Source organism: Tinamus guttatus, unplaced genomic scaffold (assembly GCF_059628265.1).
Source record: "Tinamus guttatus ecotype Peru unplaced genomic scaffold, ASM5962826v1 Tinamus_guttatus_pri_ptg000618c, whole genome shotgun sequence".
In the NCBI taxonomy this organism is placed as follows: domain Eukaryota; kingdom Metazoa; phylum Chordata; class Aves; order Tinamiformes; family Tinamidae; genus Tinamus; species Tinamus guttatus.
Window position 1 is genome coordinate 896,246 of NW_028289152.1, and position 71,470 is coordinate 967,715.

Sequence of the window (71,470 nt, forward strand, 5' to 3'; positions counted from 1 at the left end):
CTTTGCCTTTTGCTGAAGAGACAAGGAAGGAAATTGACAGAAATGAGAGAGAAGCACCCTTTTGAGAAACTCCTTGGAATAAACACCACTATTTCCTGAGACATGTTTTCCAGAAATATCCGTTAGTGGTTGAGCTGCTAAAAAACCGTTTTGTGGAGAGGGATTTGGGAGTCCTGGTGGACAACAAGGCAACTGTGAGGCAGCAATGATGCGCCCTCTTAGCCAAGAAGGCCAATGGGATCCTGGCCTGCATTCAGGAGTGTTGCCAGCAGGTTGAGGGAACTCATCCTTCCCCTCTTCTCAGCTCTGGCGAGGCCAAACTTGGAGTACTGTGTACAGTTCTGGAGACCCTGGTACAAAAGGAATGTGGAGCTTCTAGAGGGGGTCCAGCGTAGAACAGTGAACATGATTAAGGGACTTTGGCCTCTATCATATGAGGAAAGACTAAGTAATCTGCGCCTCTTTAGCCTGGAGAAGAGAAGACTGAGAGGGGATTGTGAAAATGTTGCAGTTTGAAAGCCGTAGTGGTAGGGGGGTGGGGGGAAAAGGAGATATCAAATCAGTATCGGATTCACAAACAGTCTGTGGACCGTAGGTCCGATCGCCTTCCTAGGAGTGAATCGAGTCCCCAAATAGCATCATCACCTATAAGCTCGACTCTGGCAGTATCGGATTCACGAACAGTCTGCCAACTGTAGGTCTGATTGCCTCCCCCTAAACAAGTAGCCGAGTTCACAAACAGTATGATTTATTCAAATGCAACATTCACAAAACAGGTTTTGGATGTCAGTACAGGAAATTCTCTACTAGAGCGTGGGGTTTTAGCTAGCTCTGATGTACGAATGTGCAATCATCACTCACCCCAGAAGATGGGAGAGGGCTCTCAGTCTCGAGTCTCCTCAGGCGGTGTCCTGACGCAAGGGGAGGAAAGGAGGATCAGCGCATCGACTGATCCAGAATTTATGATGGATTCTTCCCTCTCACTTCTTAGTCTCCTCAGGCAGCATCCCAGCGTGAGGGGAGGGAATGGGGGATCAGCCTGTCAACTGACCCAGGAGTTAGGATGGTTTCTTCCCCCCCAGACTTTTCATACTTAGTTCACCTTTTATACTTTTCTTTACATTCAGGTGGAGCTTGAGTGACTAGACTCATACTTAATATTGTTATTGATTGATGAAAAAGTTTCTCGCTTTCATTTAAAGGTACAGTCAACCGCAAATCTAGAGTGCATGATCAGTGAGGGGTGGTCGTACCTCGGAGGCGGGTAATTTTTGAGATGGAGGTGTGGTTTTCACATTATAATGACCAAAGTTCCAGCAAAGTTCATATGAAAGGAGTGATTTGCCACCTTTGCTGGCTCAGCACCGGACATGTTATCGTATATCTCCCATTAGACAGCCACTGTGTGTCTTATCAGCAGCCCAGCACAGGGTGTGCAACAGAGTTTGGCCGCGGTGTCTTCACTCCGCTCCATCCTCTGTTACTCCCCTTTGCAGTGGCGAGGAGGGCAGATCGTGTTGTCTAGGGAACCGTGGAGGAGCAGAGCCCGTGTGCACCAGCCATCCTGGAAGCGGCAACTGTGTATCACCCCAAGCAAACTTCTGTAATGCCAAAACTTCGATTAGGCCCTAGTTTTCCTTTCAGTTCCTGCTTTTGAACAATTCTTCCACAGGAATGTACCATGAAGCGAATCCTTTCACATCACATTTCTGGGCACATGTAGAGGCAGAGTCCACATGGTTTTCCCAGGGCACGTTGTGCCTCACCAACTTTACTGCCTTCTCTGATTAAATAGCTGCATTTGTAGATGGAGAGGAGCAAACATTTTTTATCCATAATTTAGCAAAGGGTTTGACATCGTCTCCTACCATAGTTTTGCATGCAACTTAGGGATTTACCATCTAGAGGGTTATGCAACCTCATGCATAGAAAGCTGCTTGGATGGTAAGGCTCAGAGGGCAGTGATGAACGGATAACCCTCTTGGGGAGCCCAGAGAGAAATGGAGCAAGAGCGATGACTTCAGGAACCTGACCGTTTTATAATCTGTATTAGTGACACAGAGGAGACAGCACTTGCCATGTTGTGCCTGTGGTGGTCCAGGTCTCTCTGAGGGATCTCTGTGATGATGCCCTGGCTTTGTGTTTCAAGGAGAAACAAGTGAGGACAGAGAGACATGAGTAGATGTAGGGAGGTCCATGGGTGAGAGTAAGGTGACAAAGCAGTTTGGTTGTCTGCTGTTATCGGGGAAACAAGCATAGGCATGGGACACCACAGGACAGCTTGTGGTGGAGATTGCTATGGGCACTGCCAAAGCTGCAAGGACCCAACAGAACTTTCTTTGTCCTCTTGGCTATGGCTGCTGTCTCTATCACTGAGGTCTTAAAGAAGATGCTGCTTCCTTAAACTCATTAATGCTCCAAGAAGCTTTTGGGTTTTCTTCTGACTTCAGCTTCTTGAGGGCTTTGTTCAATCTCCTCTCAGGATGCGAGGTTCATGGACTCAGCACTAAATACACCCAAGGGCTCACTAAAGTGCAACAAAGCTCTAAGGACCCATGACTCTCCTATTTTTCTTCAGTTCTCCAATTCTTGATGGCTACTTGGAGAGTTTTCAGCAGTGTATAGACCAGAGGAACATACCAGTGAGCACCTGAAAAGAAGGATACCTGCTTTTTAAGCTCTCTTTATTTTTCTTATGGAATAAAGGATATCTCCAATTCATGTTGACCCACAGGGTCTTGTAATGAAATCTGGACATGTAGGAAAAGCAGTATGTTCAGTATGAGGATTAGTGGACAAACTTTCTACTCACATCCCAACATTCCATTTCTCTAATCAGCCACTGGGGCTTGCATCTCTCCTGTTAAAATATAACTTTTTCTGTTCAAGTCTGTACCTGAATGTTACAGCTCCTCTACACCAATTCCCACCTGCTTTCCTTAGACAACTAGTTGCAGACACAGGAAGTTTGCTTCTTAACTACAAATATAAAAAGAAACTGTACATTTGATAAAGAAATAAAATACATTCCTCAACTGTATGTTACGTCCAGACTGCCTCCAGTGAGGAATAACCTTCCTCCACAAGGAATTCCCTTCCTAGAAATATTTGTGAGAGACAGGAAAGGAGAGCCAACTATGGAGTTGACTAAAGAAGCAAGGAGACTCTGGAGCACATTTCAAAATCCTTGAAGCTCCGAGCAGCAGCTAAAGGCTGAGAGAAATCTCAATGAAAGAAGAGAAAAGAAGGGAAAGGGAATGCATTGGAAAGTGCATATACTTAGAGAGTGTGATGCAGTGGGAATTTTAGAAATGATCAGTGTACTCAGGACATTGAAAATATGTGATTATAGAGATTACATCCACAGTTTAAAAGACATAGCAGTGGTAACACAAGTTGAAGGGTGAATCAATATGCTTCTCTCCTGAAATTCATTGGCTAGCTGAAAACTTCCACAATTTCAGCATGGGACACCAATGACATTAGGACTACTAAACCCTTTTAGCTGACAAAAGGGTGTTCGCTCAACATTTTTTCAACGTTGAAAACCACTCCTCAGCTTTTCAGGCAGAGCTCAAGTGTCTAACCACAAGCATCCTGTGACACTTGAAGAGCCTCTGTTGCATCTAAGGCACCTACTCGGGGCTGCCAAGTCTTGCAGAGGGCATGTGGGAGAGTAGAGCCCTCTAGGTGCAGGTGGAGGTTGGGCAAAGGAGTCCTGGGCCCCTACAATGACACCAGACATCCATGATCTTGTGACTGCATCTTATACCAGTTCTGATAATAACTTTCTTTTTCAAAACAAGAAAAAAGATCATACAAATCACAATAGTTTTCTCGTCCTCAAAGCCAGTATAGTAAAATAAAACAAAACTGAGAGTGGGAAAGGAACGCAAAGTTTTGTAAAAGCTGAAAAGTGTATCAAAATATGTTGTTTAATTAGATCATGTTCTCAATTTCTTTCTTTTTCTATTTTTATTGACATTTTCTAAATATTCCTGTTATAATCAAGACTGCATCTTTACAAAGTTATTGTGTGTCTCCTGCAAAGTTCAGTGTCCCTGCAAACACTCCCTCCCCAGGGCTGTCCATCCACTGATAACTGCACAGAATGGCTTGCATCCTGAGGGCCAGATCTTCTGGGTCAGGATGAGCAAGCAAAGAAATATGTGCTGGGTGTCACCCTCACACATGTGATGTCTTCTTGCAAAGGCCTGCCTTCTTCAGGCAACATGAAGAAGACACACGTTTGCAAGACCTTGTCCTCACAGGGACTTGGCCCCCCCTCTATATCTGCAGGAGGTGCAACACAGCAGGGCACAAGCCCTCCAGGAGGTGGACAGTAGAGGTGGTTCAGGTCAGTCTCTTCCCTTCGGTAACATTACGGTGACTTGTGAAAGATAAATCTCACATAGAAATCGAGATTGGCTTCACCCCTCACCCAGCAGAAAGGCCCAGTAGAAAGGAGAGCTCCTGGAGAGGGGAGAGGCAGAGAGCAAAGAGAGGAGGAGAGGAGCAAACATTTTTTATCCATAATTTAGCAAAGGGTTTGACATCGTCTCCTACCATAGTTTTGCATGCAACTTAGGGATTTACCATCTAGAGGGTTATGCAACCTCATGCATAGAAAGCTGCTTGGATGGTAAGGCTCAGAGGGCAGTGATGAACGGATAACCCTCTTGGGGAGCCCAGAGAGAAATGGAGCAAGAGCGATGACTTCAGGAACCTGACCGTTTTATAATCTGTATTAGTGACACAGAGGAGACAGCACTTGCCATGTTGTGCCTGTGGTGGTCCAGGTCTCTCTGAGGGATCTCTGTGATGATGCCTGGGAGGACCTGTGGGAGAACAGAGCCCCACAGGGCTGCCAACAGAGGCTCAGCACGGGGGACAAGGGCACCTGCAATGGATCCAGATGTCCATAACCCTGTGATTGCATTCCACTGCAAATACCTTTCCTTAAAAAAGACCACACACAAAATCTCCTCCAAAGACCACCACCAACAAAAGAAATAAACATAATTAAGGAGGGCTATAAAAGCAAAGAACGGTAAAGTGTGAAGAGGGTTGACTAACCACCTCCTTCTTGACATCCTCTTCAAAGTTTATTTCTTATTTCATTTTGATTGACATTTTTTCATATTCAGGTCCACACAATTAAAACAGATATACTTGTATGTCTTGTGCAGAGTTAAGTGGCCCAAAGCCCCTGCAACAGCAATTGCTCACTCTATGTTCAGAGCCATTCCCGCTAGGAGATGCTGAGCTCTCTTGCCTGCTCTCTCTTGCCCTGCTCAGTTCCCATCCACCCAAGACACCAGGATGCTGCAGTGATGAGGTCCAAAAGGCGTCTGCAGGCTGGCCATGGATGAACAGAGGTTCCTGCAGGTTTTGTGGCGGAGGAAATGTCAAGGGAAGGAGCTGCTGGGTGCCGCAGCAAGAAGAGCGTTGTGGTGGCTGCCAAGGAGCAGCTGGATGATTTGGTGGGCTCAGTGGTTAGCGCTCCCTCCCGCGGTGGCAGCAGCCACCTGCACTATGTGTCTGTGGGGCGAGTGTGGCGTGATGCTCGTTGCCCTCCCTGACAGCCGGGCTTTGTGTGCGCAGCCGTGGTCATGTGAGCGCAGTTGCAGTGCCCAGCGAGAACAAGACCCAATGGGGTTAATACCTGTGGCACAATCTGCATGGGGCAGCCCCTGAGTGCCCCATGCATCCCTTGCCCACTGCAGGGCCAGCCCTGGCACGGCCCGTGGTGAGGAGGGTCAGACCCCTCTGTGACACGGGCTGTGCTCACAGGGGACATCCCGTGTCACAGGCACAGCAGTCAGAGCGCACGCTGCGACCTTTCCTCACACGTCGCGACGAGCCTGGGAGAGCCCACGCGCTGGGACTGCTCTCGGCTCTGCTCTGCTGCGAGCAGCCCACGACCCTGAGCGGGAACCAGCGAGGGGCGGCCAGAGTAGCGCAGTGCTGAGGTGACGTGTACAGGAGGAGCAGGAGAGGAGCTGTTTCCTCATCACCTCCTGTTTGCTCGTTATCCAGAGCAAATGAGCAAAGAAACTAGGATGGAGCTCTGGGACTCTGGCCTTGGCAGGTCTCATGGGCAGCCATTGCCAGTGCTGCCAGCACACGGTAAGGCCTCTGGGAGCTCTATCTCAGGAAGTCTCACAGAGATCATGAACTGTGAACATGGCTGTGGAAAGCCTGGGGCTGGAGGAGCGTGAATGGGGCTGGGACTGCTGCCAGAGCCCAGGCTCATGGTCCCCTCTGCCTCACTTGGCAGTGTGGCTGCCAGGACTCCTGGCTCCCAACCCTGACGCTATCCCCACTGTCCCGGGACACCCCACTCAGGAGTCCCTGTGAGAAGGAGAAGGCCTACCTTCGGTTAGGCCCTAGTTTTCCTCTCAGTTCCTGCTTTCAAACAATTCTTCCACAAACAATTCTTCCGCATTATCCACCCCGTGACTATAGTCACTCAAGCTTCACATAAACTTGTTTAGGTGTTAATAGTACATGCCCTAAACATGATGCAGTTAAGTGAGTGACTGCACATTGGTACATTAGACGGGAAGTTACAGAAAAGGCAGGGAGTCTAGTTCTACAAGAATATGTATACAGAATATATTGCAGTTACAATAGTAAGTAATGATTATAACAAACTTTGTATCCACCCCGTGACTCCAGTTACCATTGTATATTGAAATTTAGTCTCAAATTAGAGTCTTAGTACTTGGGACATCAATTGGGTCATCCCCCGTAAAGGGGTATAAGTGGTGAACTGAATCATCTTTATGTTAATAGCTTTCATTATAGTAGATTTTACACAAGATATTGCTATACTTAGGATAATTATCATTACAGTGAACATCACCACATATTCTACTAAACTTTGGATCCAACCAGTGACACCAAATCCAAACCAACTAAACACCTTCGCCAGCCAGCTAGTGTTCATTGATTCCTGTAGTTCATGGGTGTCTTTCGCCACCTGTCGTATCTTCTCTAATTGGATATCAAGGTCCTGTGTAACATTAGGGATATAAATGCAGCAGTCAGTATTGGAGAGGTTTAGGTAGCCACAAAGTCCATTTTGGTGTAACAGCATCAAGTCCAGTGCCATCCGGTTCTGAAGAGTCATTTTTGATGTGGCTTGTGATTGATGATTGAGCAACTGTATACTAGTATTGGTGGCATTAGCTGTTTTTTCCACTTGATAGGCTAGCTTACTTACTTAGCCATAATCGCATTTGCAAGACCAAATCTCGCCCCCCCCCAAAAAAAAAAAACCTTCCATCTAAGACAGATCCTGGGAAGAGCCTCAAAACTAAGCTGTGGTTTCTTCTTTCTTATGTTCCACAGAGCCTTTTTTTTTTTTTTCCTCTCAAACTCAAACCTTGTTCTTTTCTCTTTGATCCCAATACATCTCCCCCAAACATCTTTTAACATGCACATACCTTCTCCAACATTCTGTAACACATACCAACCATACCTGTGCTAAATATTTAACCCTCATTTATTATTTACTGTGTGCAAACTGGAGCTCCCAGGATCCCAGTCATGATGGGAAGACCCAGGTTTCTTCTCAGTCCTGACAGTTCTATTTTTGCCCGTTTTGCTCGAGCCATCCAGTGGGGTCAGAGGAGTCCTCCTCCACCTGGGGCACAATGTTGGAAGGTCCAAGGTACACTGGTGTTCCGGTAATCCAGCCCATGAGGAGGTATACCTATTGCCGGCACTGCAGACACAGGTCAAACCAGCCAGAGCATCACCAGAAGCTATACGGCAATCATTCCGAGGCACACAGCCTTCACTTACTGATTTATATTTTATGCTGCGATTATGGCACAGACAGCCTATTTTGAGGGAAATGTAAACTGGCCAATAGTGTCTGACCCAATTGTGTTGTTCCTAATTAGAGCAATTTATCACATTTTAGCAATACCACAACACTGGCTTGTTTGATATTGAACCGAAAGAAAATCCTGGTCCAAATGGTGTAAAACCTGTGAAGTCCTGAAATTCCCCAAACCAAGAGCAATTTAAGCTATGATTATTTTGAAAGGGGACAATCCTACCCTCTATTCTTCTGATGGGAGTAAGGAAATAGGCATATTTTATTTAAAACTAGTGGTGTTAAAGCAGTACAGAAGATAAGAATGGAGAGCTACTAAACAGAGTATGTTAATAAGAAGAGATAATATGCTGGAACAGGCTGTTATTTTTGAACTACGATTTGAGCCAACACATTAAAATTACTATGAGAAATGCAATCACAATAATAACAAAAGCACATGCTAGAGAGACTTCAGCCCAGCAGCTCAGATGCAGCGTTTTTGTTTCCGTCTCGAGGATCACTGTAAGAGAAAACAAGAGAAACAAAACCTGCCTGCATGTGACCCTGTGCCCCGTGTTCTGGGTGTCACTGTTCAGCAGAGGGGTTGTACTAGATGATCTGTTGAGGTCCCATGCAACCTCAACCGTTCTGTTATTCTGTGGTCTGTAAGAGGCAAGGAACCATCAGAACTGCAGCTTGTGGTCTACATGAACACACAGTCTTCTTAAAGTCCCACTTAGGGGCCCACACTGTCCATGTCTGCCCATTTTTCCTCCCATTGTAACACCCTTTTAACAGACTTACCTCTGATCACATAGATTTGAAGGGGAAGGTCAGTGACACCATCCAAACAGGCCATGATGCCTCCATTCATAGCAACTCTCTTGCTTCCGCTCTGCTCTGCAGTGGCTGAGTGGACGCTGAGGAGCCAGGGGCTCTACCCATGGGCTGCAGAGCGCTTAGTCCTGCTGTACAGTGGTGGGAAGGAGGGAATAGACTAGCTCTCACATACAGAATTTCTGTCAGGTGAAATGAACTGCTCATTCAGAAGGCCTTTTCAGCAACTTCATCTCCAGTTTAATGAGATTTTGAGGAACAGAGTAAAAGCTTTAGGGATTTATATATATGAGTACATAGTTACATATTTATATATATGTGTGTGTGTGTATATATATGTTCATACATACACACACAAAGACATTTATATGCATCTTTTTTTCTTGTGGATATAAATGTACTTGCTGAGAGGAAAGGATTCCCTGACCCTTGGTGCAGGGTGAGGACAGCTAGTCTGTCTGTTAGCTTTGGACAAAGCAAACTACAAGAAAGACAGAGGCCAAGGGAGCATCCCAAAATGTACTTAGAGGCTTCTGGGGTGCCCTGAGACGTGCTTGGAGGCATCTTTGGACACAAACTGGTGCAACCTGATTGGCCAGCAGCAGGCAGGTAGGCGGGTGGGCATCGTGATGTCATTGAGGGCAGCAGAAAGGCCCAGTAGAAAGGAGAGCTCCTGGAGAGGGGAGAGGCAGAGGCAGGTCAAGGTGGCCTGGCTGGGAGATGTTTGCTGAGGTCAGCTCCATTGCAGCAGTCTGATTGGGCAGCAGGCAGGCAGGCACTGTGAGGTCATGAAGCGGATCAGAAAAGCTTCCCCATGGAGAGGAGAGCTCAAGGGGAGGGGAGAGGTGGGCTACAGCGACATGTTGGGGATGTTGACTGTGAGGTGAGTTCCTTCCATCAGCCAGATGGGCCCTTAGCATCTGGGAGCATTGTGAGGTGATCAAGAGCATCAGGCTCTGAATGGATTACAGAGGACTACAGGCAGATGGATTGTCAGAGTTCACTGAAACATCTTTTGACAGAGACTGCCATCATCAGCTGGACAGCAACCAATTGCCCAAGTAAAAGATGCCAAATAAAAAGTTCCCAGAAAAGTCTAGATTTTAAAATGACACTCTGTGCCTGAACATCTGTGAAGCAAGTGGATTCTTCGAACCACCCCCTTCCGCTTATAGAGCCAGCAACTCCTGTCATTAACTCTGACGGGAGCTTCAGAGCAGGCACATTGTTTCCCTCTGCCAAGAACAGACATTTGGCTCCAGAGGTGGAGGTCTGGTCTTGGGCTTGGCAAACACCTGGAGCGTCTGTCTGCATTTTGTCACTCTTTGCCCATGCATGGCCCGTGTCCATGTGTGTGAGCGTGAACAAAACCCGGCAAAGGGAAGAGCCCTGTCATGTGACACATATTCCTGCAGGCTCTGGCCGTGGAATGGGAAGGCTGCTCTGGGGTGGATGGTGCCAGCACAAAGGTGCCTCCTGAAAATCCCTGTAGCCACAGCCTCCAGCCTGCCCACTTGAGTGTGATCTCCTCCTGAGCAGACCCTCCTCTGACAGGGGGCTCATGCTGGCTGCTTCCCTGCTGCTGGGCTCTGACCCATGCTGTGCTGATGGAGAAGAGTAAAGTGCCTGTCATGTGCCCCCTCCCTGCCAGCTCTGCTTCCTGCATGTCTTGTGTTTTTCCCTTCCCGCCTTTTCCTAGCATCACATGACGGCAAGTTACTCCTTGGGGAGATGTGGCATTCTTCATTCCTAGGATAATGTGGAAGCTTTGGGAAGAGTTGAGGAAAGCTATGGGAAATGGAGGCAGTCCAGGAGGGATACTGCGAGTGATTTAGCAAACATGCAGTACTGTCTATGAGAGGAGCGGGTCCAGGGAGCCCGAGAGGCAGTGGTTGAACCAGAGAGTGCAGATAGCTTGTCTGCAGGTTTTGGGGAATCTGCACAAGGCAGCTCTGCAGTGGGATGAGGGGCAAAGCCAAGCGTTTGTGAGGAACTGTGAGGAACATGGGCAAACCCACAGATGTTCATTTCCAAGCAAATGAGTTCCATATTTGCAATAGGAGCTTCTCAGGTGCACTCCCTCCATGACTGGACAGGAAAATGGGCAGCAGCAGAGGCTGAAGGACTCCCTGGTTATTAATGAGAGGAACTTGCAGGTTTCTGTCATGAAAGAGCTATTGCAATGTCTTTCCCATCCTGGGAGGACCTGTGGGAGAACAGAGCCCCACAGGGCTGCCAACAGAGGCTCAGCACGGGGGACAAGGGCACCTGCAATGGATCCAGATGTCCATAACCCTGTGATTGCATTCCACTGCAAATCCCTTTTCTTAAAAAAGGCCACACACAAAATCTCCTCCAAAGACCACCACCAACAAAAGAAATAAACATAATTAAGGAGGGCTATAAAAGCAAAGAACGGTAAAGTGTGAAGAGGGTTGACTAACCACCTCCTTCTTGACATCCTCTTCAAAGTTTATTTCTTATTTCATTTTGATTGACATTTTTTCATATTCAGGTCCACACAATTAAAACAGATATACTTGTATGTCTTGTGCAGAGTTAAGTGGCCCAAAGCCCCTGGAACAGCAATTGCTCACTCTATGTTCAGAGCCATTCCTGCTAGGAGATGCTGAGCTCTCTTGCCTGCTCTCTCTTGCCCTGCTCAGTTCCCATCCACCCCAGACACCAGGATGCTGCAGTGATGAGGTCCAAAAGGCGTCTGCAGGCTGGCCATGGATGAACAGAGGTTCCTGCAGGTTTTGTGGCGGAGGAACTGTGAAGGGAAGGAGCTGCTGGGTGCCGCAGCGAGAAGAGCATTGTGGTGGCTGCCAAGGAGCAGCTGGATGATTTGGTGGGCTCAGCAGTTAGTGCTCCCTCCCGCGGTGGCAGCAGCCACCTGCACTATGTGTCTGTGAGGCGAGTGTGGCGTGATGCTCGTTGCCCTCCCTGACAGCCGGGCTTTGTGTGCGCAGCCGTGGTCATGTGAGCGCAGTTGCAGTGCCCAGCGAGAACAAGACCCAATGGGGTTAATACCTGTGGCACAATCTGCATGGGGCAGCCCCTGAGTGCCCCATGCATCCCTTGCCCACTACAGAGCCAGCCCTGGCATGGCCCGCGGAGAGGAGGGTCAGACCCCTCTGTGACACGGGCTGTGCTCACAGGGGACATCCCCTGTCACAGGCACAGCAGTCAGAGCGCACGCTGCGACCTTTCCTCACACGTCGCGACGAGCCTGGGAGAGCCCACGCGCTGGGACTGCTCTCGGCTCTGCTCTGTTGCGAGGAGCCCACGACCCTGAGCGGGAACCAGCGAGGGGCGGCCAGAGTAGCACAGGGCTGAGGTGACGTGTACAGGAGGAGCAGGAGAGGAGCTGTTTCCTCATCACCTCCTGTTTGCTCTTCATCCAGAGCAAATGAGCAAAGAAACTAGGATGGAGCTCTGGGACTCTGGCCTTGGCAGGTCTCATGGGCAGCGATTGCCAGTGCTGCCAGCACAGGGTAAGGCCTCTGGGAGGTCTATCTCAGGAAGTCTCACAGAGATCATGAACTGTGAACATGGCTGTGGAAAGCCTGGGGCTGGAGGAGCGTGGCTGGGGCTGGAACTGCTGCCAGAGCCCAGGCTCATGGTCCCCTCTGCCTCAGTTGGCAGTGTGGCTGTCAGGACTCCTGGCTCCCAACCCTCATGCTATCCCCACTGTCCTGGGACACCCCACTCAGAAGTCCCTGCCACAGGTGCTTCCCAGTGGGGAAGGCCTACCTGAGCTGCCAGGCCTCCCCACTAATGCCATCTTGATCTCAGCTGCTGAGACCCTCTCAGGGTTGGACTCAGTTTGCTCATTGAGTACGACTGCAGGTGTCACCTCCTTGGTTAACCATGTGCTGCACCTTTGTGAGCGGGGCCACACAGAGCCTGATGTGTCTTCCACTTCTTTTCCAGAGACCCTTGCTATCTGGGAAGGAGTCTCCGAGTACATTCGAGATCAGCTGATGTTGAACAAGGTGGGTCTGCCATTATGCATCTCCCCAGAAGCCCTTCTTCTGCACTGGAGGTATTTGAGGGATGAGTTCTCTATGTTTCCTAGCATTTTTTGAGAGCATGGAGAAGAAGGGGAATGAAAACACCTCAGGTGCTCTTCTAAAGACATTCTCCAAGGGTTCTCCAAGGCTTTCCCCACTCCTCCATTCATCCCCTTTGCACAGCAGGATTGAGCAGGACACTAAGCTCCATCCTCATGCAGCTGACCAGTCAGAAGCCTCTTCACCTAGCACTCGAATAATGCTTTTCTTCCTTCTTCTTTGCAGGGAGTCAGAGTTATTCGGCTTGGCACCTTTGGTGTGGTGACGGAGCAAGTCGCTGTTAGGAAATACGGCCTTGTGACTGTTCACAGACCCGTGTTCAATCTTTCAAAGAGTATTGCGGAGGTTCACAGCCGCACCTATGATAAGTCCTATGCCCCTGGTAAGAGGACATGCTGAAACTTGGGCTTCCCTTTTTTTGGGACATCTTTGAGCAGGGCATAAATTCTATTCAGCAGTGACTGTTAGAGCTCCAGACTTCCATCACCACGTTCTCCAAACAGCTTCCATTTGTAGCTCTCAGGACCTCAGCATGGCGATTACCATTATACTCCCTCTCTCCCTGACCTCATTTTAGCTGACATTCTGTAAAGGCAAATAGCAGCATTCATGCTGCTTTTTCCCTTCCCCTTGCACCTTGTAGTAGGCCAAAGTCAGCTTTACAGAGCCCTCAAATAGAGAAGGGGACACCAGTGAGTGTTTTTTTTTTTCCTTCTTTCTATCATCCATGTGACATGGGCCAGTGAAATCTTTCTCAATGTGGAAAGGACTGAGCTTGGCCCAAGTCCTGTGACCTGGCACCCATTAAGGCAACTTGCTCCCTTCCTCCTCTCCTTGTCCTGCCATCGAGCCTCACATTCGTAGGAGATGATTGTATCCATTTCTTTCCTACTCTGTAGTAGGGGAGAAGGCATTGCTGTCCGCTTGGCACATCTGCTTGCAGAGTGCTTTGAGCATCTTCCCGCATGATTTTTCCCAGAAAGTGCAAGAAGTTCTTGAGCAGCTGCTTGCTTGAAGACCACAAATCTGTTGGTGCTGTGTTTCAGTGTGTTCTGCTAGTAACTTTGTTCCTCTTGGTCTGCTTCCTAGGCCATAAGCTTTGTGAGCCCCTGAAATTTGCTCACATAGCCGCATACGTCCTTCTTCCCCGTGAAACGGTGGAGGCTGGCGTAAAGGAGACCCTGCGCCTCTTCCGCCGCTGCATCAAGAGTGGGAAGAATGTTGTGTTTGTGTTGAAGAACATTGGCATGCTTATAATTGAAGGGGCAGATGTGAAAATGCAATTTTACAAAGAGTTCCTGGAAAGACTTAATGGGACCGACCAGATGCTAGCGGCTCTTCTTGCGGTAAGTTCTCCAGTTCTCCAGTGCTCCCCATTACCTTTTTGAATTCCCAAGGCAATGCAATTCTATTAGCCTGCCATAAACTGTGGAAGGACATGGACAGTCCTGGCTGAGAGGAATGCCAGCTACCGGGACAGTTTGTCTTGGGCATTCAGAGGACTTGGCAATGAAGTTGAACCTGTGCAGAAGTGTACTGGGTCCACTCAAGATTCATACAACCCAGGAGCCAATTTCAACAATCTCAGGAAAAAAGGCCAAGACAACAGGAGGCTTTGTGGGGTTTTTTTGTCCCACAGACTTTGCTCCTTGCAAAAAGCCTTGCTTTCATGCCCCTTTTTGTGAGGATGTCCTCGGAAACTATTTTTCTCTAGAACATGTCTGGTATGGTAAGGCAGCAAGCTCAGCTGATTCCCCTTAAGCTGTTGAAAACTATTGCTCTGGGCCCCCCCCGGAAGCTCGGCCTGATCTCCTCATGGGATAAAGTTGCCAGGGCAAATGGAGATGTCAGACCTCTCTGTCAACTTTGTGTTGACCTCATTCCCCTCCCTTTTACGTTGCAGGGCCTGAGTGTGACTGGGATAAACTGCTCACAATATTGGATCCTCATGGTCCTCTTGCTCTGTAGCATTCCTAGTTCAGCATGTAAATCAGTGATGAGTGCTTACCCCACTCTCTGGGCAGGAAGCAGAGGCACAGAACGAGCAAGGCCCAGAGGGAGAGAATGTTGGGAGAGACTGTGGGGTTAACCCCACATCTGACCGCTTCTTCATCAGCTGAGGAGGCATCAGGTCTAGACAGCAGGAAAAACACAGTGGCCCACTTAGTGAAATGCCTTCTCATGTGCTTGCCTCCTTTGATTTCTGCATTTGGAAAGACTTAAGCTAACTGACTCTCTGAATGCTGACCCTTGCCAAAGGCCTGAGTATGTTCCTCCCCCTTCTCCTTTTTTTCTCTCCACTTGTTATGGTGCAAAACTGAGGGGCTGCTGATGGGAATAGAACAATCGAAAGTTTCAAAACCAGCTTCTTCTCTAAGCAGTAGAAGAGTTTGTTTCCCCTGTGAGCACTTGGATAATATTCTTGGTACCATGTCCCAGATGTCTGTCTCGTTTGCAGATGCCGCAGATGAGGAATTCGGTGCTGTCGGGCTCTGAAACTGCTCTTTCGCAGACCCGCTCTGGTCATGTCATTGTCTTTCCCGAGTGAGTATGTTTCCTTCTTAGCCCTTGGCTGGCCAAGCAAGCAGCTGCTCATGGCATGTTTTGTAACCTTGTGTTTCCAAGCCTTGTGAAGGCTACTCGGAAAGCCATTCATGAGCATGAACCCTTTCAAATGTGCATCAAAGTAAAGGTTCCTGGCAGTTGCTACCTTGGGACATTTTCAAGTCTTCTGTTCTTCTTGACATCTGCATGAATGAAATGCTTCACAATGGTGTTTTCAAATATTCACTTGAGTCATCTCTTTCTTTTTCTTTTTTTTTTTTTTTTGGCGGAGGGGCAGAGACCTATGTAGGCCAAAGTAAAGCCTGTACTAGTCAAGTAAAAAGCTTTCTCCTGGCTCACATGGTGCTAAGTGTTTTGTTCCATTACGTGTCTGGGAGATACAGGTTCTTTTTTACACATGCATGGAGATGTTCTTGGGAAGGCTTGCAAGTGATCTGGAGGGTGAGACAGGAATTAGAAAGGATGTTGGAAAGGAGTAGGAAAGAGGACTAAAGTGTTCTGCCTGAACAGGAGCAGGAACAGGAGATGGGTGATGATCCCAAAAGCACACAAGGGATTTGGGTTGAAATTGCTTTGGCAGTTTCACAGGAAGCACAGGGAAGAGTCAGAGAAGAAAGGTCATCCCCTCCAGGCGTTGGAGGTCTTCATGACGCCTCTCACCTTGCTGAGAGACTCCTCCAGCATCTGGCCTCTTCTGCCTATTGCGCTTTGAGAAAAGAGGGACTTCCCAGCACCTCCCAAATGCTCCTGTGTCCCCACTATTCACACCAGGTGCAAAGGAAGTGCAGTGCCCCCTCGCGTTTAGCGTGATGCCTTTTCTGCTTTCCAGGTACAAGGTGGAGAGTAGAGATCGAAATCCACCTGGCGCACCTGTAAAGGCCAGGCAGGAGGAGGAGAGGAGAGGAGAGGCCAGCACTGTCCAGGAAGGTAATGGAGCTGCTGCTTCTTGGTGGAGGCTTTTGCCTTCTCCTTCTGTGCTCCTGGGTAGGCCATCGGAACCCAAGTGACAGTGTGATGCCTCAGGTAGCATGAGGCGCTAGATGTGACGCTGCTCCCCCAATAGGGCAAATCTCAAGTGAGTCCTGAGGGAACAAGACCTCAGTGCAGCACAACGCTCCCAACTGTACTAATATCTCCAAGTTCAACTTTCCTCCATTTCCATGTCCTGCTCTCCTAAACATGCCTCATAAACACCCCCAAAGCAACTCATTGGTTTTGATTGTGTCAACAGAGGAACTCTAGGCATGTGAGATCAGTACGCACATCCAAGGATCTGCTCCCTTGCCTTAAATTACCGCCCTCAGAGACACTCTGTTAGGCCACCCATACATCCCAGCAAGTCTCCTTTTTCACAACGGGACAGAGAGTGAGAAAAGCGCTAGTCCAAGAAATGATGTTGTAAAGTACAAATGAAAAGACAGAGAGAAGGCAGTGTCCAGAATGGCCAAAGTCCAGCCAGGAATAAAGGCTTCAGAGGAATCAGCCTGACACCTCACAATTTGACCTCAGGCTGAGAAGAACTGCATAGCCTTCCTTTTCAAGAGCCCTCTGCAATGCTGTCCTGAAGGGTTTTCTCGTCTTCTGCCTACAGGAAATGTTCCTGCCAATCGTCTCCTCTCCAGAAAAAGTGGCGCGCCACCGACACTTGCAAACAGAAATATGCCAGGAGAACAGGGGACGAAACCTGAGAGAAAAGGAACTTCTGGAAGGTGAGACACTTGGAGGAACGGATGAGGGTGACCCTGTAGCTGTGTGCTTGTGTGGGTGAGATGCTTCCTAGGTGCAACAGGTTCCAGGCAGCTCTAAGAGTTTTGGATCCCATGAAGGAGCTGGGACTTTTAGACAGCGTTCAATATGTTTGCCAGGATGGGGGATCTGTGTCCCTTAGAGGCTCCATCTGTAATGAAACCTGCTCTTCTCCTTGCTGCATCAAGAGAGAGCCTGTATCTGGGCATACGGAGCATTCCTGTGGTCACATCTTGCAGCTCTGGGCATTTCAGCGGGGGGTGATCTCTGTCTCTGTTCATGTGAACACAGTCAGTTGAGCCCATATCATTCATGGCAACAGCCAACAGAACTGCCTTCAGCTGCAGATTCCTGTGAGGACAGGACGGAGAGCCAAGACCCTCTGTGCTCACAGCACCTCTCTATATTGTCTCTTTTCAGCGTATTTCCAGCCATCCCCGGGACATCCTCCCAGAAGCCAAGGAAGGGCAGGAGGAAGGGCCGTCCTGCAGCCATGCCCCCAGTTCAGAAAGTTAACAATCGAGTGGGGAAGTGGGTGGAAGAGGTATGTGCTACTGACTGAGAAAATCCATATGCCCTGTGGATTTGTGGGAAAGCAAACTCACTTCTCTGGGCAGTGAGTGTGAAAGATGCCTTCCTGAGGCTTCATTTGGCCCCATTGGCTGACATTGTCCTGGCTTTGCTATAAAGGGTGAAGGTCATACTATATGCAATACATATGTTATACAAATTGCAATACATATGTTACTACTGCGTTCCCAGAAAGACATGAGAAGGCCCTCTTTGGTTCTCGTGGGAAGGTACCTGCTAGGTCTTTCAGAGTTAGGGCATGCACAGTTTTGGTTTAGCTCAGCTCATCAGTCATGTCCATAAGACAATGCATACCTGTGCTGACCTGCTAGGATTACCTTAGGGGCATTAGAGGGCTGTGAGGAAGGCTCAAGTGAAGGGACAGAAGAGGGGGTGAGAAGTGATCTTCATGCACTGAAAAAGAACACAGGCCAGTCCTAATCTTTCTTATTTCTCTTCTGTGTCCCCACAGGCCTGGCAATATCACTTCAGAGTAAGAGGGAAAGGGACTCACGGCTTTCCTCCGATCTGAAGCCCTGGGACGATTTCCCTTTCCTTTGCCTTTTGCTGAAGAGACAAGGAAGGAAACTGACATAAATGAGAGAGAAGCATGCTTTTGGGAAACTCCTTGGAATAAACGCCACTGTTTCCTGAGACATATTTTCCAGAAATATCCCTTAGTGGTTGAGCTGCTAAAAAACCGTTTTGTGGAGAGGGATTTGGGAGTCCTGGTGGGTAACAAGGTAAGCGTGAGGCAGCAATGATGTGCCCTCTTAGCCAAGAAGGCCAATGGGATCCTGGCCTGCATTCACGAGTGTTGCCAGCAGGTTGAGGGAGCTCATCCTGCCCCTCTTCTCAGCTCTGGTGTGGCCACACTTGCAGTACTGTGTACAGTTCTGGACAGCCTAGTACAAAAGGAATGTGGAGCTTCTAGAGGGGTCCAGCGTAGAGCAGTGAACATGATTAAGGGACTTTGGCATCTATCGTATGAGGAAAAATTAAGCGACCTGGGCCTCTTTAGCCTGGAGAAGAGAAGACTGAGAGGGGACCTTATCCATATGTCCAAATACCTGAGGGGAGAGTGTAAAGGGGATGGGGCTAAACTCTTCTTGTTGGTGGCTGGTGACAGAACAAGGGGTTAGAGGAACACATTGAAACATAGGAAGTCTCATGTCCAGGTGAAGAAGAACTTCTTTCCTGTGAGGGTGACAGAGCCCCAGGACAGACTGCCCAGAGAGACTGTGGAGTCTCCTTCTTTGGAGATACTCAGAACCTGCCCGGATGTGATCTCGAAGGGAAGGGCTCTGGAGCAGACTCTCGTGCTGGAGCTCCTTGTCTAGAGGCGAACAACAGAGTGAGACGCAGCCCCAGCGCTGACCCCCGTGTGGGCAGTGCTGAGCTCCCGGCCAGAGGCGGCTCTGACTCAGCGGGGGCGGGGCCAACAGGGCAGACAGGGTTTTCAAAAGCTGCCCCCAGGGAGCGCAAGCGACCAGGAGCGCAGGCATCAGGCAGGGCGTGGTGCGGCAGTTGGTGCAGGCAGGGGTCAGGGAGTCTCCTCCCAGGTGTGGAAAAGAATCCTCTCCCCAGACTCTTCCAGCGGCGGGAGATTAGGTAAAGCCATGGTCTCCACTTGGCGGAGAGCTTCCACTAGGAAGACTGTGGCGACACAGACTGAACCGCCACGGAAACATGCAGCGGTCCAGGGGATTGGCGAAAACACAGCCTGCCTTAGGTGTGATCAGGTGGACGACCTGCTCAGCCTGGTGGCGGAGCTAAAGGAGGAGGTAGAACGGCTGAGGGCCATCAGGGAATATGAAAAAGAAATAGACTGGTGGAGCTGCGTTCTGCAGTCTTCCCAGGAAAGCCACTCAGAGAACCCCTCGATACCTCATAGGGCAGAGGGGGCAGAATTAACAGTATCGAGGGATGATCAATAATGGAAACAGGTTCCCACTCGAGGTGGCAGAAGATCCCTTCCATAGCCCACCTCACCTACACCTGGGACCACATCCAACAGGTACGAGGCCCTGGAACTTGGGGATCAGATAGAGGAGGCCTTGAACCAAGGCCCATCTAGGGGGCTGTCTACAGAGAGGCAGTCTAGTCCATGCTGCAAGGCTGCTCCCCCTAAGAGAGAAAAGGAGCACCCGGAAGAAGCAGCGGATAATCGTCGTGGGTGACTCCCTGCTGCAGGGCACAGAGGCGCCGATGTGTAGACCGGGCCCCTCATCCAGAGAGGTCTGCTGCTTGCCAGGGGCCCAAATAAAGGATGTCACAGAAAGGCTCCCAAGGCTTGTTCAGGAGTCTGACTATTACCCTCTGGTACTGTTTCATGTGGGCACTAATGATGCCATGGGGAAAATGAGGGATATCAAGCAAGACTTCAGAGCCCTAGGGATGGCCATCAAAGGTATGGAGCCCAGGTAGTGTGCTCCTCTATCCTGTCAACGAGGGGAATGGATTCAAGGAGGAGAAGGCGGATATGGCAGATTAACAACTGGCTGTGCCGCTGGCCTTGGCAACAGGGTTTTGGCTTCTATGACCATGAGACTCTGTTTTATGACCACCAGCTAGTGGGAAATGATGGTATCCATCTCAGCAAGAGGGGCACACGTCTCTTTGCCAAAAGGCTGGCCAACCGGGTTAGGAGGGCTTTAAACTAGACAAGAAGGGGGAAGGCGAGTGTCACACAGACACGGCGAACAGTACCGCGCAGCCTAGGTCAGATGACGTCCAGCAGGAGTATGGTAGTGGGGAAGTGTGGTTATGAAATGATCACGGAGGGTCCTCTTTCACCCCTCCTGGGAAAGCTACGGGCTTGGTTACTTCCCTGAAATGCCTGTACACCAACGCACGAAGCATGGGTCATAAGCAGGACGAACTGGAAATTTGTGTGTGGTCCCAGCGACATCATCTCATTGGAATCACAGAGACGTGGAGGGATAGCTCGCACGACTGGAGCGCTGCCATGGAAGCCTATGTGCTCTTTAGGAAGGACAGGCTGGGAAGGCGAGGTGGTGGAGTTGCTCTTTATGTGAGAGAGCAACTGGAATGCATGGAGCTCAACCTGGGAGTGGAGGATGAGCGAGTTGAGAGCTTGTGGGTAAGGATTAGAGGGCAGGCCAATGTGGGAGACACTGTGGTGGGTGTCTGCTACAGGCCACCTGACCAAGACGAGGAGGTTGATGAGGCCTTTATAGTCAGCTGGATATTGCCTCACAGTCACAGGCCCTTTAGAGCCGCAGGCCCTAGGGACAAGAGAAGAAGCTGGGGGAGAGGAAGACTTGCCCTGGGAATAGGAGGATTGGATCAGAGAGCACCTAAGGAAACTCCATACCCACAAGTCCATGGGCCCTGATGGGATGCACCTCAGAGTGCTGCGTGAGCTGGCAGAGGTCATAGCTAAGCCGCTCTCCATCATCTTTGAAAGATCCTGGAGAACGGGGGAGGTGCCGGAAGACTGGAAGGCCAATGTCACGCCAGTCTTCAAAAAAGGCAAGAAGGAGGACCCAGGCAACTACAGGCCAGTCAGCCTCACCTCCATCCCCGGAAAAGTGATGGAACGGCTCATACTGGCTGTTGTCTCCGGGCACATGGAGGAAAAGAAGGTGCTCAAGAGTAGTCAGCATGGATTCACCAAGGGGAAATCATGCTTGACTAATCTGATAGCCTTCTATGATGGAATGACCGGCTGGATAGATGAGGGGAGAGTGGTGGATGTTGTCTATCTTGACTTCACCAAGGCTTTTGACACCATCCCTCACAACATCCTCCTGGGCAAGCTCCAGAAGTGTGGGATAGATGAGTGCACAGTGAGGTGGATTAGGAACTGGCTGGATGGCAGAGCTCAGAGGGTGGTGATCAGCGGTGCCGAGTCTAGTTGGAGGCCTGTAGCTAGCGGGGTCCCCCAGGGGTCAGTCCTTGGTCCAGTCCTGTTCAATTTATTCATCAATGACCTGGATGAATGCACAGAGTGCTCCCTCGTTAAGTTTGCTGATGATACCAAACTGGGAGGAGTAGCTGATACCCCAGAGGGCTGCGCTGCCATCCACAGGGACCTGGAAGGACTGGACAACTGGGCGCTGAAAAACCTCATGCAATTCAACAAGGCCAAGTGCAAGGTCCTCCATCTGGGGAGGAATAACCCCAGACACCAGTAAAGGCTGGGGACTGACCTTCTGGAGAGCACCTCTGCAGAGAACGACCTGGGTGTCATGGTGGACGACAAGTTGACCATGAGGCAGCAGTGTGCTCTTGTGGCCAAGAAGGCCAATGGGATCCTTGGGTGCATTAAGAAGAGCGTCTCCAGCAGGTCGAGGGAGGTGATCGTGCCCCTCTACTCAGCCCTGGTGTGGCCACATCTGGAGTATTGTGTCCAGTTCTGGGCTCCACAGTACAAGAGGGATGTGGAGCTGCTGGAGAGAGTCCAGCACAGGGTCACAAGGATGATGAGGGGCCTGGAACATCTGCCCTATGAGGAGAGGCTGAGGGAGCTGGGCCTGTTCAGCCCGGAGAAGAGAAGGCTGAGAGGAGACCTGATCAGTGTCTATAAGTACCTCAAGGGAGAGAGTGAAGAGGATGGTGCTGGTCTCTTTTCAGTGGTGGCCACCAACAGAACTAGAGGTAATGACCACAAACTGAAGCACCAAAAGTTCCATATGAACTTAAGGAAAAATTTTTTAACAGTGAGGCTGACAGCGCGCAGGAACAGGCTTCCCAGAGAGGTTGTGGAGTCTCCTTCTCTGGAGATCTTCAAAACCCACTTGGATGCAGTCCTGTGCCATGTGCTCTAGGTGACCCTGCATGTGCAGCATGTGCAGTGGGGTTGGACTAGATGACCTCTAGAGGTCCCTTCCAACCTCAAGCATTCTACGATTCTATGATTCTATGAAAAGTCCTCAAGATGGTGTCTCATTAAGGGAGAGCCATATCAATTCCTACTCCATGAGTCATGGAGCCCCATAGGGTAGAACGGATTTGGGCAAGCTCACTCCCACACAGACCCCTCTGTGGCCTAGCTCACAGGGCAGCTCTCTGAACTGCAGCTGAAAGCCTCCAATGCCAAAGAACTCAAGCACAGAGCAGGATCAGCTTGGAGAAGAGGGAGAACAAGGAGCACTAGAGGCAGACAGGTCCTCAGGAAATCCTTCGTCTTCCCCAGCTAGGCATGCTGCCTTGCACACAGCAACACGGCAAGGCATTCGCTCTCAGCCTCTTTATTGGGCATTATGAAATGGGCCCGTGGCAGGAGACACATGCCTCTCTTGTGCAGGGCTGTGAGTGCAGAGAAGGCCATTCATGCCCTCGACTCCATGGCTTCAGGACAAGGGTTCTGCTGGATGGGAGAGGAGACATGGGGGACTTGATCAGAGGAAGGTGTCTGCATGAGCAGGACTGGCCATGACTTACCCAAATCCATCCTGCCCTGACAATTCTCTTAGTTCCTCTCATTCTCTGTCCTTCTGTTTTCCCTGGAGCTGTCCCTGCCAGGAACTGTTCCTCTGTCCCAACATCTTTTCCCTCATTCACACTCACAGAGATGCTTTGATGTTATGATCTCCTTCCATCTTCCGTGTGCTCAGTTGCACTCTCCTGAAATCCCCTGGCTCTGGGCACTGGGCAGGGACATTTCTGTGCATGCAGGTCCTGAGGAGCAGTTCAGAGAAAACCTTATCCTCTCACGCAGAGCTTCTCCCTGCCTTTCCATGAGAACATGCCCAGGCTGGCTGAGCACTGACCCTTGCAAGTGGCAGAGTCTCTGCCCTGCTTGTGCACAGGACACTGCTCTGAATTACAACCCTGAGAAGATATGAGAAGACTCCTCCAGGCAGCCCAATAGCACTGCTCTGCTGTCAGAGACTTGCTGTATCAAGAGCCATGCAGATATCTCCAACAATGAGCCCTCCTCTGTCCTCCCAATCCACCCTCTTATTTCTCTCTCCCCTTATGTCTTCTCATCTCATGTCACCAAGAGCAGGCAGTGCCTGGAGCTCTGCTGCTCTTCACAGAGGAGCTGCTCCTGGACAGCGCTGTTTCTTGGTTTTAATGCCAGTTTGCCATGAGCTCAGCCTATCCCAAAAGCCTTGTCCCACCTGGGAACAGTGGCCCAGCTCAACGGATGACTTGATTTCTCCTTTGTACTCTGTCCTCCCAGATGATGCTCACTGAGCAGACTAAAATAATCATGTAGATCTCTGAATTAAACCAGCTAATACAATTCTGTGCAGACACTCGATTCAGTGACAGAAAAATAGCCCAGCATCATCATGTCACATGCTTGGCATTCCAGCATGTCTTTAGCAGATAGAGCTGGGAACCCACAGGAGAATCATGCCCTTTTGGAGTGGTTGCTGGGCAATTGCCTGTGAGAGTCTTTGAACAGATTCTTCCCTATATTCCATACATACAGAGTGTGCAAGGTTTAATAGAACAAGTTTAATTTGAACCTAGTTGATGTTACAAGGGAGTTTGATTTAGCAGCGTGATTCTATGATATACAGAAATCACAAATGCACTTACCCAGTTCAGTCACAATACCAATGTGATCGCTGTTATCAATATCTACAGTATGTTCACGTGCAGAATGCTGGGCATCCCTAGTGGCCAGAAAGGAATACACAGGATGAAGTCAGCACACGCTCATTGCTCTGTTCAAGATTCCTTCATTAGTTGTTCAGGTTTTATTCTGTATGTTGAGCTGAGCCACAAATACATTTCCCTCATGCTGTTCTGGTTAATCTCAGGGAGATATTCACATTCATTTTATCAGCTCAGGAAGAAACGTTTACACCAGTTAATCCACTCAAGAGTTACAGCTGCTTCTCTAACATGAAGGTCATGCTCTGGTGCCCTGTGTGTTGGGACGAAGTCAGTTCTCCATACAACAGCTCTGATTAGTGAGTTATATACTACATGATTCCTGAGCTTCCTGGGCACCTCACCCTTTGCCCATCTCCTCTGCATCTTCTTACATGGTAGGGTTTTATTGGTCGGTCAGAAAGCGACAAGAACCAAAATCTTTCCTTTTCACAAGAATGCATCAAAGTAACTTAAGAATGAACTGAACAACACGTAGATTAGGTATCAAATACCTTGGAAATGGGAAGTAGAAGGAAATGGCATAGTTATTGGTGCTGACAAATTATGCATTGGGTCAGTCTCCTTCTGGCATCTTTGAGCTCCTTGTTCCTCAAGCCATAGATGAGGGGGTTCATTGTTGGAGGCACCACTGAGTACAAAACAGCCAGCACCAGATCCAGATTTGGTTGGGAAATGGAGAGGGGCTTCAGCTGGGCAAACACAAGCGTGCTGACAAACAGGGTGACCACAGCCAGGTGAGGAAGGCATGTGGAAAAGGTTTTGTGTCGTCCCTGCTCAGAGGGGATCTTCAGCACAGCTCTGAAGATCTGCACATAGGACACCACAATGAAAATGAAGCACCCAAAGGCTAAGCAGGCACTAACCACAATAGCTCCAGATTTCCTGAGGTAGGAGACTGTGCAGGAGAGCTTAAGGATCTGGGGAATTTGACAAAAGAACTGGTGCAGAGATTTGCTTTGACAGAGTGGTATTGAAAATGTATTAGCAGTGTGCAGGACAGCACAGAGAAAACCACTGCCCCAGGCAGCTGCTGCCATTTTCATACAAGCTCTTCTGTCCAGGAGGGTGCCATAGTGCAGGGGTCTGCAGATGGCAACAAAGCGGTCATAGGCCATGACAGTGAGAATAAAGTACTCAGCCAAAATTAAAAAGACAAGCAGAAAGACTTGAGCAGTACATCCTGAGTAGGAAATGGCCCTGGTGTCCCACAGGGAATTGGACATGGATTTGGGGATGGAGGTGGAGATAGTGCCAAGATCAAGGAGGGAGAGGTTGAGAAGGAAGAAGTACATGGGGGTGTGGAGGTGGCGGTCACAGGCTATTGCTGTGATGATGAGGCCATTCCCTAGGAGGGCAGCAACGTAGATGGCTAGGAACAGCGAGAAGTGCAAGAGCTGCAGCTCCCGCGTTTCTGAGAATGCCAGCAGGAGGAACTCATTGAAGGAACTTCTGTTGGACATTTGCTCCCTTTGGGCATGGGGACTGTCCAAGGAGAGAAAGACATTGACAAGTTAGGACAGACTTCTCTGAGCAGGGCTTTCCAATTCTTACACCTCTGCCCTCCTCACAAATGCAGATATTACCCCTCCCCATCTTTGCTTTCTGTGCAGTGTCAAATGTCAAAGACCCTTCAGAGTCAAATGGTCAATTCTCCTGCAGATGGGGGGTCCTGAAGAGACAGGTGGCTCATTCCCAGGCAGTTCCTCTCACCCCACAGTTCACTGCCTAGAACCCCACAGGTGAGAGGGGGACTTGGGCACCTCATTGTCAAGGCAGGTCTGCATGGCAGGTGTCACAAGTGCCTTGTCTGAACTGCATCTGAATCCTCCTCACCAAGGAGTCCAAGGGAAAGGACAAGAGCAGCACAGACAGGTGGGGAGACATGGAGCAATGGCATGATATTACTGCCAAGGGAGGCAGGGACACAGAGAGACATGAAGGCACTCTTGTGTTTCTCCTCCTCTGGATATGAGACCACCAAAGATATAGCTCATGACTTAGACTCAACTTAGGTTGAGAGAGGAGAAGAGGTGCTGAAATTTGTAGTTTCTACCCACACTTGGACTCTGTTGCCTGGAGGTGTCCTTGCAGGAAGCAGTGTCTCTCTTCCCACATCTCTCCCTTCTCAGTGCTCACAGACCACATCCCATCCACTGGGCACTCAGAACTGTTCTGAATCACAGCTTTAAACAGACCTGTATGAATCCGCTAGATTCCACCTCCTGCACTGTGCCAGGGAGAAGGTAGCAGGACACCCTTTCCTTCTGACCATGTGGCAGTGAATTCCAAAAGGTAACATCTCCTCCTCCTCCCTACTGCAGAAGTTGGGAGGAGGGAGCTTCCATTCCAGTCATGGAATGGAAGCTTAGAAGACTCCTCCAGTGTTCTCTGTAGCATTCATCTACAACTAGACATTTCCCATGCAAAAGGCTGTGAAGATTTCTCCCCCAAAGGAGTCCTCCAGACTGCCTTTCACGTCACTCTGCCTTCTCTCACCTTATGGCAGCAAGAGCAGGCAGTGCCTGGAACCCTGTTACTCTTTGCTGAGGAGCTTCTCCTGGGCAGAGTGTTGAGGATGGTGAGGAATGATGCAGTTGTCCCATAAGAGAGAAGCACTAATATGTTTTACTGAGGTAAGATACACTAATTTAACATAGTTCCATGATAAATAAGGCAATGATTAAAAATGAACAATGGCAAGGTTTACTCACTTATGTACTGCATGGAGAACAGGGTCAGATGAAAGTGTCAAGGAGATCCTCCTGTTGAATCATCAGTTTCAGAATGGACCCCCTTGCTTTCCAAACTCCTTGTCAGGGGAACCTCGCGGTCGCTGAATCCAATCCTAGTCTCAGATGTGGCCAGCAGTTGACATCTAAAGGATTATGTGCCCAATCGATCAGAGATACAACTAAGGAAATTTTCAAAGGTTTGCAAAGCCTCAACAGTCACTTACTGAGGATCTGTCGTGGGTAAGGAATCTTAAAATCGAGGAGTATCCTTGAGCGGTGTCCCTGCTCCAGAGGAGGTTCTGCAGTACAGCCTGCTGCTGTGAAGGAGAGCTCATGGTGCTCTGGGTTGTGCGTGCTATTTATGGAGGGGAGGAGAAAAGATGATGAACTCATAGTCATATTTGCATACTAGATGGATTTTAGTTGGGGCATGCTCAATGAGCCCCTACCTATGTACTGTTTATGGAGTGGTCAGGTTGGAGGTAGAGCACATGAGGAGGAGATGGGGGAGGAGGAGCACACATTCATACAGAGCTGCCTCTTGGCAGTGCTGCCAGGTTTCCATGAGCTCCCTCCATCCCAGGAGCCTGGCAGAGACCCTGTTGAAGGCATAAATTTCTCTTCCTGCTGGGAAGCAGTCACCGAGGTCACCCTATGGTTTCTCTCTGAACAGTGCAGAGAGACTGATTCCACCATTGCAGTTTGTCAAATCGGGGGATATTTTACTACCAGAGGTGGAAGTAACCCACTCTGGAGATGCCTCTTCCTATCTCTTAGCTACAGTGGATCCCTAAACAGGAACAAGAAGGGAGCTCATTTTCCCAGGGTTCAGGTGTTTCTTGAGATAGTCAGTCTGGACATACCATACCAGTTTATAAACTTTTGGGATGGAGTGGGATTCAGCTGGCTCCCACAAACACGCAGGAGGTGTGGGAGCTGTACCCAAGCTGAAGGGTACACAACAGAGATGTGTACATGCAAGCTCCTTGTCCAAGCTCCTATTATAACTGAGGGGAAATGGAGGTTGGGAGCCAGTTGCCCACACACCAGGTGACCTTTGAAGAAACAAGGTGGTCCCAGATTTGTGCCAGTGTTTCTTTGCTTTGATAGAATAAGTGTGAGACCTTGATGTTTCTAGAGCATCACATGGGGGCCAGATGTGGAATCTCCTTGGCTATCTGCAATTGTTCTAGAGGCCTATTGCTACTACTACAGCTCCACACACTACAGAACTGAGACACCGGCAGACCCCTACTGTGCAAATAGCTCATGTAATTCAGTGCAGACACTTAATTCAGTGACATAAAAATAGGTCCTCAGGGCCTTGTCAAATGGCTGCGTTGTCCAGCACAACCACATGTGTCTAGCAGGTACAGCATGAGATGTATGGGAAAGCCATTCCCTTCTTGGGTGGTTGCTGGGCCAGTGCCCCTGGGCATCCCAGGTTACCAACCTGTGCCCAAACAACTAAATTCTGCCATTGTTTTTAGGAAAGGTCCATCCTATCTACAGCCAAGCATGCTTCATACATGAGAGGCACATCACAGCAAAGCCTGCACTGTAGTTTCTACATTCTTAAACTCTTCTAGTTCTGCGCTTGCTGCACCTCTTCTCACCCATAGATGGTGTGACCAGGGCCTGTGTAGATGATCTCCACAGAGTGGCTGGGTTACAGGCTGTCCTGTAGTGTGACTGGATTACCGTCTTCTTCAATGGCACTTTGTCCTGCCTGGAGACTGGTTCACCTCTGTCACAGGGCCCAAGGTGCTATGAAGTCAGCTCAGGCAGAAACCCCTCTCCTGCCATTTCTGAACAGCCCAGTTCTCTTTCTCACTAGCCTCAGGTACTGGAAGGCCACTGGCTGTCTATGCCAGGATGTCACTGCTCTGAAGTGGAGGCATTGCACACATTAGCCTTTGGGAACAGGTTTCCCCATGGTCAGTGCACACTCTGTGCCACAGCAGAGGCTCTACAGTCCATTTGTTCATAAGTCAATGCAGCTTGGGGCACAAACAGGAGCAGACGGAGATTCACAAGGTCTCACAGGGCTGAAACCTTTCTGGAAGAACTGGCATGTGATGAGATCACTCAAACAACTGTAGGGCTGTGATAGCACAGTACAAGCTGTTCAGGAGAGGCTTTGAGGGAAGGCAAGGAGGATGGGGGGGATGCCCTTTGTGTGTGAAGGGGAAGCTCAGAGGTGTGGTGTTCCATGCTGGGGGAGACAAGAGTTTGGGTGAGGGTTTGTGCGTGAGTATCAGAGGATAAGGTGACATTGCGATGGAAGTTCTGGACTACCTGTTTAGGGTGAGGTTGACACAGACCCCTTTAAGCAACCTGAGCAAATCTGTGACTCAGAGGCCATGGTTCTTATGGGGAGAGTGTAATCTCTCTGACATGCCCTGAAGGACAGTCAGTGCAGTGCAAGGATTGCAGCAGGGTTTTGGAAGGTGTCAGGGAATATTTCCTAGCAGAGCCAACGTGGGCCACAAGGGCTTTCCTGGATATGGAAACTGCAAGCAAAGAGGAACTGAGGAGGGATGAGATAGCCAGTGCCAGCCTTGCCTACAGTGTCCTTGAAAAAGAGGGCTGAGGAAGGACAGAGGCAGACTCTGGCCTTCAGAGGAGCAGACCTGAGCCTTGGGGATCCCAAGGCAGCCATCTCTGAAGGGCCCAGGAACTCCAGGAAGCCCCTAAGTCTTTAAGGGCAACACCCACCAAGCACACGAATGCTCCATCCTGATAGGCAGTAAAGCTGGTAAGCATCTCAGAGGACCTGCCTGGCTAGATAGGGAACTCACAGCTGAGCATCAGGGCGAAAAGGTAGTGCATGGTAGGGGGATGGAGGAGAGGCTACACATCAGAAATTTAGAACTGTGGCATTGACATGGTGTTAGGGAAGACAGTGCTGCCCTAGGATTGACACTGGCAGGGGATGTTAAAGGCATGAGGATGAACTGCTACTACTTGAGTAAAAATAAAAGGACAAGGTGGGCTGACTGCTGAATGGACAGGGAATGCAGGTAGGTCTGAGGAACTCATCACAATGCTGGTTTCCATTTTCACCTGAAAGGTTTCCCAGTCTTGTGCCTCAAGTCATGACTGAGGAGAAAAACAACCAGCAGGGTTGTGAGGTTACTGAGGGACTGCTCGTAAGAACTCAAACTGTACAATTACCATCAGCGGTGCTTCATGGACTGCATAGGAGGATACTTTTAGAGCTGACTGTGTCATAGCAAGGCCTCTCTCTATCATCTTTGAAAGCTTGTGGAGACTGGGAGAGGCCCCAAAGATTGCCGAGAGGCAAATGTTACATCCGTCTTCATAAAAGGTCCACAGAACTTAGTGGGGAGCTGCAATCATTTCAGCCTCAATTTGGTGAGGAATGGACCATGAAGTGAATCCTTTCACATCACATTTCTGGGCACATGTAGAGGAAGAGTCCACATGGTTTTCCCAGGGCACGTTGTGCCTCACCAGCTTTACTGCCTTCTCTGATTAAATAGCTGCATTGTACATGAAGAAGAGCAAACATTTTTTATCCAGACTTTAGCAAGGGGTTTGACATTGTGTCCTACCATAGTTTTGCATGCAACTTAGGGATTTACCATTTAGAGGGTTACACAACCTCATGCATAGAAAGCTACTTGGATGGTAAGGCTGAGAGGGCAGTGGCGAACAGATAACCCTCTTGGGGAGCCCAGAGAGAAATGGAGCAAGAGTGATGACTTCAGGAACCTGACCCTTTTATAATCTGTATTAGTGACACAGAGGAGACAGCACTTGCCATGTTGTGCCTGTGGTACTTCAGGTCTCTCTGAGGGATCTCTGTGGCTTTGTGTTTCAAGGAGAAACAAGTGAGGACAGAGAGACATGAGTAGAGGTAGAGGGGGCAATGGGTGCGAGTAAGGTGACAGAGCAGTTGGCTTGTCTGCTGTGTTCTGGGAAACAGGCACAGGCATGGGACACCACAGGACAGCTTGTGGTGGAGATCGCTATGGGCACTGCCAAAGCTGCAAGGACCCAACAGAACTTTCTTTGTCTATCTCTGTCACTGAGGCCTTGAAGAAGATGCTGCTTCCTTAAATACCTGTGGCCTCATAGCCTCCTCACATTCAGGGAACCCAGGAGGTGCCATATTGCTGTCCTGCACTTGTCCTTGCATGTCCCTACCCTCATATCGCCTCCAGAAAGAGCCCTGAGCAACATATGGAGGAAGGGATCACCCTGCCCATGGGCTGGGTGTCAGTGCCTGCTCAGTCTACTGGATAAAGCATGTGGAGGTTGACTTGCCATCAGAGCCACCTATACATTGTCTTTGTCTATCTACAATCAGCACCTCTAACATCCTGCTTTATCAGTGCCTGGGGAGCCTTCTCTGGTAACAACCCTCCGTGGGACCCATTAATGCTCCAAGAAGCTTTTGGGTTGTCTTCAGACTTCAGCTTCTTGAGGGCTTTGTTCAATCTCCTCTCAGGATGTGAGGTTCATGGACTCAGCACCAAATACACCCAAGGGGTCATTAAAGTGCAACAAAGCGCTAAGGACCCATGACTCTCCTAATTTTTCTCCAGTTCTTCAATTCTTGATGGCTACTTGGAGAGTTTTCAGCAGTGTATAGACCAGAGGAAGATACCAGTGAGCACCTGAAAAAATGATACCTGCTTTCTAAGCTCTCTTTATTTTTCTTACAGAATAAATGATATCTCCAAATCATATTGACCCATAGGGTCTTGTAATGAAATCTGGACATGTAGGAAATGCAGTATGTTCAGTATGAGGATTAGTGGACAAACTTTCTCTTCACGTCCCAACATTCCATTTCCCTAATCAGCCACTGGGGACTTGCATCTCTCCTGTTAAAATATACCTTTTTCCGTTCAAGTCTGTACCTGAATGTTACAGCTCCTCTACACCAATTCCCACCTGCTTTCCTTAGACAACTAGTTGCAGACACAGGAAGTTTTCTTCTTAACTACAAATATAAAAAGAAATTGCATAGTTGATAAAGAAATAAAATACATTCCTCAACTGAGGAATGTAGAGATTACATCCACAGTTTAAAAGATATAGCAGTGGTAACACAAGTTGAAGGGTGGATCAATATGCTTCTCTCCTGAAATTCATTCGCTAGCTGAAAACTTCCACTATTTCAGCATGGGACACCAATTACATTAGGACTACTAAACCCTTTTAGCTGACAAAAGGGTGTTCGCTCAACATTTTTCCAATATTGAAAACCACTCCTCAGCTTTTCAGGCAGAGCTCAAGTGTCTAACCACAAGCATCCTGTGACACTTGAAGAGGTTCTGTTGCATCTAAGGCACCTACTTGGGGCTGCCAAGTCTTGCAGAGGGCATGTGGGAGAGCAGAGTCTTCTAGGTGCCGGTGGAGGTTGGGCAAAGGAGTCCTGGGTCCCTACAACGACACCAGACATCCATGATCTTGTGACTGCATCTTATACCAGCTCTGATAATAACTTTCCTTTTCAGAACAAGAAGATAAAATCACACAAATCACAATAGTTTTCTCATCCTCAAAGCCAGTATAGTAAAATAAAACAAAACTAAGAGTGGGAAAGGAACACAGAGTTTTTTAAAAGCTGAAAAGTGTATCAAAATGTATTCTTTGTATTGATCATGTTCTCAATTTCTTTCTTTTTCTATTTTTATTGACATTTTCTAAATATTCCTGTTATAATCAAGACTGCATCTTTACAAAGTTATTGTGTGTCTCCTGTAAAGCTCAGTGTCCCTGCAAACATTCCCTCCCCAGGGCTGTCAATCCACTGATAACTGCACAGAGTGACTTGCATCCTGAGGGCCAGAGCTTCTTGGTAAGGATGAACAAGCAAAGAAACATGTGCTGAGTGTCATCCTCACACATGTGATGTCTTCTTGCAAAGGCCTGCCTTCTTCAGGCAACATGAAGAAGACACACATTTGCAAGACCTTGTCCTCACAGGGACTTGGCCCCCCTCTATATCTGCAGGAGGTGCAACACAGCAGGGCACAAGCCCTCCAGGAGGTGGACAGTAGAGGTGGTTCAGGTCAGCCTCTTCCCTTCGGTAACACTATGGCAATGAGCACACTGCAGAATGTGTCCAGAGGAGAGCTCTGAGGAAAAGGAGACATTCTGAGTCCCCATTACTCCGCTAGCAGAATGGACACAAAGTGCACTCCTTCTTGTTCCTCAAGTGACAGGCCCAAGGAGCCACCCCAGATGTAGGCAACGAGGGAGCAGGACTGAAGGTGGTCAGATGTCATGAAATTCAGTAGAAATGACCAACTCCAGCTTTGAGTAGGACAAAAAAGTCAGTTTTCCCTGTTCTAATAGGAACCTGCTTTGAACCAGTCCCTCAGCTAATCACCCCTGCTAGAGCACAGGAAAGCAGATTAGTGCCTAATGGCCTCTAAAATGGTTGTGGCTTGTTACCCAGATATGATGTCACAGTCTCTGATGTCATCATTGCTGGTGACCCTGCAGAAGATGGTCAAGCGCAGACTCAGTTGCTTGCCTTCCCCCACCTTTCAAATCAGGCTTTCCCTTTCTGGTGCTTCCCACCTGCAATATGTGTTTGGGAAAAAACACAACCAAACCACCAAGCAATCAACTAAGAAAACTTGACTTGAGATTGAAGGAGTCTGTGTGAATCAGCCTCTGGTATGGAAAGAAATCTGAAGAAACTAAATCTCTGTTGTCTGAACATGTCTGCCCCTGTGAAAGTATCTGCAAGTCAAAGAGATGGTTGGAAAAGAGAGTTGTCTGTGTAGGAGATACATATAGGTCTGTGAGTATAGAGAGCATTTTCACTTTTGCAGCACACTTGGAGGGTGAAATTCTGCTTTCAGTCCTGGGACACATTCCCTGGGTCTGCAGTGTGGTGCCACAATGGATCTCCTGTTGGAAACATCACAAACTTGTGAAAGATAAATCTCCCATAGAAATTGAGAGAGGCTTCACCCCTCACCCAGCATTGTGTTTAAGCTGGAGGAGTGGATGACCTTTGAAGGTGTTTGTAAATCATGGCCTTACTGAGATGTTCATCAGGTGCAGCCAATACCCCCAACTCAAAACCCACCTGTTTTGAAGCCTCATTATCTCTGTCAGTCTTTTCCACCTGTTACCTCCCCCTGAGCAGTTCACACCAAGTATCTCAACCTGGCACAAGTGCACACAGTCATGAAAGAAGAAAAATGCTGCCATTCAGCTCCTGTCTGTGTGAACTGGAGTGTGCAAGCACACACTAGACTGCTCACCTGACAAATGCAGATGTTCTGGAAAAGGGACCAGGACATGCAGGGTGCAGAAGAACAGAGCCCAGGTTGTGTCCTGTGTTGCAGGGACACACTGGGGAAGCTGTGCCAACCAGGTCCATCCTCCCAGAGCAGCCCCTCACATCATCCCTTCCCAGAACTGGCTCCTCACCCCAGCAGTGCTGTGGAAAATGGCCATCTCCATTCTCCTGCACGTCTCTCCATGCCCACCACGCTCTCAAAGACAGCATGAGAGCCCTGGCCCTGCAGTCAGTCCAGCAGCTCCTGCTGCCCCAAGGACAGAGCAGCCTGCCCCAAGCTCATGGCCTGCATCCAGCCTGTGGTCATGAGCAGATCACACAGGGACTATGAGCTTGTCCTCTGCAGTCCAATAAGTTCACAGGCAGAGCAGCAGACCCTTTTAATGATCTGGGTGTATTTTCAACTACATCTTCTCAAGAAGATGTCAGGTATGTGTCTGAGGAGATCCCCTTGTATTTTAAAGGTGTCCTGCCCCTGTCACTACTCACAGGAATCCATAGGAAACATAACCGTAACACCACCAAGTTGTGATTTGCTCTTGGGCTGTATACACACACCAGAGCACAAGTGGAGAGTGTGGAAATGAGGAGAACAGCCCTGAAAAGAGAAAGTCCTGCTGCTGGAAGTGGAAGTGTCTCCGGGAAAACTGCGGCCCCCATGCAAAGACTGCAGCCAGGAAATGACTGCTGCAGCAATGAGGGCCTAGTCCTGAAGAGCAGAGGGTCTGTCCCCACAGGCTGCATCCAGGCTCTCCTCCTCTCCACTCCCACTCCACTGTGAGCACTGGAGTGCTGGAGAGGACAAAGACCAGCCCACAGAGACACAAGGCTGGCACCCTTGCAGGAAGGAGCGTGAGATCACACCCTGACTCTGGCCAGGAGAGCTGTGCTCTCCTAAGGGACATGGGACCTGTGCTCTCAGCCCATCTTGACTTGCCAGAGCCCTTGGTGTCATTGCTGAAAGAGACACCACAAAGAGAAACCCTCTGCATTGCACTGAGTGCATCTGAGTGAGCTGAGACTAGCAGGCTATGAGGTCCCCACATCTCTGCTGATGAAGGGAGAAGTCTGTCTTTCTGCTTCAACAAGGTCTCTGGGTCAGATTCAAAGGATTCCTGAAGACAAGTGGCATGAACAAACACAATTTTTCCTTTAATAAGAATGTAACAGGGAAAAGTCAGTAAGAAATGAACAACAGCCTTGATGCCAGCTACCCTGGGAATGAGGAGGAGATGCACATGGGACACTTAAGGGTGTTCACATTGTACCTGCTGAAGCAATTTTCTCAGCGCATCCTTGAGTTCCTTGTTCCTCAAGCTGTAGATGAGGGGGTTCACTGCTGGAGGCACCACCGCGTAGAGAACAGCCACCCCCCGATCCAGGGATGGGGAGGAGATAGAGCGGGGCTTGAGGTAGGCAATTGTGATGGTGCTGAGAGAAAGGGAGATCACGGCCAGATGAGGGAGGCACATGGAAAAGGCTTTGTGTCGACCCTGCTCCGCGGGGATCCTCAGCACAGCAGTGAAGATCTGCACGTAGGACAACACAGCAAAAACAAAGCATCCAAATCCTAAACAAAGAGTAAATATCATAATAGCGACTTCCCTGAGGTAGGAATCTGAGCAGGAGAGCTTGAGGAGCTGGGAAACTTGACAGAAGAACTGCTCCACAACATTGCCTTTGCAGAGTGGTAATGAATATGTGTTGGCAGTGTGGAGGAGAGCATTGAGAAAACCACTGCCCCAGGCAGCTGCTGCCATTTTGACACAAGCTCTGCTGCTCATGAGGGTCTCATGGTTCAGGGGTCTGCAGATGGCCGCAAAGCGGTCATAGGCCATGACGGTGAGAAGAGAACATTCTGCTGAAAGCAGGAAAACGAGGAAAAAGACCTGGACAGCACATCCCAAGTAGGAAATGGCCCTAGTGTCCCACAGAGAATTGGCCATGGATTTGGGAACAGTGACAGAGATGGAGCCAATATCCAGGACAGAGAGGTTGAGAAGGAAGAAGTACATGGGAGTGTGGAGGAGGTGGTCATAGACTATGGCTGTGATGATGAGACCATTGCCCAGGAGGGCAAGCAGGTAGATGCACAGAAACACTGCAAAGTGCAAGAGCTGCAGCTCCCGTGTATCCACGAATGTCAGGAAGAGGAACTCATTCAAGTAGCTGATGTTGGACATTTTCTGTCTTGCAGCACTGAGGGGGACTGTCCAAGGAAGTAGAGATGTAGACAAGTTAGTGAAGACTGCCATGAGCAGAACTTTCTCCTAACTCCTTTCCCTGCAGTAAAATGTTTATCTCTCCCCATCTCAGCAAAACCATCACAGAGCTCCACGGCTTGAGCTCCATTTTGTGCTGTGTTTGCTGTGAGGACATAGAAATCATCTGGATTGCTCCAGCACTTTGAGTGAGCTACTGTGATTCCTAGGAGCAAAAGGAGTCACCACGGTGTTAATGCAGAGCAAGGAGACCTCCTTGGCCATCAACCTTGTTAATGGCTGCCCTGTACTTGCGTCTCTGAGGTTCAGGACCTTTACACTCATGTTACCCCAGAGACAAATGACACCACTGAGCACAGAGGAATCTAGTACCAAAGTGCACATCAGCAAACACTGCGCCCTTCCTCAGAGGATCTCAGGATCCACAGGGTGGGTGTCTGAACTGCATTCGAAACCCACCCTGGCCTGATAGTCCCAGGGCAAGAACAGGAACAGCATGGACAAGTGGAGAACACAGAGCCATGATATTTCTGCTGAACCATGATATTTCTGCTGAAAACGGAAAGGAGAAGGAGAGGGAGAGGACGCTGAGGATCTCATGAGTATGAGATCCTTCTCAAATGGCGACTGGACCTGCCCTGCAGGGGGTCTCTCCTTCCACCCAGACCTTGTCCCTGCACTCCCCAGGCAAGCTGAGTGTTGCCCCTTGCAGACAGCAGAGTCACTGCCCCAGGCACACAGCACCCTGGGGTGGTAGGGACACTCTGACAGTGTGGCAAGGAATCCCTGCTCCAAACACCTCCTGCTCTGCACCAGGGAAATGAGGAGAGCCATCCTGGCAGATGCTATCAGCCATGGGATGTGGTAGCTTTAGAGGACTCCTCAGGGTACCTCATGGTCATTGCCTAGCAAGGGAGAGACTTACTGTGTTAGGGGTTATGAAGATTTCTCCACCACGGAGTTCTCAGACATCCTCCCACCTCTGAACATCTTTAACTTCTTTCTGTCTCACTTGTCTCGCTCATCTTGCTTGTCTCAAGTTGACACCTGCAGGAAATGCCCGCAGCTCTGCTGCTCTTTGCGGAGGAGCTTCTTCTGGACACACTGCTGCCAGGTTGCCATGAGCTCCACCCCAGGAGCCTGGCCATGCTAGGAAGAGTGGCACAGCTGGAGGCGTGACTTGATTTCTCCTCTTGCTCCCTCCTCCCCCGCCTCCAACAGTCATTGAAGCAGACTCAACTAATTATTTATAGTCTCCCTCTGAAACACAAAGACAGACTGAAGCCAGCATTAGAAATGGTATCATCAGAGGATGGTTATCTAGGAAAGGTGGAGCTATTGCACTCTAGGACACCCTATTCCCACCTCTTAACTATGTAGTAAGCTTAAATGGGGACAAGGAGTGAGCTCATTTACCTATCTTTCAGATGAGTCAATCTGGGCATCTCATGCCAGATTTTGAAGCCCCCAGGGATGGAGTGGGATTCAGATCCCTCTTGTGCACTCCGCAAACTCACAGGTCACAGGTAGTAGCATTGCTCTTGCCAAAGCTGATGTGTGTGTAAATGGGATTCTGTTGTCAGAATTATAATCCCTCATAATGAGACAGAGTTCATTATAATCCCTCAAGATGGAAGGTCAAATGCCCACACACAAACATAGAATAACACAAAGAATCACAGAATGGTTGAGGCTGGAAGGGACCTCTGGAGATGACCTAGTCCAACCTCTATGCTCAAACAGGGTCACCTAGAACATGTTGCCCACAACTGAGTCCAAGCAACTTTTGGATATCCTCGAGGAAGGGAGACTCCACAACTGGATACCTGTTCTAGTGCTTTGTTACTGTCACAGGAAAGAAGTTTTTCCTCCTCTCCTGATGGAATTTTTTATGTTTTGTTTTGGGCCCATTGGTTCTCATCCTATCACTGGGCACCACGGAAAATAATCTGTCCCCATCTTCTTGACAGTGACCCTTAAGATATGTGTGCATGCTGATAAGATCCCCTCCTCAGCCTTCTCTTCTCCAGGCTGAATAGTCCTAGTTCTCCCAACCTTTTCTCATAGGAGAGATGCTCCAGTCCCTTCAGAATATTCGCAGCCCTACTCCAGCTGTTCCCAAGTCGTGGGGAAATCAGAACCAGTATTCCAGATGTGGCCTCACCCGGATTGAGTAGTGGGGAGGATCCCTCAACTTGCTGGCAAAATGCTTCCTAATGCACCCCAAGAATGCATTGACCTTCTTGGCAACAAGTGCTCCTTGCTGGCTCACGGCTAGCTTGTTGTCCACCAGGACCCCCAAGTCCCTCTATGCAGAACTCTTTTGCAGACAGTTGGCACCCATGGGATTATTTCTCCTTAGGTGCAGGACCCTGCCCCTCCCTTCGCTGAATTTCATGAGATTCATCTCTGCCCATCTCTCCAGCCTGTGCAGGTCTCTCTCAATAGCAGCACAGCTCTCTGTTATTTCAGCCACTCCTCCCAGTTTTGAATCATCAGTAAACTTGCTGAGAGTGCATTCTGTTCCTTCATCCGATCATTGATGAAGTTGAACCAAAGTTAGACCAAGTACTGCTCTCCAGGGAGGGCTGCTAGCTACTGTCATGGAATGAGTGGTCGTCGGGGTGAGTGACAGAATGCACTTCACTCTTGTAAAAGGAATAGTAATAGGTTTTATGGATATGAACAATGGTTTAATGACATTCTAGGGCAAGGTCACTTATTATTTACTGCATGGGATACTAGATATACACCGAATTATCAAGGAGACCCTCTCGTTGAATGACGGGGTTCAGACTGGACCCACTTGCTTTCCAAACTGCTTCTGAGAGGAACCTCAGAAGCTTCTGGGAGGAGTTTGAGTGCAGTTGGATCCAATCCTAGTCCCACACCTAGTCACCGGTTTATGTCTAAAGAATTTTGTGCACAGTTATGTCCGTAAAGTTTACAAATTCGGAGAGTGTGGGATAGCCACTTACCACAGATCTGTTGTGGCAAGGATCTCTTAACCCTGAGGAGTATCCTTGAGAGGTAACCCTGATCCAGGGGAGATCCTGGCATGCAGCCCACTGTCATGCTAGGAGAGCTCAATGGGCTCTCGGTCTCTCCCTGTGTTTATGAGTAAGATGATTGACCTATAGTCATTCTTTCATTTCAACACAATTTTGGCTGGTGTATACTCAATTAGCCCTTGTCTCCCTGTCAGAGTGCCGCCAGCGAGACGGTTGTTGATGGTTATTGTCTGAATGGGGGAAGAGATTGGGGAGGCAACCACCAGCAGCAGATAATGTCACTAGTGGTTAACACCTGAATAGGGCTACCTGTAAAAAGTCAGGTCGGGCTGACCCATCACAGGTACAGGCCCCCAGCTAGACTCTGCATTGCTGATCATAACCCTCTGAGCTCTGCCACTTAGCCAGATCTCAATTCACCTCATTGCCCACTCATGTAACTCACACTTCCTGAGATTCTCTACAAGGAAGACAATGTCAAAAGCCTTCCCAAAGTCAAGGTAGACAACATCCACTTTTCTGTCCTGCATGGTCAGTCATTCCATCATAGAAGGCTATCATATCAGTTAAGCATGACTTCCTCCTGATGAATCAATGGTGACTATTCCTGATCACCTTCTCATCCTTCTCATGCTTACAGATGGCACACACTAGATGAAATGTTGCATAGATGTTCATAAGTGGACTTCTGGCCTTGGCTACCACATGGTGTGCTCTTAGTGGGAAGTTCATTTCACCCTTATGCTGCCACTTACTCTCTATGCCAGCATGTCTCTGCTCTGAAGCAGGGCCATTTCACACATGATGTTCTTGACTCTTTGTAACAGGTTTCACCTTGACCAATCTGTGCTCTGTGCCACAGCTGCTGCTCTGCAGCCTAAATTCACACAAAAGCATGCAGCCTGGGGCACAGATAGGAGGCGATGGAGAGGCAGGAGCTGTGCCACCTTCTTGGAATACCTGAGAAGTGATGGTCTCACTCACATGACTTCAGGACTACAATGGGAGGGTAGAAGCTCATCAGAAAAGACCAACAAGGACATTAATGATGGGGACATGCCATTTGAGTGAAAGGGCAGTAGCGACATAAGGAGATATTCCACGGGGTATAGAAGGGGCTAAGTGCTTGTGGGTGAGCATCAGGGTGGCTTTGTGATGAGATATACAGACCACTGGATCAGGGTGAGGAGGTTGATGCAATCTTCTTTAAGCAATCTGAAAAAGTCTTTGCATCACAGGCCCTGCTTCTTATGAGGAGCCTTTATTTTTTTCTAACTTTCAGTGAAATGAAGTAGAGAAGGTTTGTGGAAGGCCCTGAGGACAAATTCTTAGCATAGCTGGCAGGTAGGAAAACAGGGGTGATGCTGAGCTGCATCTAGCACTTGCAAGCAAGGAAGAACTGATCAGGGATGTGATTAGCGGTGGAAACTTTGGCTGCAATGACCATGAAATAGTGGAGTGCCAGATCCTGAATGGACTGAGGAAGGGCAGTAGCATCCTGCAGATTTTGACCTTCAGAGGAACAGACTTGAGCCTCTTCAGGGGAGTGGTGGTGAAATCCCAAGGGAGACAGTTCTGAAGAGCAAAGGGGCCCAGGAAAGGCATTAGGTCTTTAAGGACAGCACCCACCAAACATAAGAATGTTCCACAGCCATAATCAGTAAAACCAGTAAACATTTCAGGACACTAGCCTGGCTAAACAGGAAAGTCATGACTGAGGTGCATTTGAGGTGCATTAGAAGTCTTCATACAAGTGGTAAAAGCAGGAGCAGGCTGCAGAGGAGGAAGTCAGAAATACTGTATGGTGTGATGATGTAGGGTTGGTGGAAGGGAAGCCAAAGCTCTTCTAGAATTGACACTTGCAGGGGATTTCAAGGGTATGAGGAAGTGTGGTTACTACTCTAACAGGGAAAGAATAAACAATGAACTCATGAGCTCACTGCTGAATGGGGCAAGGGCTCGAGTAATAGTAGATGCAGATAGGTCTGAGGACCTTAGATTCAGTCTTCACCAACAAGGTGCTCAGGATTCTCTGCCTTGATTCAGGAATCCAGATGAGAAAAGAAATGTGCAATGATGAGCAAAAGCAATGCTAAGAGAGGGATTATGTGCAAGAACGAAACCTGTTGACAAAAGTGTGCAGGAATTTTGAGCCCTGGAAGAGAAGCAGAGGGAATGGGACTCGTTCAGTGTGGAGAAAGGAAGATTCTGGTGAATCTCAGAGCAGCCTTTCAATATGAACAGGGACATTTTTGAGAAGACAAAGCAAGGCTCTTCACAGTGGTGTATGGTGGGAGGAGGAATGGCAATGGACATAAATTGAAACAAGAAACCTCTCAAGAGGCAGTCCAGAGAGGCTGTGTGGTTTTCATCCTTCATAGACAAGACTTGATGAAACTCTTGAGCAATTTCTCCCTGTCTTTGAGTAGGAACACTTGGATCTCCCTCCTGCCTTTGATCCATCACTGGAACATCCCAGAATAAGCTTTGTTCAGTCCTACAATACCTATAAAATGTCCTCAACAAATTCTACACAGTCTCACATACCTGCTTCAATATCCCACAAGGAATTTGCTCTTTCCCAGGAAACGTTGCACAGTAGTACTTGTCCCTCTGCAGAGAGGCAGTAAGAGTAATAAACTCAATGCCCATCAATCAGTGATCCAAGAGCTCTGGTCTCTGTTATCCAAATGCTGAAGGACTGGATTGCTGTTATTCATTTTATTCAGGGTTACTACATATTTTACTCATGCTAACCAGGAGCCTTCTGGAATTCAGCCAAGGAAAGGGCTCCAGAGTCCTTCACCTGGGGTGGAAGAAACCCAAAGGCCCCCTGCAAAAGGTAGATTTGGGGCTGATTGGTGAAAGAAGAGTTTTCTAAAAGATGACCTGGGGCTCTTGGGGAAGAAGCAGGAGTCAGCCATGTGCACCAGTGGCAAATGCCATCCACCAAGAAAGGACTCCCATACTGCAGGCAGATAAAGGGGTTGAGATGTGTGAGGAAGCTGTTCCCTAAGCTGCTAAGTCCACCCCTGCCCTGGGAAGGAAGCCTGGGGTGGGAAGTCTGATCCCCCTTGTCCTGGTGTTGCCATTTAGTAATTTTCATGGATTAATTTTCACTCATGACTTGCAAGAAAACTATGTTGTTCTGGAAAAAGAATCAAAAGAAGGATTTGTTTATGCAATTCCAATAAAAAAAATATGAAGTTGTCATTCTGTCTGAAAGACTTCTTTACTACTTGATCATTCCCTACCAATAGTGCAGACAAGAGTAGTCTCCTGGCGCCCTGAGAGACTGCATCCAGACCAGGGCCAAACCACAGAGCACTGTCCCTTCGACATCTCTGCAGTTGTTGGGGCAGGAAGAGACTCTCATTGTACGTGCTGCTCCCATGCTCTTGCCCTCCCAGGGGGAGTGTGGATGGAGAGGAGCAAAGCCCTTCCCTGAGCCACGTCTGCCCCTGCATGCAGCACTTGTGTATGCGTCACAGCTGTCCCTGAAGCCAGCAGCAGGAGTGAGTGGGGTGAGGAAGTGCCCCTTCTCTGGGTGATGTCCCCACAGTTCTAATTGCCCCCAGGCTGTGTGGTAGAGGGGCCATGGAGAGCAGGAAGAGCTGATCCTGGTCAGGGAGCTGAGCACAGCCCCTCCCTAGGCACCAGGCCTTCCCCCTGCACCGTACTGCCCACCAGCAGCCAGCAGTGGACCGAGGGCAGCATCCCCTTCCTTGGGGCTGGGGCATGGCTGGGCTCAGGGATGTTCCCATTCCTGCAGCACAGGTGTCTCTCCTGATGCCAGAGCTGTGCAGGAGAGCCCCAGGCAGGACTCTGTGCCACGGTGGGAGATGCAATTTGCCTGTGAACTGAAAGGTTAGTGATTCAAGCCCAGTCATGGATGGTGAACCCTTGGTAGGATGCCTGGGAAAGGGACCTTCTGCCTGGCACCCTGGCTTTTGCTCATGCTCAGCAGAAACTAGTGGAGAAAAAAAACTATGATAGCCCTGTGGCTCTGAATCAGGCTGAGGGGAAGGACCTGTGAATTGCTCAGGGAAGGTCCTGTCTCCTGAACCAGGGCTCCTGTGAATGGAAGTATCATCCTGGGTGGGGCTGGTACCACTGATAGTCCCCTTCACACCTGGGTGTGCAGAGATAGGTCCTGCCAAGGGGTGTAAGCTATGGCATAAACTCCAAGGCCTAATGTCAATGAGAGCAGTCCTGCTTTTGGGTACATCTTGGGGATGTGTGGGAGCACAGGCAAATGGAGGCAGTCCGGGAAGGATCCTGGCAGTGATTTAGCAAACATGCAGGGCAGTCTATGAGAGGAGTGGGGCAAGGGAGCCCGAGAGGCAGCGGCTGAACCAGAGAGTGCAGATAGGTTGTCTGCAGGTTGAGGGGTTGAGGGGAAATACAAGGCAGCTTTGCACTAGGATGATGGGCAAAGCCGAGGGTTTGTAAGGATCTATGAGGAACTGAGGCAAACCCACAGATGTTCATTTCCAAGCAAATGAGCTCCATATTTGCAATAGGAGCTTCTCAGGTGCACTCCCTCCATGACTGGAGAGGAAAAAGGGCAGCAGCAGAGGCTGAAGGACTCCCTGGTTGCACGTTATACTAACTTGCAGAGTTTCTGGCATGAAAGAGCTATTGCAGCTCTTGCCCATCCTGCAGGGACCAGTGGGAGACGGGAGCCCCTCAGGGCTGCAGACAGAGTCTCAGCAGGGGGGAACAAGGTCATCTGCAATGGCACCAGATGTCCATGACCCTCTGATGGCATTCCACTCCAATTCACTTTCCTTAAAACAGACCACACACAAAGTCTCCTCCAAAGACCAGTAATTCAAAAGATACACCACCACCAAGAAAAGAACTAAACATAATGAAGGAGGGCTATAAAATGGTAGATATTGAAAAGGGTTCACTAAACATCTTTTTGTTTGCAATTTTGATGTACAGTATTTTTTCATATTCAGATCCACACCATTAGAAAAGGTATTTTTATGTCCTGCACAGAGTATAGAGGCCCAGACCAGCTGGGACAGTAATTGCTCACTCTTTGCTCAGAGCCATTCCTGCTAGGAGATGCTGAGCTCTCTTGCCTGCTCTCTCTTGCCCTGCTCAGTTCCCCTCCACCCCAGACACCAGGATGCTGCAGTGATGAGGTCCAAAAGGCGTCTGCAGGATGGCCATGGAGGAACAGAGGTTCCTGCAGGTTTTGTGGCTGAGGAACTCTCAAGGGAAGGAGCCGTCAGTTGGAGCAGCGAGAGGAGCTTTGTGGTGGCTGCCAAGGAGCAGCTAGATGATTTGGTGGGCTCAGTGGTTAGCGCTCCCTCCCGCGGTGGCAGCAGCCACCTGCACTGTGCGGCTGTGGGGTGAGTGTGGCGTAATGCTCGTTGCTCTCCCTGGCAGCCATGTTTTGCGTGCCCCACTGTGGCTATGTGCGCGCAGTTCCAGTGCCCGACTAAGACAAGACCCACGGCGAGAGGAGGATTCATCCTTGTTTCACAGTCTGTGTAGCGCAAGGGCAGCCCCTGAGCGCCCCATGCATTTCCTGCCCACTGCACTGCCAGTCCTGGCTTGGCACGCGTTGAGGAGGGCCAGACCCTCTGTGACACGGGCTATGCTCACAGGGGACATCCCGTGTCACAGGCACAGCAGTCAGAGCGCACGCTCCGACCTTTCCTCACACGTCGCGACGAGCCTGGGAGAGCCCACGCGCTGGGACTGCTCTCGGCTCTGCTCTGCTGCGAGGAGCCCACGACCCTGAGCGGGAACCAGCGAGGGGTGGCCAGAGTAGCACAGGGCTAAGGTGACGTGTACAGGAGGAGCAGGAGAGGAGCTGTTTCCTCATCACCTCCTGTTTGCTCTTCATCCAGAGCAAATGAGCAAGGAAACTAGGATGGAGCTCTGGGACCCTGGCCTTGGCAGATCTCATGGGCAGTGATTGCTAGTGCTGCCAGCACAGGGTAAGGCCTCTGGGAGCTCTATCTCGGGAAGTCTCACAGAGACCATGAACTGTGAACATGTCTGTGGAAAGCCTGGGGCTGGAGGAGCGTGGATGAGGCTGGAACTGCTGCCAGAGCCCAGGCTCATGGTCCCCTCTGCCTCACTTGGCAGTGTGGCTGCCAGGACTCCTGGCTCCCAACCCTGATGCTATCCCCATTGTCCTGGGACACCCAACTCAGGAGTCCCTGCCACAGGTGCTTCCCAGTGGAGAAGGCCTACCTGAGCTGCCAGGCCTCCCCATTAATCCATTAATGCCATCTCAGTCTCAGCTGCTGAGACCCTCTCAGGGTTGGGCTCGGTTTGCTCATTGAGTACGACTGCACGTGTCACCTCCTTGGTTAACCATGTGCTGCACATTTGTGAGCAGGGCCACACAGAGCCTGATGTGTCTTCCACGTCTTTTCCAGAGACCCTTGCTATCTGGGAAGGAGTCTCCAACTACATTCTAGAGCAGCTGATGCTGAACAAGGTGGGTCTGCTATCCTGCATCTCCCCCAGAAGCCCTTCTTCTGCACTGGAGGTATTTGAGGGATGAGTTCTCTATGTTTCCTTGCATTTTTTGAGAGCATGAAGAAGAGGTGGAATGAAAACACCTCAAGTGCTCTTCTAAAGACATTCTCCAAGGGTTCTCCAAAGCTTACCCCACTCCTCCATTCATCCCCTTGGCACAGCAGGATTGAGCAGGACACCAAGCTCCATCCTCATGCAGCTGACCAGTCAGAAGCCTCTGCACTTAGCACTTGAATAATGCTTTTCTTCCTTCCTCTCTCCAGGGAGTCAGAGTTGTTCAACTTGGCACCTTTGGTGTGGTGACAGAGCAAGTTGCTGTTAGGAAATACGGCCTTGTGACTCTTCACAGACCCATGTTCCATCTTTCAAAGACTATTGCGGAGGTTCACGGCCTCACCTATGATAAGGCCTATGCTCCTGGTAAGAGGACATGCTGAAACTTTGGCCTCTGCTTTTCTGGGACATCTTTGGGTTGGGCATTAGCCCTGTCTAGCAGTAACTGTTAAAGCTCCAGACCAATTTCAATTTGTAGATCTCAGGACCTCATCATGGCAATTACCATTATACTCCCTCTCTCCCTGAATTGATTTCACAGCAGGCTACAGCTGCAATTCTGTAAAGGCAAATATTGACATTCATGCTGGCTTTTCCCTTCTCCTTGCACCTTGAAGTAGGTCACAGTCAGCTGTAAGAGCCCTGAAATGGAGACTGGGATCCTAGTGCATGTGAAAACCCATTGGAGGCAGGTTTTTGCTGTGATTGCTAGTCATCCATGTGAACACTACAGCTGTAGTGGACATGTGTGATAGGTGTGGGGCAAAAGGAGCTCTGAGCTGTATTTGGAATAAGTCTTCCCTTTGTGAGGTCTCCACATCTCTGGCATGACAACTTCACAGGCTGGCACTTCTCAGAGATGGGCCTCTGGCACCAAAAGCAGGGATGTTTTGTGCACTTCAGAGGATACTGGATGGATTGGAGGATTAAGAGGAGTGTAGTGCATTCATTTTTTTTCTTTCTTTCCCTTCTTTCTTTCATTTATGTAACATGGCTCTGTGAAATCTTTCCCAGTGTGGAATGGGCTGAGCTTGGCCCAAGTTCTTTGACCTGGCACCCATGAAAGAAACTCATCATTTCCTCCTCTCCTTGTCCTGCTGTCAAGCCTCACATTCGTAGAAGATGGTTGTGGCCTTTTCTTTTAAAACACTGTAGGGAAGAAAGCATTGCTATCCACTTGGCACATCTGCTTGCAGTGCTTTGAACATCTTCCCACATGATTTGTCCCAGAAGGTCAAGAAAGGGAGTTCTGTAGGAGCTGCTTGCTTGAAGACCACAAAGCTGTTGATGCTGTGTTTTTGTGTGTTCTACTAGTGCCTTTTTCCTCTTGGTCTGCTTCCTAGGTCATAAGCTTTGTGAGCCCCTGAAATTTGCTCACATAGCCAAGGACATCTCTCTTCCCCGCAAAACAGTGGAGGCTGGCATAGAGAAGACCCTGCGTCTTTTCCGCCGCTGCCTCGAGAGCGGGAGAAATGTTGTGTTTGTGTTGAAGAACATTGCCATGCTTATAATTGAAGGAGCAGATGTGAAAATGAGATTTTACAAAGAATTCCTGAAAAGACTTAACGGGACCGAGCAGATGCTAGCGGCCCTTCTTACGGTAAGTTCTCCAGTTCTCTGGTGCTCCCTGTCATCTTTTTGAATTCCCAAGCGAATGCAATTCTACTAGCCTGCCATGACCTGTTGAAGGACATGGACAGTCCTGGCTGAGAGGAATGCCAGCTACCTGGACAGTTTGTCTTGGGCATTCAGAGGACTTGGCAATGAAGTTGAACCTGTGCAGAAGTGTACTGGGTCCACTCAAAGATTCATACAACCCAGGAAACAGTTTCCACATTCTCAGCAAAGAAGGCCAAGACAAGAGGAGGCCTTGTGTGTTTTTTTTCCCCACTAGACTTCCCTCCTTGCAAAAAGCCATGCTTTCATGCCCCTTTTTGTGAGGATGGCCTCAGAAGCCATGTTTCCCCTAGAACATGTCTGGCAAGGCAGCAAGTTAAGCCATTTCCCTTAAGGTTCTGAAAATTATTTTTATGAGTCCCTTTGGAAGCTCAGCCTGATCTCCTTATGGATATAATTGCCTAGGCCGTGGGAATGTCACACAACTCTGTCAACTGTCTATTCACCTCATTTCTCTCTCTTTGAAGCATTAGGTCCCAACAGCAGGGAAAACAGTGCGGTCCAGCTGGTGAAATGCCTTCTCATGTGCTTGCCTCCCTTGATTTCTGCATTAGAAGAGACCTGAGCTAACCGAGTCTCTGAATCCTGAGCCTTGTAAAAGGCATGACCATGTTCCTCCCCTTTCTCCTTTATTTCTCTCCAGTTGTTACGGTGCATAACTGGAGGGACTGCTGATGGGAATAGAATAATTGAATGTTTCAGAGGCAGCTCTTTCTCTAAGCTGTAGAAGAATTTGTTTCCCCTGTGAACACTTAGATAATTCTCTTGGCATCATGTCCCATGTGTTTCTCTCCTTTGCAGATGCCGGAGATGAGGAATTCGGTGCTCTCAGGCACCGAAACTGCTCTTTCCCAGACTCACTCGCGTCATGTCATTGTCTTTCCTGAGTGAGTATGTTTCCTTCTTGGAAAGGAACCTGGCCAAGCAAGTAGCTGCTCATGGCATGTTTTGCAACCTTGTGTTGCCAGTCCTTGTGAACGCTGCTCAGAAAGCCATTTATGAGCAACCCTTTGAAATGCACATCAAAGTACAGGTCCCTCTTAGTTGCTGCTTTGGGACATTTTTATTTCTTTTGAGAGATCTGTAGGAATGAAATGCATCCTCATCATATTGTCTTGGGCCATTTTTTTTTTTTTAAATGTGGGGACCTATGTAGGCCAAAGTGAACACTGTGGCTAGTGGTATTTTGGAGAGCTTTCTCCTGGCTCCCATGGTGCTCAGTGTTTGGTTCTATTATGTGTGTGGGAGATGCAGGTTCGTCAGAAAGGACGATGAAAGGATTCTGGAAAGCTTAAGGGGACTAAAGTGTTCTGCCTGAACATGATCAGGAACAGGAGATGGGTGATGATCCCAAAAGCACACAGGGGATTTGGGTTGAAATTGGTTTGGCATTTTCACAGGAAGCACAGGGAAGAGTCAGAGGAGAAACGTCATGCCGCTCCAGGCACTGGAGGTCTTCATGATGCCTCTCACCTTGCTGAGACACTCCTCCAGCATCTGGCCTCTTCTGCCTATTGTGCTTTGAAAAAAGAGGGACTCCCCAGCACCTCCCAAATGCCCCTGTGTCTCTATTATTGACAGAGGTTGCAACAGTGCTCCCGCTTTAGACTGCCTCCTTTTCTGCTTTCCAGGTACAAGGTCGAGAGTAGAGATCAAAAACTACCTAGGCCACCTGTAAAGCCCAAGCAGGAGGAGGAGAGGAGAGGAGAGGCCAGCACTGTCCAGGAAGGTAATGGAGCTGCTGATTCTTGGTGGAGGCTTGCGCCTTCTCCTTCTGTGCTCCTGGGTAGGCCATTGGAACCCAAGTGACTGTGTGATGGCTCAGGTAGCATGAGGCGCTAGAGTTGACGCTGCTCCCCCAATAGGGCAAATCTCAAGTGAGTCCTGAGGGAACAAGGCCTCAGCGCAGCACAACACTCTCACCTGTACAGGATCCTCCAAGTTCAACTTTCCTCCATTTCCATGTCCTGCTCTCCTAAACATGCCGCATATACACCCTGAAAACAACTCATTGGTTTTGATTGTGTCAAAAGAGGACCTCTAGGCATGTGAGATCAGTAGGCAGATCCAAGGATCTGCTCTCCTGCCTTAAATTACTGCCCTCAGAGAGACTCTGTTAGGCCACCCATACATCCCAGCGAGTCTCCTCTTTCCTTTTTACACTTCTCCTTTCTCTGAATAGGATAGAGAGTGAGAAAAGCACTACCTCAAGAAAGGATGTTGTAAATTACAAAGAATAAGTGAGAGAAAAGGCAGTGCCCAGAATGGCCAAAGCCCACCCAGGAAATGAGGCTTCAAAGGAATCAGTCTGACACCCCTCAGTTTGACCTCAGGCTGAGAAAAGCTGCATAACCGTCCCTTTCAAGAGCCCTCTGCAATGCTGTCCTGGATGGTTTTCTTGTCTTCTGCCTACAGGAAATCTTCCTGCTAATCGTCTCCTCTCCAGAAAAAGCATCCCAGAGCCCACACTTGCTGCTCAGAATATACAGAAAGAGCAGAGGAAGAAATCTGAAAGAAAAGAAACTCATGGCAGGTGAGACACTTGCCACCCTCTCCTTCTTGGACTCCGACTCTCCAGGAACAGTAGTTGGGGCTACCAGGCAGTATTCCATATATTTGCCAGGTCTCTTGGAGGCTGCCTTTGTAAAGAACCGTGCTTTGCTCATGTTGCATCAAGAGACAGCTGGTACTCGGGCATAAGGATCATTCCTGTGGGCACTTCTTGCAGCTCTGGGCATTAGAGCTGGGGGTGAACTCGCTCTCTCTTCATGTGAAAACAGTCAGTTGAGCCCACATCATTCATGGCAACAGCCAAGAGAACTGCCTTGTGCTGCAGAACTTTCTAAGGGCAGGACAGACACCAAAATTCCCCTGTGCTCACAGCACCTCTCCATAATATCTCTTTTCAGGAAGCTTCCAGCCGTCCACAAGAGATCCTCACGGAAGGTGAAGAAATTCAGGAGGAAGGGCAGTGTACCCATGCCCCCAGCGGAGAAACTGGTGAGAAGAATAGTGAGGTGGCCAGGAGAGGTATGTGCAACTGCCTAAGAACCTCCTTATGCGGTATAGATTCATGGGAAAGCACAGGTCTGTGGGCAGGGAGTGAGAGAGATCTCCTCCTGAGATCATTTGGCCGTTGACTGCCATTGTCATGGATTTGCTTGAAAAACTCATGCTCTGATTTTGCAATGCATTTGTCACTACTGCATTCTCAGGAAAGACATGAGAAGACCCTCCTTGGTTCAAGTGGAATGGTACCTGCTAGGCCTCTCAGGAATAGGGGATGCACAATTCTGGTTTAGCTCAGCTGATCAATTAGATCAAAAACACAATCTGCAGATGTGCTGACCTATTAGGATTAGCTTAGGGGCATAAGAGAGTTGGCAAGAAGGCTCAAGTGAAGGGGCAGAGTAGAGGGTGGGAAATGATCTCCAGGCACTGGAGAAGAACAGATGTTAATCATAATCTTTGTTGTTTCTTTTCTGTGGCCCCACAGGTGGAATATCACTTCAAAGTATTGGGAGAAGGACCTCTTATCTTTCCTCCAATATAAATGCCTGGGATGATTTCCCTTTCCTTTTTATTTTGCTGAAGAGACAAGGAAGTCAACAGGGCAAGATTGAGAGAGAAGAGCACTTTTGGGAAGCTCATGGGAATAAATACCAGTATTTCCTGAGACATGTTTTCCAGAAGCACCTGTAAGAGCTTAGGAACCAGGAGGAATTGGGCTTGTGGCCCATGTGAAGTCTTGGTATTTTTAAAGGCCCGTGATTTGCCTGTCTGGTCCTGGGGAAGCTCAAATGAGGCCAAGAAGCCTGATGCTGAGAGGAAAAGCTCAAGGGGAGTGCTTTGGGTCATTTGGTCTGATGTGCCAAACCCCCAAACCTCCCAGGTGGGTTTCATTGCACACAGGCTTGTCTTGATCCCGCCCTGTTTTCTTACCAAAACCTCTCACCCATCAGGCTGCTGTGGCCAGCCCAGCTGCAGCAACTTGCAGGCCCCATTCCTGCACAGAGGGAGAAACCCTGCTCCTGCAGCCCCACAAGCCCCTTTGGTCCTCTGGGCAGCTCCTGCTGAACCCCTCTCTCCCATCAGGGGCTCTGCTATGGCTGCAAGCCAGGAATTTCTGCTCTCAGGCTCCCTGCAGCCAACAAGAATAGCCCAAGGATCTTCAGTCCAAGGACAAAGCACAGACACAACAGAGAGGACTGTGCTCTGCTCCAGTGTTGTGGGCACATGAAGGAGTCACCCTGGCACAGGGGTCTCTGGCAGAACTGTCTGCACATGAGGCACATGTTTGAATTGATCCCATATCCCCACAGCCACTGGAGTGGAGACTCAGAGGCCCTCCTGCATTGCCCCATAGGTCTATACGCTCCCTTCTCTCCATTCAGTAATGAAAGGAACAGACAAACGACTGGGCACTGACACACACTATTGCAACTTCTGTGCTTCCCAGCAGCAAAGGGAATGCAACAACTCAGCTCAGCTCAGTTCAGGTTCAGCAGGAGACCTGCATCTTACGTGCTGCTCTCCAGCTTTTCTGGCCATACCACATGCTCCAGAAAAGGGTGTCCCATAGAAGCATATATGTCCCAGCCACCAGCAGATGTGCTGTCTCAGAGACAGCTCCCCAGGGATGGACCTCCAGAGAAGTCTGGCTTTTGTTGTGACTGAGCTGAGTGAGAGGAGTGGGCAGAGAAAGGGGCTGCTCACCCAAGCACCTTTGAGGTGGCAAGCTTGAAAAAGCTTGACTGTAGGAACAGGGACTGCAAGGCTAGAACTGCTCCAAAACAGCCCTTTCAGGTCTTGAGCTGGTAACAGGAGCATCTTTGATGAGGATGGGGTTTGGGCCCAGAAGCAGAAGTCATTAGCAGTGCATTGTTGTAGCCTCCTGCCCGCCTCGTTGCCAAGCTGCTGTTGTCAGTTTGTAATTTTCAGATTTGCACTGAGGCAATCAAGCTATGGGAGGTGCTTCTGGCCTCCTCGTTTTGCTTTTGAACATCAGGGCTGACCTGCAGGGAGATGTCTGACACTGGTGTGTCCTGTGTTCTTGTAGGCAGCACAAAATTAAGCTGCCCTGCATGCTTGCCTCCGGTGTGGGGGCAAAAATTTTCCCCTTTCCCTCTCATTTTCCATTTCAATTGCTGGGAGTTAAAAAGAGCCTTCCGTATGATCAGGGGAGATGCAGGGATGTTCCCAGAACATCAAGGGTATACAGAAAATCTCGCTGTCAAGAACTGAATGTCCAAAAAGGAGACAGAGGAGTCCTAAAACTTTATTCAAATAAAGGGAGAGTCCAGGCATATCCCTGTAGGGTCTCTCCAATTGCTGGAGGATGCAGCCCCCCTTTTATACTAATTTCCCAACTGAGGGACGCCCTCTCCTTTTCCCCATTGGCCAAGGTACTCAGAAGTTACAGCCTTCCCGGCCTGCCTACACTGAACTCCTGCCTCCTGCCATCTGTTCTCACCTGAGCTCGCCAACTCCTTTTTCCTCCTTGCTGAAGAATGTGGGGGAATTCCCCTATTTCCCTCCTTTGTAAAGACCCCCATCTCCTTGCAGATGGCTCTTTTTGTCCCACTCGCTCATGGCTCTGCTCAGTCTCCCCTCCCTTTGTCCCGCTCTTCAGCCAAACTGTGGGGAAATCTCCTTAATGATGAATACATAAACTTGAGCATTCTGCTCAATCTCTCCTCCTTTTTTTTTTTTTTTTTCCCTCCCCACCTTTGGACAATATTTGTTTTTACAAAGTAGGTTATTAACTAACAACCTGCGTTCAGTATGTCTAGTACCCATGGGCAGTCTTCATATCCTCCTGGACTCCCACAGACCCAGCAACCCAGCATTTATTTTCCAGACCCACTCCCAGCCAGCAGTACAGATCTACAGAGAGTTAGCCGGGGCTTTCCATCCTCTTCCTTCAACTGACACGCCCAGATTTCTGGAGTCTTGGAAATCTTTACTCTGGTATGATGAGTCCATCCATGCTCAGCTGTCTTCATTGATGTTTACCAAGACCCAATCCCCTGGCTGGATATCATGGACTGCAAAATCCAAGGGGAGGGTCTGTGCGAGCTGGGCTTCCTGTCGGAGAGACTCCACTAAAGAATGTATTGCTTTAAATATATATCACCTATCTCCACCTCCTTGCCAGGTTGGGTGTTAGCAGGATAGGGAATCCCAAACATTATTTCAAAGAGGGGACAGCTGAATGTCTCCCCTTTGTTTTGCTCTTATTCTTGCTAAAGATAATGGTAGAAGTCGTGTCCACGGCCTCTTAGTTTCTAAAACCAATTTCAAAAGATGCTTCTTAATGTTCCCATCCATCCTTTCCACTCTATCAGAACTCTGAGGATGCCAAGGGGTATGCAAGTCCCATTGAATCCCTAGGGCAGTCTTGACACTTTGAAGGACCTTTCCTGTAAAATGAGTGCCTCTGTCTGAATCTATTGCCTCTACCAACCCATATCTTGGAATTATTTGTTCTAAGAACACCTTATTTACAGATCCAGTTGTTGCTGAAGCAGTTGGAAATGCCTCGGGCCATCCCATCAACTGACATACAATTACCATAGAATCATAGAATGCTTAAGGTTGGAAGGGACCTCTAGAGGTCATCTAGTCCAACCCCCGTGTACACGCAGGGTCACCTAGAGCACATGGCACAGGACTGCATCCAAGCAGCTTTTGAAGATCTCCAGAGAAGGAGACTCCACAACCTCTCTGGGCAGCCTGTTCCAGTGCTCTGTCACCCTCACTGTTAAAAAATGTTTCCTTAAGTTCCTGTGGAACTTTTGGTGCTTCACTTTGTGGCCATTACGTCTAGTTCTGTCGATGGCCACCAGGGAAAAGAGACCAGCACCATCCTCTTCACTCCCTCCCTTGAGGTACGTATATACACTGATTAGATCCCCTCTCAGTCTTCTCATCTCCAGGCTGAACAGGCCCAGCTCCCTCAGCCTCTCCTCATAGGACAGATGTTCCAGGCCCCTGATGATCCCTGTAGACCTGCGCTGGACTCTCTCCAGCAGCTCCACATCCCTCTTCTACTGTGAAGCCCAGAACTGGACACAATACTCCAGATGCAGCCTCACCAGGGCTGAGTAGAGGGGCAGGATCACCTCCCTCGACCTGCTGGAGACGCTCTTCTTAATGCACCCAAGGATCCCATTGGCCTTTTTGGCCACAAGAACACACTGCTGCCTCATGGTCACCTTGTTGTCCACCATGACACCCAGGTCCCTCTCTGCAGAGCTGCCCTCCAAAAGGTGGATCCCCAGTTTGTACTGGTGTCTGGGGTTGTTCCTCCCCAGGTGCAGAACCTTGCACTTGGCCTTGCTGAATTTCATGAGGTTTCTCACCGCCCAGTTGTCCAGTCTGTCCAGGTCCCTCTGGATGGCAGCGCAGCCCTCTGAGGTATCAGCTACTCCTCCCAGTTTCGTGTCATCAGCAAACCTGCTGAGGGAGCACTCTGTGCCTTCATCCAGGTCATTGATGAATAAATTGAACAGGACTGGACCAAGGACTGACCCCTGGGGGACCCCACTAGCTATAGGCCTCCAACTAGACTCTGCAATGCTGATCACTACCCTCTGAGCTCTGCCGTCCAGCCAGTTCCTAATCCACCTCACTGTGCACTCTTCTATCGCACTGTTCCAGAGATTGCCCAAGAGGATGTTGTGAGGGACAGTGTCAAAAGTCTTGGTGAAGTCGAGATAGACGATATCCACTGCTCTCCCCTCATCTATACAGCCGGTCATTTCATCATAGAAGGCTATCGGGTTAGTCAAGCAAGATTTCCTCTTGGTGAATCCATGCTGACTACCCTTAAGACCTTCTTGTCCTCCATGTGCCTGGAGACAACAGCCAGTATGAGCCGTTCCATCACTTTTCCAGGGAGGGAGGTGGGGCTGACTGGCCTGTAGTTGTCTGGGTCCTCCTTCTTGCCTTTTTTGAAGACTGGCGTGACATTGGCCTCCTTCCATTCTTTCGGCACGTCCCTCGTTCTCCAGGATCTTTCAAAGATGATGGAGAGCGGCTTAGCTATGACATCCACCAGCTCACGCAGCACTCTGGGGTGCATCCCATCAGGGCCCATGGATTTGTGGGTATCGAGTTTCCTTAGGTGCTCTCTGATCCAATCTTCCCTTACCCAGGGCAAGTCTTCCTCTCTCCAGGCTTCTTCTCTTGTCCCTAGGGCCTGCGGCTCTAAAGGGCTGCCCTTGGTAAACACCAAAGCAAAGAAGGCATTCAGCAGCTCTGCTTTTTCTATGTTATTTGTAACCAGGGTGCCCATCTCATTCGCCAGTGCACCCACATTTTCCCTGATCTTCCTTTTGCTGTTCATGAATTTGAAGAAGTTTTTCATGTTATTTTTAACGTCCCTTGCCAGATTGCATTCCAGCCACGCCTTAGCTTTCTTTGTCACATCTCTGCATTCCCTGACTACGTTCCTGTATTTCTCCCAGGGGGCCCGTCCTTTTTTCCACATTCTGTATATCATCGCCTTCTGCTTGAGCATTGCCACAAGCTCCTTGCTCATCCATGGAGGTCTCCTGCCCCCTCTGCCTGACTTCTTATACACAGGGATGCACTGTTGCTGGGCATGGAGGAAGTGCCACTTGAAAACTAACCAGCTCTCTTGGGCCACCCTACCTTCTAGAGCTATAGCCCATGGGATTCTTCCGAGGAGGTCCCTGAAGAGGCTAAAGTTGGCCCTCATGAAGTCCATTGTTGAAAGTCTACTTACAGCCCTGCCACCTCCTCGTTGGATCCTGAACTCCACCAACTCAGGGTCACTGCAGCCGAGGCTACCCCCCACCTTAACATCTCCTACAAGTCCCTCCCTATTTGATAGTATGAGGTCCAGTAGCCTACCTCTCCTCGTTGGCTCCTCCACAACCTGCATCAAAAAGTTATCGTTGACGCTCTGCAGGAACCTGCAGGACTGTTTGTGCCTGGCTGTGTTGTCCTTCCAGTTGATGTCGGGGTAGTTGAAGTTCCCCATGAGAACTAGGGCCTGTGACTGTGAGGCAATAACCAGCTGACTATAGAAGGCCTCATCAACCTCCTCATCTTGGTCAGGTGGCCTGTAGCAGACACCCACCACAGTGTCTCCCACATTAGCCTGCCCTCTCATTCTTACCCACAAGCTCTCAACTCCCTCATCCTCCACTCCCAGGTTGAGCTCCATGCATTCCAGTTGCTCTCTCACATAAAGAGCAACTCCACCACCTCGCCTTCCCAGCCTGTCCTTCCTAAAGAGCACATAGCCTTCCATGGCAGCGCTCCAGTCGTGTGAGCTATCCCACCACATCTCTGTGATTCCAATGAGGTCATGACGCTGGGACCGCACACAGATCTCCAGTTCGTCCTGCTTATTCCCCATGCTTCGCGCATTGGTGTACAGGCATTTCAGGGAAGTAACCAAGCCCGCAGGTTTCCCAGGAGGGGTGAAAGAGGATCCTCTGTGATTATTTCCTATCCGCACTTTTCCACTACTATAGTCCCGCTGGACGCCATCTGACCTAGACTGCGTGCTACTGTTCACCGTGTCTGTGTGACACTGCCCTTCCCCCTTCTTGTCTAGTTTAAAGCCCTCCTAACCAAGTTGGCCAGCCTTTTGGCAGAGACATGTGCCCCTTTTGCTGAGATGGATACCATCATTTCCCACTAGCTGGTGGTTATAAAACAGAGCCTCATGGTCATAGAAGCCAAAACTCTGTTGCCAAGCCCAGCGGCGCAGCCAGTTGTTAATCTGCCATATCCGCCTTCTCCTCCTTGAATCCATTCCCCTCATTGACAGGATAGAGGAGAACACTACCTGGGCTCCTGTACCTTTGATGGCCATCCCTAGGGCTCTGAAATCTTGCTTGATATCCCTCAGTTTCCCCATGGCATCATTAGCGCCCACATGAAACAGTACCAGAGGGTAATAGTCAGACTCCTGAACAAGCCTTGGGAGCCTTTCTGTGACATCCTTTATTTGGGCCCCTGGCAAGCAGCAGACCTCTCTGGATGAGGGGTCCGGTCTACACATCGGTGCCTCCGTGCCCTATAGCGTGGAGTCATCCACGACAATCACCCGACGCTTCTTCCGGGTGTTCCTTTTCTCCTTAGGGGGAGCAGCCTTGGTTCAAGGCCTCCTCTATCTGATCCCAAGTTCCAGGGCCTCGTACCTGTTGGATGTGGTCACAGGTGTAGGTGAGGTGGGCCATGGAAGGGATCTTCTGCCAGCTCGAGTGGGGACCTGTTTCCATTGTTGATCGTCCCTGGATACTGCTAATTCTGCCCCCTCTGTCCTATGGCAAGAGGGTACTGGATTTTCTGACTGAATCGGGGGGTTCTCTGAATGGCTTTCCTGGGAAGACTGCAGAACGCAGCTCCACAAGTCTATTTCTTTTTTCACATTCCCTGATGGCCCTCAGCCATTCTACCTCCTCCTTTAGCTCCGCCACCAGGCTGAGCAGGTCGTCCACCTGCTCACACCTAAGGCAGGCTGTGTTTTTGCCACTCCCCGGTAACACGGAGAGGCTCAGGCATTCCCCACATCCAGAAACCTGGACCGCGGCATGTTTCTGTGGTGGTTCAGTCTGTGTCGCCACAGCCTTCCTAGTGGAAGCTCTCTGCCGAGTGGAGACCATGTCTTTACCTAATCTCCCACTGCTGGAAGAGTCCAGGGAAAAGATTCTTATCCACACCTGGGGGGAGACTCCCTGACCCCTGCCTGCACAAACTGCCGCGCTAACTGGCACTCCACGCGCTCCTGGTCGCTTGCGCTCCCTGGGGGCAGCTTTTGAATTCCCGCCTGCCCTGCCGGCTCCGCCCCCACTGCGTCAGAGCCGCCTCAGGCTGGGAGCTCAGCGCTGCCCACACGGGGGTCGGCGCTGGGGCTGCTTCTCACTCTGTTGTTCGCCTCTAGACAAGTTGCTCCGGGACGAGCGTCCGCTCCAGAGCCCTGCCCTTCGAGATCCTCTCTCTCTTTTCCACCAGTGGGATTGCACAAATGGAGAGGGTCAAGTCAGGCAGCAGGATGGAACTAGACTCCTGAGGAAGGCAGGCTAGGATAGCAAGGAAGTAGAGAGGGCTTTGTGGAATTATGTGGCTGGAGTGCACAGATCTTTGCCTTGGAGCAGGTCACATGCCAGTCAACAGCTTTTAGTAAGGGTAAGAAGGAATACCAGTACCATCATGCTGTGGTGTGCATTTGTTACAGGCTGCCTGAGGCCAAAGAGGCGGTACCTGAAAACTTCTCTAGGCAGCTGGAGGAAGTCTCATGGTCCCAGATAATGGTTCTTAAAGAGTGGGGCAACACTGTTTTGGTGGCCTGGATGGCAGGATGGAGCACACTCTGAGCATGTTTCTGGACAACTTATAATTGGGTGATTCCCCAAGCAGTTTCATCCAGCTTCTTCTGCTTTGAGAATGGGGTTGGACGAGATGATGTCCAAAGGTCTCCATTCAGGGAGAGCATGAATAGAGAAGAAATGTCTGAATTTAAATATAGTAGCTCCTCAGAAGAAAATTTCTCCATTCTGAATGACAGTAGGAAATATGTGAAAAATAACTGTACATATAATACAACTGTAATTTATTTTAATTACTCTGTCTTGCTTTATTTGGGTTTGATCAAAAATCCTGAATTGATCAAAATCCTTCTGTATCAATTGGCAGCTACTTCCTTAAGGAAAGCAGGTGGGAGTTGGCTCGTATGAGCTGTAACATTCAGCTACAGACTCAAGTGGAAAAAAAAGTTTAAGTTTTAACAAGAATGATGTAAGTCCCCAGTGGCTGATGAGAGAAATTGTGGGGTTGGGGAGGTGAGGAGCAAGGTTGTCCATACATAACTCATATCAAAAATACTTTGATATTGTGCTTTTCCGGCACATCAGGATTTCTTTGGAGACACTCTAAAACAATATGAACTGGAGAATATTGATATAACTTCTTCTGTAAGCTGAAAAATAAATCAAACTTAAGAAGCAGAAATACTATTTTCTTTACATGCTCAATGAAATCTTTCTTTTAAATACACTCTGGAGACTTCTCAAATTAGCCGCAGAAGAACTGAAGAAAATTGTGGGAGTAACATGGGTTGTTAAGACTTTTGTCATTCTAATGATGCCTCTGATGTATTTGTTGCTGAGTCCATGAACCTCAGCTACGGAGACGAGGCTGAACAAACTTCTCAAGAAGTTAAAATCAGAATCGAATGTCAAAGTTTCTTGGAGCATTAATGGGTCGCACTGAGGGCCATTACCAACAGAGCTTCTCCAGGGACTGATTAGAGTGAGAAGCTGGAGGCACTGATTGCTGGTAGCTAAAGGCAATGTGCAGGTGTGTCTGATGGCAAGGAAAAGTTGATGGGTTAGTCAAGCAGATGTGCCAAGCAGGCCCTGGTTAGGGTGATCCTTTCCCTCACATTTAGTTCAGGGCTCTTCCTTGAGGGCAACGTAGAGGTCGAGGTATGCAACCCTGAGTGCTGGACAACAGTACAGCATCTCCTGGTCTCTCTAGAGATGAGGAAGCAGCAAAGCCCCACCTGGGCCTGTTTCCCCATAGTCTGTAGACACCCAATCTGCTTCCCTACTTCACTCTCACCTTGGCGTCTCCCCGCCTTTACCAGTGTCTCTCTATTCTTGCAGGTCCTTTATACACAAAGTCATGGGCTCACCACAGACTTCCTTTGGGTCATGTGTCACCACAACACAATCTTGACACCATACATCCGGGAAATGTAAACACGGTCTAATGAATACCAAGAAGAGGGGGATAATCACTTTCCTTGATCTCCTCGCTGTACTCCTGTTCATAAAGCCCTGGCTGATCTTGGCCTGCTTTGCAGCCACGGCTCACTGTTGGCTCATATTTTGCCTCCCGCCTGCCAGGACCCTGAGGTCCTTTCCCTCAGAGCCACTTCCCAGTCTCCCAGCCTGTTACGGAGTGTTGGTTCATCCCAGCTGCAGTATCTACTTCCATGTTGCCAGTAAAGATATTAGATAGGACAGGTTCCTGGAGAGACCTTGTGCACTCTACTTCACCTTGGCCTCTTGGAAGAGTGCTACCCATTGACCCCTGCTCTCTCAACATGATTCTCCAACCAGCTCTTCAGTCATCTGGTTGTCCACCCCAATTTTAGGCACAGCAGCCCAGGAGGCCTGTCTGTTGAGGACTAAAGAAAAGTAACCATTTATTTCTTCACACCTCCCTGCACCTGCTAGTACTAGATTCCCAGCCCCACTCAGCAGTGACATCACAGTTTCCTTGTTCATTTTTATGGTAACTGAAGCATTCCCGTGATGTGCTGGGACATGTGTGTAGAAACATGGAATTGTCTATCACAGGGGAGCTTTGGCTTCCCTAATACTATCCCTTCCTCACTGGGCAATATTTCTACATTTCTCCTTTCCAGCCCCTCCATCCTTGCCCTTCTCATATGATGCCTTACTGCACTGGAGTTCAGTCTGGAGGCCAAGCTGATCTTCTGAAATGTCTACTAGTTTTTCTGATTATCAGCATGGGCTCTTCTTGTGCTTGTCAGATGCTGTCCTGAAAGATCTGCTGGCTTTGCTGAGATCCTGCACCCTTCAGAACTGACTCCCATGGCATCCTCCACCGGTCTACTGATCAAGGTGAAGTCTATTCTACTGAGAGCCAGGGTCTGTGTCCTTCCTCATTCCCACCACATTCTGGAAATCCACTTTTTTATGGTCACCATAGGGGAGTCTGACCCTGACTATCCCATCCCTGATCTCTTCCACATTATTTGCAATTTCCAAATGATGCAAAAAAAGCATCATGATTATTGACCCATTCCCAAGGGCCGATGACATCTTCTGTGCAATGACCCCACTACAGAGCAGAGACAGACTGGCGCAGATGGCAGGTAACAATGCAATGAAACAAAGTTCCCACTAAGATTGCCCTGCAGGACACAAGACCAAGGAAGCTGGGAAGCAGTTGGACTGTGCAGGAATGGCAGGAGAGGCCTCTGCAACACTTTGGGGTCTATGATAGAGGTGAAACAATCACCAGGAAGGACTAGGTGCCACAGAGACTGTCACTTGGTCCTGGGCAGACTCCAATTCAGCCACCCTGTTGACATCATTATCACAATCCCTGTTCATATGATCTAGCAGTAGGGAGGGGTAAGTGCGCAGGTGGAATGAAGACCTTGGTATCATGTGTCTCTCCCATTCATGCAGCAAGGTTGGATGTAGATGCTACAGACTTTGTCCAAAGGCAGAGGTGGGCTTCAGACTGAGCACAGACAGAAAACTCTGAATGCCCAGGGGCCTTTGTCCAGCAACCACTCCCAAAGAGCATGGTTTTCCTGCAGGTGCCAAGCTGCATCTGCTAGAAACATCTGGCTGTACAGGACACCCCAAACATGTGACATGGCCCTGCAAGCCTGATTTTATGTCATTAAATCAAATGTCCACATAGCATGTCCAAACTAGCAGTTTGCAATGCAGAGATTGGCATGTGTCTCACCTTCACAGTCAACGGTAGTAGGCATCTAGTAGTAATTAGTAATAGTAGCATCCAGGAGGCATCATTTCAGATGCCCAAGGAATTTCCCCACCTTGCCCTCCTCACCTGATATTCTAAAGGGTGTAGGTCTCACAATTGCTCCATCAGAGCCAGCAGACACTGGTCTTCAGCCACCTCTGTCTCTCCTCTTCTGCCCATCTAGTTCTCCTGTCCAGCTAAGAGCTGGAATTATGGGTTTCCACAGTGGGACATTTCCACCTCGGTTAGATAACTGCCTTCTGAAGAGATTTAGAGAGGGATTATGGATGATTATTTTAGTCTACTTCAGTGAACATTTCCCAAGAGAAAGTATCACAAGGGATGGTCCACGCCTTCAGCTGGGCCTCAGCTCCTGAGTGGGGTCAGCCTCCTGGGACAGAGGAGCTCATGGCAATTTGGTGACATTGCTGAGAGACTGTTTTGTCTAATAACAGCTCCTTTGCAAAGAGCAGCAGGGCTTAAGGCACTGCCTGCTCTTGCTGGAAGAGGACAACACAAGACATACAGCAGTGAAAAGCAGTCTGGAGTGGGAGACAATTTTCAGTGTGCGAGAAACCTACCCAGACCTTGACACGGTAAGTCTCTGGATGTAGAGCAATAGTACTGAGATTCCTGGGAGGGTCTTCTAAACCCATCCCATGAGTGATAGGGTTTTGAAGGAGGACTCTCCCAGCTTCTGCAGTGCAGAAGAAAGGCAGACGCTCAGAGTAGGAATCCCTTGCCACACCATCGTAGGGACAGGGAGTCCTGCCACCTTCTCCCAGGGACAGCTGCAGGGTTGTGAAGGTGTCCCAAGGCTGTAATTCAAAGCAGTGTGCCTGCACCCCAGGTACTCTGCTGTGAGAATCAGCACTCAGTCTGCCCAGGGAACTGCCCACAGCACTGTGGGGAAAACCTCTGAGTGGGAGGATGGACATCCAGCACGGCATATTCTTTCTCGTATTCACAGGGTGCTGCATAGGCCAGGGCTGCTCTCAGCTCTAGCTCATGTACAGGGCAGTTTTCACAGGAAGGTGGAAAAAAGGGCTTCTTGAAAGAGAAGGAGCTTTCACAGATGGCTCTGGACAGTGCCCTGACCCAGGAGGTCTCCACAGGGCAGAAACCATCACAAACAGGATGGGATAGGGGTCCGTGAGCAATGACTGTGAAAAGATGTGGGTACAGAGAAACAAATCCTACTGCGACAGCTCTAAGCAGCAGACATGGGCAGGGAATGAGAGGAAACTGCTAAGCGAATTGTGGGCAAATGAATTTGGGCAGGTCATGGTCAGATTCCTTATGAAGCTGAACTCTTCCACTCTCAGCTTACCTTAGGAGGAACTTGTGAGTGTAACTGTCCTTTAGCTCAGCGAACTACAAGCACCAAGCAGTGAGGGGAAAACTCATTGACAGAGCAGGTTCTGTGACTCTATGCAAAGTCACAGGGAGCCTGTGACTTTCTTCTCTAGTGATACACAAATGTTCGTGCTGAGAGCAAGTGAAATGCCAGATATTTCTACCCTATCAGAGAATGCTTCCATGGGAGGAAGGAAGCACGTAAAATTAAATAAATACACGACCAGATTCCCCCCGAAGATCATTTTCTGTAGAATGTAAGTGTCAAAATTCTGAATCACTGTTCCACAAGAGGTGGATATTGGTCAAGGCCACTTCCATTTCCACTACAGTGCTTGGAGAAAGAGCACAGATAGTAAATTGGTGTGAGGAAAAGATCCATCTCATTGGAATGAAGACATCTAAAAAAGGTTTAGTCACTCCTTGTCTTCAATTCCGTTATTTTCTGTCTTGCTCAGAATAGACTGATTCAGATGCAGACACCTCTACTCCACAGGGTGATGCTGGGGGAGATGAATCCCTCATAAGGATCTTCTCTTTCAGGGGACAGCTAGCATGAGTGCTTTATTTGTCTACCACTGGGTCATTGGAGCAAGTCCCCATCCCTTAGCCCACAGTGCCACCCCTAGGTGTGCTTCTGAATACCTGGGACTGTCTGACACTTCTATTTACGCCTCCAGAGCAGAGCAGAACTGGTTCTTGCTAAGCATGGCACACTTGCTCAGTGCAAACCAGAGCTCCAGATAGGGATCTAAGGTAACCGACACAGGAAATGTGGGTGTTTCTATGAGAAATGGAATGGATGTGGCTCAGAGAAGCCTGTTCTAACTTGTCAATGTCTTTTCCTTCTTGAACAGTCCTCCAAGTCCAGATGAGGCAAATGTCCAACAGCAGCTCTCTCAATGACTTCCTTCTCCAGCCATTTTCAGACACGTGGGAGCTGCAGCTTTTGCACTTCCTGCTCCTGCTGGCCATCTACCTGGCTGCCCTCTTGGGCAACACCCTCATCATCACAACTGTAGCCTGCGACCACCACCTCCACACCCCAATGTACTTCTTCCTCATTAACCTGTCTGTCCTGGACCTTGGCACCATCTCCACCACTGTCCCCAAATCCATGGCCAATTTCCTCTGGGACACCAGGGTCATTTCTTACTCAGGATGTGCTGCCCAGGTCTTTATGTTTGTCTTCCTGATAACAGCAGAGTATTACCTTCTCACCGTCATGGCCTATGACCGTTTTGTTGCTATCTGCAGACCCCTGCACTATGGGACCCTGATGAGCAGCAGAGCTTGTGCCAAAATGGCAGCAGCTGCCTGGGGCAGTGGTCTTCTCAGTGGTCTCCTGCACACTGCCAACACATTTTCGATACCACTCTGCCAGGGCAATGTCGTGGAGCAGTTTTTCTGTGAAATCCCCCAGATCCTCAAGCTTTGCTGTTCAGACTTCGCCTACCTGAGGGAAGTTGGGGTTATTATGGTTAATATCTGCTTGGGCTTGATGTGTTTCATTTACATTGTGGTGTCGTATGTGCAGGTCTTCAGAGCTGTGCTGAGGATCCCCTCTGAGCAGGGTCGACACAAAGCCTTTTCCACATGCCTCCCTCACCTGGCTGTGGTCTCCCTGTTCATCAGCACTGGCACTTTTGCCTACTTGAAGCCCCCCTCCATCTCCTCCCCATCCCTGAATCTGGTGGTGGCTGTTCTGTATGTGGTGATGCCTCCAGCGGTGAACCCCTTCATCTACAGCGTGAGGAATAAGGAGCTCAAGAATGCACTGGAGAAACTGATTCTGTCCGTACTATTTCAGCAGCAATAAGCTGCCCACATCTGCTCACAAGTATTTTCCTGTTTTTATAAGGACATTCTTGTACTTTTCATGTTCCATTTCTAATAATCTTGTTTGTACACAAATGTTTGGTTTTATGTCATATCTCCAGAGGTACAAAGCCCATTGACCTGACCCAGAGGCCTTCTCTAAATTTGCCTATCGCTATGTCAGAGCAACCTGCTCCATGGATTAACACTCAGGTCCTGTTGCTTGGGTGCTTGGGTACTCCATGGGCTAAGGGGGATACACTTGTAGAGTGATCTGATAGGGAATGGGGGCTAGATTAAGTCATTACTTTTGAGGATCCAGTGCTCACGGAGAGAGGGAGCGTTCAAGTGATACCTGCTGGAGACTGTGCTACATATTACAGGTCCCTGTGCAGGTCCCTGTGAATGACAGCACAGCCCTCCGATGTATCAGTTGTTCCTCCTAGTTTTGTATCACCAGCAAACTGTCTGAGGGTGCACTCTGTCCCTTCATCAAGGTCACTGATGAACAGCATTAGATCCAGTACTGAACCTGGGGGACACTGCTAGCCACAGACCTACAGCTACACTCTGCACTGCTGATCACAACCCTTTGAGCTCTGCAGTTTAGCTAGTTCTCAATCCACCTCACTGTCCACTTGTCAAGCCCATACTTCTGGGCTTCCCTATGAGGGAGACAGTGTCAAAGTCAAGGTAGACAACATCCACTGCTCTCCCCTCATCTACCCAGTCAGTCATTCCATCATAGAGGGTATCAGGCTCGTGAAGCATGATTTCCCACTGGTGAATCAAGGGTGACTCCTCATGACCAGCTTCTTGTCCTCTGCATGCTTAGAGATGACATCCAGGATGAGCTGTTCCAGGGATGGAGCTAAGACCCCTTGGCCTGTAGTTGCCTTGGTTCTCCTTCTTGCCCTTTCTGAAGACTGGTGTGATATTGGCTTTCTTCCAGTCCTCAGGCACCCCTCCTGATCTCCATGACCTTTCAAAGGTGATGGAGAGTGTCTTAGAAATAATATCTGCCAGCTCCTGTAGCACTCTTGGATGCATCCCAGGGCACATAAATGTGTGGAAGTCAAGTTTGCCTAAGTGATGTTTAACCTGATCTTCCTCAGCCAAGGGCAAGTCTTCATTTCCCTAGACTTTCTCTCTTGTCTCCAGGGTCCAAGATTCCAGAAGGTTGGCCTTAGTAAAAACTGAAACAAAGAAGGCATTCAGTAACTCTGCCTTTTCTGTGTCTTTTATAACAAGGGCATCCATCCTATTCAGCAGCAGACCCACATTTTCCCTAACCTTCCCTTTGCTACTGGTGTATCTGAAGAAGCCCTTCTTGTTGTCCTTGATATTCCTTGCCACATTTAATTCCAAATGCTTCTTAGCCTTCCTCGTCGCATTCCTGCATACCCTGACAACATTCCTATGTTCTTCCCAAGGAGCCTGCCATCTTTTCCATATTCTGTGTACTTCCTTCTTCTGTTTGAGTTCTGCCAGGAACTCCTTCAGCATCCCCATGACCATGGAAGTAAGTCAGACAAAAGTATGCTCAGATGAGCTGCATGTTTCTTGTCCTGCTCTGGTCAAACTGGTTCAGAGTCAGGGCTGTTTGGCAGGTAGCCCCAGATAGCCCTGATCTTCATTTTGCTTTACCGTTCATTGCATTTTCCCCTCTTTTTTCACTTCCACATCTTTCTATCATCTTGGTCCACTGCTATACAAACATTCACTCCAATTTACCCTTTCCCCATTACCCCTGGTTTTGTTTGCTTTCTGTGCTCACTTGGTTTAAGGTTAGGATTAGGCTTTACATGTCTGTCAGTAGTCTTACACTGTTTGCAATAGACCTACCCTGGACAAGAAGCCCTTGAACAGCCTCCTCTGTTCTTAGTCAGAAATGAAATGTAAGTTGCAGTTGACTAGAAGTGTGCTGAACAAATGATATTTTGTTTAATGACTTTCCATTCTTCATGATGCTTGTATTAATCTAGCACAATGACTCTGTGCTTCAGATCTATTCCAAAAGCTGCAAAGAAGCAAAATATCAATTCACTGTGTCTTTTTTTTTCAAATATAATTCGGAAAGGAAACAGTCAACAAGAACAAGCTTTTTGTTTGTTTGTTTTTCCCCTGCAAAGTATTTGTAAAGGCTGTATAATAGTGAGTACACACTTTTCAGTGAAAAAGAAATGAAAAATGAAATATTAAGTTGGTGATTACTATGCTATGCTGATAGTACAAGTCTCTCCTACTTTTTGAATGGCAGTGTATGAAGCAAAAAACAGATGTATTCCTGTTTTATGGGTCCTTTACCTAACTAAGGGTGAAAAAAAAAAAAAAAACAACAAAGCACTCAGAAGTACCATCTTCAAAAAACAAAGCCATTGTTTTGGCAATTCTCTCTGCGCACAGTTATCCCATGGCCCAGAGGAAGAGGAGCGCTACAAAGGCACAACTGGAGAAAATCACATGGTCATTGACATTCCCAGGCCAGAAATGGTCCAGGTTAGCCTCCGACACTTCATGCAAGGACAAGCAGATGCAGGGAAAGCGCAAGGCTCTTGGGAAGGCAATGCACCCCTGTAAGCTTCAGACAGCCTCAGGTGCATGTTAGGGTGGTCTAACTAAGGGGTGCAAAAGGGACGTCTTGGAGGGCACACTCCCTCCGGGCACCACTGCACAGTGGCAGCGGTGCGGGGCTTGGCACAGGCAAAGGTGCAACAGTCTGGCTTCCCTTCTGGGAACTGATGGGATCCAGTTTCCCGTGCTGGGAGAGCTGGGGAACTCTTCAGGCCTCAGGCCCAGGCTCTGAGCAGCGAGGGCTGGTTGCACCTGGAGAGCTCTAGTATTGAAGAGGATTTGAAGGAATGGTAGGGCTGGACCCCTCAAGGAACCAATGATGGGACCTGCCACATCAGGGCAGCAAGGAGCTGCAGATGATGTGGGCTCAGTGCCGTGGGGTAAGGAGGGCCATGCAGATGGGACAGAAAAGATTCTGCAACCATCTGAGGGAGAACAGACCCACCACCTCCCAAGCTGTGAGTCGTTAGACACTGGGGAGAGAGATGAGCCTGCTTGGAAGTAGAAGAGGGGACCCTTTCCAGCCCCACCGCTGCTGCTTATCCCTGTGGTAGTCCAGAAGCAGCTCCATGGGGAGCTGAGATCTTCAGCTGCCCTGCAGAGCACAGGGTGTGGGAGAGCACCAGGGTCTCGTATCAGTCTGCTGGTCCTTTGTGATGCCAGACTGGCACAGTGAAAGACCCTGCATGTGCCCCATGATGTCTGTACCAGGCAATAGCCGAGGCTGTCTGAAGCTTGTGGGGGTGCATTGCCTTCCCAAGAGCCTTGAGCTTTCCCTAAATCTACTTGTCCTTGCATGAAGTGTCGGAGGCTAACCTGAACCATTTCTGGCCTGGGAATGTCTATGATCATGTGGTTTTCTCCAGATGGACAATTGGGTGGTAAGAAACCTTACGAAATTCAACAAGTGCAAGGTCTTGCACCTGGGGAGGAATAACCCCAGACGACAGTACAGACTTGGGACTGACATTCTGGAGAGATGCTCTGCAGAGAAGACCTGGGTCTCATGGTGGACGACAAGTTGACCATGAGGCAGCAGTGGTGTGCCCTATGGCCAAGAAGGCCAATGGGATTCTGGGGTGTGTTAAGAAGAGCGTCTCCAGAAGGTCGAGGGAGGTGATCCTGCCCCTCTACTCAGCCCTGGTGAGGCCGCATCTGGAGTACTGTGTCCAGTTCTGGGCTCCACAGTACAAGAGGGATGTGGAGCTGCTGGAGAGAGTCCAGCGCAGGGCTACAAGGATGATCAGGGGCCTGGAACATCTGCCCTATGAGGAGAGGCTGAGGGAGCTGGGCCTGTTCAGCCTGGAGAAGAGAAGGCTGAGAGGGGATCTAATCAGTGTCTATAAGTACCTCAAGGGAGGCAGTGAGGAGGATGGTGCTGGTCTCTTTTCAGTGGTGGCCACTGACAAAATTAGAGGAAACAGCCAGAAACTGAAGCACCAAAAGTTCCACAGGAACATAAGGAAAAATTTTTTAACAGTGAGGGTGACAGAGCACTGGAACAGGCTGCGCAGAGAGGCTGTGGAGTCTCCTTCTCTGGAGATCTTCCAAACCCGCTTGGACGCAGTCCTGTGCCACATGCTCTAGGTGACCCTGCGTGTGCAGCGGGGTTGGACTGGATGACCTCTAGAGGTCCCTTCCAACTTTAAAGATTCTATGATTCTATGATTCTAACTACTTTGCACTCCTTGTATGTACCTGAAAACAAAGAAATGACAAGTAATCTAGAGCCCAGTTTAGACAAGGGCTGGAGCTGTCCACACTGAGTACAAAGAAATTGAACTAGGAGGTGGACTAAGAGCATACCTGAACTAAGGTGAAGGGAAAGCCTTGTTCAGTGCCCTCAAAGATGAAATTCCTGTCCCTGAACTTCAGGGGAGCAGTTCAGAGGTCAAAACAGAGATGCCTAGTCCTATTTAGATTCATTAAAATGGTAAGAGAGGTCTGCATTATGCTGGCAGTTACAACACTGAAAGCCTCAAGTGTATTCTTCGTTTTGGAGGCGTAGAATATAGTGAGGTGCCTCGTGGATGCTAATATACGACCCAAGAAAAGTTCCCAGAGATCTGCAGTGAAGATGCCTAGATGTCTGACATCTCAAGCCTCCCTCTACGATTAGAGAGGAGGAATCACTTCCTCTCACATACTTCATAAATCCATTTTGTGAAAAGTTGAATGATATCTTAAACTCCACTGACCTAAGGGAACCTAAGGCAACTACCTTAAGATTTAAAATCTATCATTTATGTCCAACATTAGAAAGTCAAGACAGGGAGTATGACAGTAGCTCCATGTAACCTGCTTTCACAGATTATAGGTCTTGATTGTACCTTTTAAAATTTTGTGTTTCTCTCTCTTAGACTGCTCCACAAAATGGATCTACATTTCTGCAAGGGTTTGGTCACCTGGGTATTTAGCTGTCATGCTAATTAATGTCCTATCACCCTCTCAGACCTCCTCTGCTGAGGAACATCTCAGGAAAGCACAAAAGACCATTATTCTTCAGGGAACCTCAAAGGACTTTGTATGATTATATTTGAAGGGAAAAAAATCAGATTACTTCTGTCAGGTGTCACAGCGCGTTGGAACAAATGGTGTTAGCAGTCAGCTCAAAAAGGCTCTACCATAGCCTTGAAATGAGACCCACTAGGTTGCCTCCAAATGTTGTGGAAGAGCAGGAAGGAGAGGATATTTTGCAGAAATTTTGCCGGTCTTCTCTTTCCCCTTGACAGTGTTTCTTGCACGTAGATTAATGTATGTAAGTACTTTGTTGAATTTCACCTAATTTTTCACTCACTGTTATAGTTGTGTTCCTAGATATCTTCTTTGCTAGATTGCCTTCCAGTCTGCAGTGATTGTCCTACCTTGTGTGTAATATTTCTCTGCAAATGAGATCTTGCTGATCAGTGTCTATGTTCCTGGGTCTCTACCCCTTCCTCTGCTTTAACTTGTTGGCTGGATCCAGCTGAGCTGCACAGAGCAGCATCATTCTCTCTTTTAGACTTATCCAAGTTTTGTGAGCAAAAGCAGCAGAATGGAAAGGAGAGAGTCTGCACAGAGTTAGGCTGTGCTGAGAGGACTGCATTGAGAATTCAACATATTCAAGATCTCAGACAATGAATTCAGAACCAACTGATTGTGATCAAGGTTTATTTTCCCAGTATTCACAGAAAAAAAAAAAAAAAGAAAAAGAAAAACACCACATCTTTTAATTTTCAGTTAATTTATGTGTTAGCTCTTTTTATAGGACAAGACTTTCTTTTATCCCCACCTGAAGGAATTTCTTTACTTATCTTTCTATGTTCCTCGATTTTCTTTGTTTTCTTCTCTATCTTTTGTATTACTTCTTTCATTCTTTTCTATTTTGCCTTCCAATGGCTAGAATGATTTATCAAAACTATTTCTCAGCAAGAAGGATTGCTGTAACTGAAGAAAAAAAATCTGTTTATAAAGATTTTTGTCCTACATGGAAAAGCTTGT

General features: G+C 49.0%; 2 pseudogenes; both read left to right on the forward strand.

Moving 5' to 3' along the window:
* The first annotated feature begins 12,098 nt into the window (after positions 1 to 12,098).
* Positions 12,099 to 50,265, forward strand: LOC148592340 (coiled-coil domain-containing protein 81-like; annotated as a pseudogene).
* A 14,213-nt stretch (positions 50,266 to 64,478) lies between these two features.
* Positions 64,479 to 66,291, forward strand: LOC148592341 (olfactory receptor 14C36-like; annotated as a pseudogene).
* The last annotated feature ends 5,179 nt before the right edge of the window (positions 66,292 to 71,470 follow it).